The following is a 72,089-nucleotide window of genomic DNA, read 5'->3' on the forward strand; positions in this document are numbered from 1 at the left end:
GTCACTTTCTGACAGCAAAGGGGTTTATGCCAGGTAAAGAGAAAATAAAGCTAATTTATGTTATAGGATTACTTGCTGTTATAGGTTAAATCATGTCCTTCCCCTTGTCCCCAAAATTCATATGTTGAAGTCCTAATCCTCAGTAGCTCAGAATGTGACCTTATTTGGAAATAGGGTGTTTACTGAGATAATCAAATTAAAATGAGGTCCTTAGAGTAGGCCCAATCAAATATGACTGGTGTCCTCATAAAACAGGGAAATTTGAACACAGGCAGGCACACAGGGAGAATGTCTCATGAAAATGAAGGCAGAGATCAGGGCGATGAGTCTACAAGCCAAGGACACCAAAGATGGCCAGCAAACTGTCAGGAGTCAGAACAGAGCCGTGCGAGATTCCTCCTACAGCCTCAGAAGGAACCAGCCCTGCCCACACCTCTAAGGAGGGGCCTCCTTCAGCCTCTGGAACCAGGAGACAGGAAATCTCTGTTGACCAAGCCACACAGTTTGTGGGATTTGTTACAGTAGCCCTAGCAAACTAACCTACTTGTGTACCTTCTTGGGATTGAATTTATAAAATATATAATTTATCGTTTCAAAGGATGAAGGAAGTCAAATGTCTTCTTGATTTAGAAACGTCTAAGACACTGTGACCATCGGTCCTACTGATGGTTACACTCAACTCTATTGTGACTTTTACAACTTTGGCCTAATCTCTGCTCCACCCAAAGCTGATGGACATATGCTAATTTACATTTCTGAATTAAGTCTAGATTGGAATGTCACCTGAACACCCCCAGCCCAGAAGGTAGACACAAACCCGTGGTACCACATTGCCATACACTCGCATGCACAAAAGCTCTGACTGTTGAGTAGTGAGAATCTTAAGTACTCAGACCTGCACAGCTGTCTTTTTATTTATTTACGAAGTACAGGGATTCTTAGTTTCTATAGTAAAATTATCACCTTAGTTAATTTCCCAATTTTTATAACTTTAGAACATTCTAGTAGATTTAACTTATTCTGTCTTGTCTGCGCCTTGCAAGTTCCTGGAGGCTGGGGCATTTTAGTCACAATCCTAAAACTATCAGCTTAATTCATTTGCCAATATTTATATCTTTAGAATGTTTAATTAGATTAAACTCAGATTGCACTCCCTGCTTTCAACTCTCTAAGCCCCAGAGAAAGAAAAACAAGCACACTTTATTTTTACTAAAAATATGACGCGGAAGGAGATACCGTGAAAACACTTGCAAATCAAGGAAGATTTCCTCCGTGTGCTATATTTACTGCCTCCCACCTCCGCCGCCCAGCTCTGACATCGCTGACGGGATCTGGGCCGTTATTTGCCTGCTTGTTTTTGTAACCTCCGGGCTTCTGGGAATATCCAAGAATCGATATGTTGAATGTTTCATGCCTCCCTCGCCCGCTTGGGCGTCATTTCACTGCCCTGAGATGGGCTCTACCTTCTGCTCGCGGTTAGAGGACTGATCCCATGACAGCGGGTCAGTCCCTGTGTGACTCCGGAGGGGCCGCCTGTCGAGACACATTAGTGCAGTGGCTTCCACGTGTGTGCCCTTGCAGACGTCCAAGTTGTTTTTCTTACTCCAGCTGAAATTAGGTACCAGGAGGTCTTTCATTCATTCTGCTAATAGTGTTAATAAAAAGAAAAGACTGAAGAGAGAGACAAGTTAAAATGGAGCACAGATCAAGAAAGAGCATATCAAGGACAGGGGCCTTGCCAGAGAGACGAGAGATTGGGACGGGCCCCTGATCGGGGACCCTGGGGACCCCAGAGTGTACCAGGCAGGAGAGGAGGGTCCTGGCTGCCAGAGATGGCACGCTTCTGTGTCACTGTCAGCCCAATTATGTCGGGGATGCGTCCATGTGCTTTTGTTATTGCTGCCTCTCCTCCCACTGTTGGCTGATTGGGGTACCGAAACCCGTCTAGGGTCACAGGGGTGACCCTCGGTGCCTGGGGTGAGGGGAGCCCAGAGGCCTCTCTTCCCTACCTGTGACCTCACCTCCTCCCATCTGCACCGCAGACCTGTGCCGGCCTCCTCTCTGCTGCCTCCACAGAGATGGCCCCAGCCCGGGAAGGACCCCGTCCCGCCGGCTCCGTGCTGGTGTCAGGATGAAGACGAGGCCCCAGTGTGAGTTCAGCCTCCACCGTGGATAAGTCACTTCTCACCTCTCGGGTTGGTTTCCTCTTTTATAAAATGACTAGACTGATCTAGAATCTTTGTGAGTTTTTGACATTTTTTAAAAAGTCATGGAACCTGTTTTTCAAATAAAGTTTCATATAAAAACCTAATACGAAAAGCACAATAAAACAGATCAGCTCCCTCCCACGGGGTGCCTCCTGGCATGCCCTCCCTGCACCTTCCTGGCCTCAGCCATCCCACCCTGGCCACCACCTTCCCATTATACTCCACGCCACCAGGGGAGGACTGAGAAGCGCAGCGCTCAGGGACCTTAACACACAGGCTCCGGGCACCGCTGTGTGGAGGTCGCACCCACCCGGGCCCTTCCACCAGCAAGTTCAGTTGCTCTGTCGCAAAGACCCTGGAATGAAATATTTAATAACAATGACAAAGCACCATGCAGGGAATACTTTCTGAAGGTAAATCATTGACTTCTAGTTTATCTGTGTAAAGGGCTGTCCAGACACCTTCGATGAGCACTAATTCTGATTTTGTTCCCCAGGTCATTGGCTTGCCCTAAGAAAATAAATGTTTGGATTTTTCACAATTTAGCATTTTTTGGGGAAAAAATAACAAAGAGTTTCAGTAGATAAACAAGCCTGAGATGCCCCCTGTCTCTTCCCCATGACAGGGACGGGGCCTGTGTGGCCGCTGCTGGTGCTGGGCGTCTGGGGTGCTCCGAGGCCATCCTCTCTGCCGACTGGAGGCTCATCACCTGGGAATGCGTGACTTCAAGCCTGACGTGTGTCCCAATCTCACCTTCAAAGGCCAGGCATCCAGAAGTGAGGGGAGATTTTAGAAACTACAACACATGGCTCCTCTCAAGCTGAACCTGCTCACGGGCCACTAAGAATTTTTTCTCCTGCTTCTGTGATGAATGAATCTGTCTGGAGCTTGGCAGGAGGGTCCCAGGGAGAATGTGAAGGAGCAGCCAACAGTGATCACCTTGGTGGGACGTGGGATGTGTGGGACCCACACTCCGGGCACCGCTGAGGGGAGATGGCACCTGCCTGGGCCCTTCACCGAGAAGTTCAGTCATTCCCTCACAAAGCCCCTGGCACGATGAAGGGCTTGAGTCCACCTGCTTCTAGTGGCAATGGGAGCCTGGGGATCATTAAAGTGTAAATCTCTGCATAAAAGTACTTAAATTGTTTAATCATGTCACCAAGTGATGATAGGTATGGTCACCCACCATCAGTATGTTCGTAGGCTCAGCTGCCTTAGCAACGTGCCACAGCCTGGGTGGCTCACACATCAGACATTCTTTCTCAAGGCTCTGGCCAGAGGTCCCAGACCCAGGCTTGGCCAGCGTCGTTCCTGCTGAGGGTCCGGAGGGAAAGGCCCCGCCTTCTTGCAGGTGGCCATCTTCTCCCACCTTGTCTCATGTCATCTCCCCACTATCCTGTCTCTGTGTCCAAAGCTCCTCTTATTACCATAAAGACACGAGTTGTAATGATCAACACCCACCCTGAGGACCTCATTTAACTCGATCCTGTCTGTACAGTCCCTGTCTCCAAATGTGCTCACACTCTGGGCTACTAGGCCTCAGCACTTCAACACACAAATTTTGAGAGGACACAGTTCGGCCCATAACAATCAACCAAAGTGAAAGGCTACTGACAAAGCAGAGTGGAGGGTGCCAGAGAGACGCCCACGGCCGTCCCAGGCACTGGACACTCACGTTGGGTGCAGGGGCTGCCTCTGGAGTGGAGAGTCTCTGCAGGAACGGCATGTGTGACCTGCCACCTTTAAGTTTCTTGCACTTAAAAGCACCCCCAGCCTGCCAGGATTGACAGGCACGTCATATGCATTTGCACCCGAAGGCTGAGCTGGAGCCCGCGGGGAAGGCAGGCGCTCAGGCATCTTCCTTGTGCTGCTGGACGTTCCTGCACAGCCCCCGGCCTTGGAGGTGCTTCAGGTCAGGCTGTGCCTGTGCCTGTGAGCTCTGCCTTACTGGGGGCTGGGATGGGGCCTGGCTTGTCATAACATAAGTCAGCTCAAGGCATTAAGAGAACGAGGGAAAGAAGAATTGGATCAAAGTGGACACATTATTTGTAGTCTCCTCAAAGGGTCTAAATCAGGTTCTGATGCCAGGAGAGAGAGAGATCTGCAGGGAAAACCACTGAAACAGACCCTGGGGATCGGCTGAAATGCAATTTAAGGGCTTTGTGTGGGCCGCTGCAGCCACAGTAGTGGACGTGGTCTTCCTGCATGTTTCTGTTGAGGCAGGCATATTACAAGAGGGTTCTGGAAGGAAAGAAAGGGAAAATGTAGAGGCAGAACAATACTTGAATTTATCAAAGGGCGTGTCCAGACCCACTCGTCCCAGCTCAGTCTAATGATATTCTCTCTAGAAAAGTCCACACTTGGAGAGGCTTTTCTGACCCGAGGCCCTGGACAGTGGCTCACTGCGGAGAGTAGGGCACAGGGGCGGGAAGGGAAGACGTCTTCATTTCAGCTGAAACACGGACGCCTGGAGCATCTGTATACGTAAGTGTATGTACTTATATTTGGAAACCAAAACATGTACACACTGTATTCATAACACAAAAATAGAAAGCAAAGTGGAATGACATCTTTGTTTTATAGAGTGTTCATTCCACAAGTATGGTGTGATTTATCATTTATCACTCACATACCAAGAGTTTTCTCTTTTAAAGGAAAGTATACTTTTATACAAAAATAAAGCTTGATTTTTTTTTTACTTTAATAAAGAAAAAAAGATGAGAGCACAAAATTGTAATATTTACCAAAGAGGAGCACGGGTCTAAAGAGCTGCAGACACTTACCGAGAAGGAGGTTCTCAGTTTTATATTCCAGAAGCCCCTTGCTGGTTCTGAGATGGCAACATTAATCAATGACTTGGATGGAGATATTTAATAACAGTGAAAAATCTGTGTAGCACTTCATGGGTTATAAGGCACACTTCCTTTACAGAAGGCAGACTTATTTAATTTGTAAATAGCACAAAGCTGGGAAGCTGGGAGGTAGCTTTACATCAGAACCCCAAAAGACCCTAGTGGGTTGAGATGTGGGGGTGTTCTATAACTGGGTAGAACTCAATCACAGTAAGTGCACTGCTAATAAAAATCCCAATTGCATTTTAGATATGGAGAAATCATGGCTCAACTAAAGCTTATGTGAAATAGAACCTAGAGGTTTTAGTAAACTAAACACCAGGTATGCTAATAATATGATACAGTTGCCAAAAGAGCTAATGCAACTTGAGCTGCATTAATAGAGGTATTAACTCTAGACCAAGGGAGGTGCTCATCTTTAATCTTGACTAGACAGATCTTGTCCAGACATAAGAGGCAGTATACACACCACGGAATTTAAGAGTGTGGGTTCTGGAGTGGGTTTACCTGGGTTCACATCCCACCTCTACCACTTCCAGCTGCATGAGGATCTTCAGGAAGTTGCTCAACCTCTCTGTTTCTCACTTTCCCTATCTGTCAAATGGGGTTGGAATAAGAACTATCTTGTGGGATTGCTTTGAGGATTAAAGGGAACTGTCTTAGTTAGCTGACTGGTTTGACTAACAAAATAACACAGACTGGGTGGCTTGAATAACAGAAGTTTATTTTCTCATACTCCTGGAGATGAGAAGTCCAAGCTCAAGATGCCGATCAATTTGGTTCCTGGTGAGGGCTCTCTTTCTGGCTTGTGAAAAACCTTCTTGCTGTTTCCTCAAATGGCCTTTCTTCTGTGTTGTGTATGGGGAGAGAGAGACAGAGAGAGAAGGAGAGATAGAGAGAGAGAGAGAGAGAGAGAGAGGGAGAGAAAGAGAGGGAAAGAGAGAGGAAGAGAGATTACACTTGTGCTCTTAGAGCCTCTTTTATGAGGTCACTCATCCTACGGAATCAGAGACTCATCCTTATGATCTTGTTTAATCTTACTTACCTCCTAAAGGCTCCATCTGCAAATGCAATGACATTGGGGGTTAGGGCGTCAACATATAAATTTTTTGTGTGGGGCACATTTCAGTCCATAACAGTGACCCTAGAGTCAAAGCAAATTAAAAGCATTTAGAAAAGAATCTTGCACACAGTCTAAGTACTCATTAAATGATAGTCATTACGGTCTTGACTTTGTTATTTGAATCTGGGCACTGCTTTAATAGGAGCATAAACAGACTGGATTAGGAACGATTTCCTATGAGGAATGTTTAAAGGATGTGAAATATTTAGACTAACAGATAAAACTTTGGGGAGATGTGCCGTCTGTCTTCACGATTCGCAGGCTGCCAGGTGGAAGCGCGTGAGCTTTGTTCCAGTCGACTGCGAGCGTGAAGTCTGGGGACACCAGCAGGAATTATGGGAGGACAAGGGGGCACGAGGTGAGGGGCAGCCTCAGGATCAGCATCTGCAGTTGAGCGCGAACTGACACATGTTTTCTTTTCGAGAGGACAATTCAGTGATAAGAATCAAACATGGTAAAAATGTGCATTCCCTTTTACCCAGCCGCCTACTTGGAGAACTTTTTCAAAAGGAAATAGTCCAATGTGTATGTACACAGAAGTTATTACACCATTATTTATGATAGTAAAATATTAGAAACAGCCCAAATATCTCAAAATAAAGACTTGAGTAAATAAATCAGTGTACGTCAACGAAAGAGAATGTTATGCAGCTTCTTGAAACACATATGTGTTCTCAGAGATGTTCTTGGAATTTTGAAAAGTAGGAAAAACATTTAAAATAACTGTGTGTTTCCAAAGGTACGCATGACCTGTTGATGAGCAATTAAATCGAGACTTAGAAGAGTATGTGGCGAGTAATCCAATTTTTACTAAAAAAATTAAAATAAAATAAGAGCAGGCAACGTGGTGTGTTTGCAGGCTCCCTGCTGCCAGAGCACGCCCGGAGGATGTCGCCAATGTGTTGACAGAGGTTTAGACAGCACAGCGGGATTGTGCGCACGTGGACTTCCCCTTCTCTATATATTCTAATTTTTCTATAATAACACAGACTACTTCCATACAAGTGAATCTGTACAAATAAATAAAATGAAGGTGATCTAAAGACCTAAGACATTTTGAAAGTTAAATAACATGATTTCAAGGGAATTATGATTCCAGTTCTGTGCAAGAACACTGAGACTTGGAGTGGGCTTGGGACCCACCTGGGACCACCCCACTATGGCGATGTTGAGGGGTGAACTTGGTTTCCCCGACTTGACCTCTCCGTGGTGAGCAGCTGTCTCTGGGCTGGGTGGGCCTATGGGGTCTCCTGACCGTCCACTCACGTCAGCAATGCATGGCCCCGTGCTGGGGGCCACACTGGTGGACAGCTAAGCACGGGTTTGGCAGATACCCAGCCATTTCACCACAGCCCAGGATGCCCCACCCATCCAGCCTCTGAGAAGCCCTCGGGGACTGGGGACGGGGAAGACCCAGAGGCAGTGGCTGTGGCTGTGGAGAGACCCCCAAGAAGCTGCTCACATGCCCTCCACAGCTGTTGCCAGGGCGCCCCCAGCTTCAGAATATTCTTGTCTTTAAAAGGATTCTTTTCAGTCAGACTGCCTTGGGTCAATAGTCTCCATCTGCACTGTCCAGCAGAGTAGCCACTAGCTACATGTGATGATTTAAATTAAATTTAAAATTAAATAAAAGAAAAAAAATGTAGTTGTTTTAGCTGTACTAGCACAAGCGACTAGTGGCTGACTAGTGCAGAATTATAGAACGGTCCCACAGTGGTGGGTAGATCTGTGGGCCCACACTGCTTTGTATGAACCCAGGACTTTGTCACCCAAGTGATGTAGCTCCAATGCTGGGCTCTGCCATCTGCCAGTAGACCAGATCTCTAGCTCACTGAGGACAGGCCTTCCTGGCTCATCCCAGAGCTCAGCACATAGTAGACACTGTCAGGATTTGTTTATAAATTAAAGAAAAATGTAGGTAAGGATCTGGCACAGAGTAGGACCTCAGTTAACGTGGCCACCACTTGGTGGGCATATCAGGAGGAGAAGGAAGCCCCCATCACCCTCCCTCTCCTCTCCTCACGTAGATGAGCTCGTGGATTAAGAGGCTGTCTGTAGCGTGTGTAATAAATACCTCAAGGATAAGGTCATTCACAAGACTCAGACATTCACGATATTGCTAAATGCTGGCTGCCACGAGCAATTTGTCAAGAACCCATCTGTCACTGAGCATGGGCAGTATTCTAACACGGCAAGTGAAATTGTCTAATCCTTCTCTGCACTGTATGAACCACCAGGTCTGTCTGCTCAGCAAGGCAATATAGGGAGAGGTGTCTACGGGGGGAATAATCATCGCCAATGGCCTGTCACATCTTCAGAATCCTGACTCCGCGGCACACATGCAAGGCTGCAGGGAGAGTGACACATGCTCCACTAGGATGAGACGCCTGGATCTCCCAGGGTCTGCCTGGGGAACTGGTAAGCTTCCTGGCAGCGCAGCGCAGACAGACTCAGTTACTCCCGCTTCCTCCACTCCTCTTCCCGTTTGGCACGGCTCTTGTTTAGGTTTGAATCTCTCATCTGAATTCTGCTGGGGCTGCCTGCTCTGCACAGCTACAGCCCTGTTTCATCTTGTGTATCTGCCACCCTCCCCATATCCATTTTAATTGTCCCATTTCTGCCATGTGTTTTGGCACCAGGGGTCTTCCTAACAGGGCCCAGAGAATATTCTATGTCTCCTGATTAAATCTGTGAGGGTTTTCTTTTCTTTTTCTTTCTGGGTCATATTGGGTTCTTTTAATTTCCTCCTGTTTGTTACTTTCCTTGTCAGGGACATTACTATTCCTGGAGTTACTACCGTGTGTGTTTAATCACTTGCAAATGAACATGTAGGAGGATAAAAGAGATCATTTTAAAAAGCAATGCCAACTTTCCAGAAACCTTATGTCAGCCTTAGACCTCGGTTCCTGCATGTTGAAACACAGTAGGAAGATTTCCATTCGGGTTGCATTTTTAAGGAGGATATGGAAAATAGCGTTTTTGGTTGGGAGGTAGAGAATTCAAAATTGTAGGGTGAAGAAGTTGGTTTAAACCACCCTGTGTCCTCTGCCCCTTCTACCTGCATTGTCACAGGACTGTGCCACCGGTCATCTAGAGACCCGCTCTCTTGTCCTCTCCCCAAACAAACTGAGCTGAATCCTTTCAATGGATGCCCTGTCACCCTCTCCCCCGGGCACATTTTAAGCATCCTAAAGTGTGTTTCCTTCAGGGCACAGGAGTCCTATCTCAGTTAAGTGTTTCAGTTCTTTAGATGAGGCACAATCTGTCACTCGTCCAGGTAGCTTAGGTAGTGGGCGCATTTGGAGGGCACTTCGGGGCAGTTGTCTCCAGCTGTGCGTAGCCGGAAGTCATCACCCTGCCAATGAGTCAAAGGTGACGTGATTCCAAGATGACTAGAAATGGGGTGGAGGGGGGTGTCCAGAAGAAACGAGGCAGCTGGGACACCGAGGTCATCCCTGCCTGGAGCCCCTGGGGGCACAGGTGTCTGTAATCACGGGAGTCACCTGCCCCAGCTGTGTGCTCAGGGTCTTTGGAGATGCACAGGCCGCCTGTCTTTAGGGTCTGGCGAAGCCCTGTGGGGTCTCGGCTCTCAGCTGGCAGCCCCCTCTTTCTTCGCTTTTCTCCTGTGCTCCACTTTTAAGACTGTCATGTGCCACTGACTCCTTTGACGTTCCTGTCTGTCTTCCTCCATCTCGCTTACCCGCAAACGCCACCCTTGGCTGATTTCTGCCGCCCTCTTCCTGAGCCCAAGTGGTCAGCATGATTGGAGAAAATGACACAACCCGATTTTACTCTAAATTCACTGTCACAAACCATCAAACGGGCAGGTGGCCTTGGCCTGTTGTGTTTCTTTAACTCTTTTCCACCTTCTCTGATGCCCATTTGCCATCTTCTCCTCTCTGTGGAGCCTGTAACACCCTCTCTTCTGCCTCCTGCTCTACCGATGACCTGATCTCCATCAGGTGGGAACACTCACACCTCCCCTGCTCCACATTTATAAAGCCACCCGCGTTGACCCCCTCCTCTCCTTTCACTTGTTTCTCTCTCTGCCCAAATCTTGCTTGTCTGCGCCTGCTTTGAGGTCACCCTGCCCTAGCTTCTCAGGGAGGGTCTGCCTTGGTTAGCCTCTCTCTGTCCAATACTAATTTCTCCTCCTCCATGGGATCCTTCCTCTCAGCGTTCCCACATGCTCGGGGCCTTCTGTCTTTAAATAATCACGTGCATGACTTGACTCTCTGTCCTCTTTAGACCTGGCCACCTGTCCCCCTCTTACCATAGCAAAATCTCTCAGAAAGATTCATCTGTGTGTTCTGCCTGCACCCCCTCACCACCTGGACCACCTGCACATGGTGAAGCTACTCAGTGTGGGCTCTGCCAGAGCACACCACAGGGAGCCCCTGTCTATGTCACCAAGAACCTCCATGTTGCCAGATCCCAACAATGCATATGTCCTCATTTTTCTCACTTCTCAGAATCATTCAACACAATTAACCTATGGCACGTTTCTGAAACATATGCTATGGCTAGAATGTAACCTCCAGGATGCAGGGAACTTGTTGACCCTTGTATCACTGTCAGTTAGAGGTGGCTGACTCACTGCAGTGTGAATATGGACAAGGCACGTTCCCCACATGCTGGACTTCTGGGAGACTCTGCTCTTGGGGTTCTGCTCCTGATTCTCGCCCCCCTCTTTCTCCACCTTGTTCTCCAGATCCTCCTTCCCAGGGCACTTTTCAGTGTGAGAGCTGCAGGGTTCTGTCTTGGACCATCCCCAAGTGCTCATGCCATTCCCATAGTTCAAGTCCCAGGCTCCCTAATTGACATGTTCGGCCCTCGTCTCTCATCTGAGATCCAGCCCTGAATGTCCAGCTTCCTGGTGAACTTCTTTAATTCAAAGTCGCATGCACATCTCATGTTTATTCACGACAGAGCTCATCTCTCAACCTTCCCCCTTTTCCATCCAAGACACTGCCATCCACCCGACTGCTCGGGAAAGAACCTGCGGCTTGTCTGTTTCCTCCGCGACCTGTGGCGCACACCCATGGCCCATCTCATGAGCACGCTCTACCAAGTCTCCAAGTGATAGGGCATCACCAACAGCCTCTCTCCCTGCCACCCCAGCCCAAGCCACACAGCTGGCTCATCTTCACCCCCCATGAGCTTCCTGCCTTTCCCTGTTGACTGCTCCCCTGGCCGCCCATCCCGGTCACCCCATGGCCACCAGTGAGATCCTTAGAGCTCATCAGGTCCTCCCCTTACCTGCTGAGGGCTCTTCAGCAGCTTCCACTATGCTTGGAAGGAAACCCCAGCTCCTCTCTGCAGCCGCGAGGCCCTGCGTGACCAGGTGCCGTGCTCCTCTCTCACAGCACTCAGGACTTTGCCTCCAAATGCTTTCCTGCTTCGGATCCTTTACGTACTCCTCTTCCTTCATAAATGCTTTCCGCCTCCCTCTTCCCAGTAGAATTGTGTTAGTCCTCCAGGCTCAGGTCGCCTCTCACTTCCTGAAAGGCCATTCCTCCACCGTGTCATCACTGCCACTCTTTCTGTACTTCACAGCACTCATCAGAATTTCATTTTTTAAAATTTTACTGACTTTCCTGGTTACTGACTGTCTTTCTCACAAAACTGCAAGTTTCCTGAGGACAGGGACCACGTGTGACTTTTTGGCTTCCATATTCTCAGGGCCAAGCACTGTGTCTTGCCCAAAAATTGTACCCAGTACATATTTGTTAAATATTGAGCAATGTTAAGATTTACTAAGTGTGACCTTTTAGTCATATTCATTGACAAATTTCTAATATGGAGTCAAAGTCTTTTTTGTACCTCAGTCTCCACCCCTCCCTCATTTCTAGAATATTAATGAAAAAAAGATTGAAGAGAAAGGTTCTATGTAAATGGTGAGCTTCCAGTTTGTAAGAGGCAAAGCATACTTTATTATTTTCAATTGCAATTGTTTGTCTGACTATCTGATTCAGAAATGTGCCCCTGCAATTATTTTCCTTGCCATGTGATTAATCACTCACACATCATATTTGTTGATATTCATTTATAATGTTAATGTTTATTCATCAGTCATGAGGCCCCCCTGAAAGCTGGTTACGGATCTGAACTGCCAAATGCTCTGATTTCCTCATGGCTATTAGGCTGTCTGGGGCTGGATGTTGCCTGTTTGCTGAGATTTTATTTAAAGGGTATGTTCTATGAACGCTTTGGTAATTCAAGGATCAAAGTCTAACCTTATCAGCACTAGATTTCCTTTCCATTTTGAATATAAATAAAAAGGAAAGAATATTTCTAACTGACCTTTGGAAATAGCAGTACTCTGCTGAAATGGGTGGAATGCACCGTTTGAAACCTATGAAAATGGAACAGCGTCTTTGTCAACTGGAAAACCCTCCCACACTGTCTGTATCCATACACGATTGCACATTCAAATTCGCTACCATCATACAGCGAGCCATAAAACAAAAAAGATAAAATAGACTGCTATTGCAGGTCAAAATGACAAAATCCACAGAACAAGTTAGATCTGTCACATCAATGACACTTCATTAAAATATCCACCCACAAACCAGAATGGCTACCAAGGAGACCCAGAGCTGAGGACAAGCTCGTTAAGGAGACAGAAGGCACTGAAGGGTCTGCTGCACTTGGGTTTGGGCTCCACTCCCCCACGCCCACCCCTGCCGGCTTTGTAAGAAGTACCCTCTTTAAGACTGCCCTTCCCCATCTGAAAGCAGGATAAAATGCTACCCTGCCCAGGTATAGTGTTCTGTGCCTACTTGGTAGTAGCATAAATTTTCTCCAACTCGATCACCATAACACCACTGTCTCAGACTGATCGTGATTACAATTTTACACTCCAAATCCTAGACTGAAATAAAATTTCCATTATTACTAAGGCTGTTTATTTAAAAGTTGCCATTCTGATTCTTGCTTTAAAATGCACCAATTTTTAGACATCCCTTGCTGTGGGGCAGCAGTGCTCAAGTGGGAGTGATTTCGAACACCCCTGAGCTTTGGTAGTGTCCGGAGGCATTTTTGGTTGTCACATTTTCAGCAGAGGTTGCTACTGGCACCCGGGGATATTGCAAAACATTCTACAAAGCAGAGGACACCCCCATGACAAGGGATTCTCCCATCAACTCAATAGGTCAGTGGTTCCAAGGCTGAGAAACACTGCCACAGGGCTTGTACAGCCAAGCATCCTTTTGTTTTTGTTCTTTCTTTGTTCTGGTCCTAACTAAAAAAAAAAAAATTAATGGATTATCAGGTAAATTTATCAATTTGTAATCTAAAAAAAAAAAAAAATGATTGCATTTTGAGTATCCAGATCACACAAACAGATCTGGGCTTGCAAACAATTTATTTTGGAGTTTTAAAACATGTTTGATTTTAAAATCATTGAGAAAGGCAAATAAGAACTTTAGGCCCAGAACACTATGTAGATAAATGGTGTGGTAACAATAAGTTTACAGTTAGTTTAGATATTAGCAGTTAATTTTCTGAGTATCCAAAATGATTACACATCAAAGGGCCCTACAAGGGGATCTCACACATTAAAGAAACTAAGAAGAAAACATGTACTTTAAAGGAAGTCAAATAAAAACTGTCATTTTCTAATGTTTTCCTCATGCATATACTTAAAAAAGCTGCAGCCTGTTTCCTTGGCTTTTTGTGACCCAGACACCCAATGTGTAAATGAGGGGCTTGACCTAGCCGGCCCCACAGCCCTTCTCACTGAAATTCTGGGGTTCCATAACAGTTCGCTGTTCTAAAATTAGGCCAGCGGGTTGTATAGGCATTGCCAGGTTCACTATATTCTTGACTTTCCCCATAAAACAAAATGTTTTATTCCTCTTGACTGGTTCTGTCTTTCCCCTTGATCTCTGCTAGACTCTTCTATCTTTAATACGTCCCAGGAAACAGATGTTTTAATGCAGTTTCATTTCAAAACCGGATGCTTTCATCTCTGATCAAATAAGAAATGACATGTTTGAGGAAGCACGTTTCCTGACTGGTTGACACCGTTGCAGAATGACTTTTAGAATTTTATAGTTCTGTGATTTGAAATGTCAGACGTGTCAGCGGGGGCAGTGTAAAGCCCTTGGAGTTATGTTCTGATGGTTACTCAAATATTCTGGTAAGCTGGGCGAAATGACTTCCAGGGAACAGCGCCGGAGCTGCTGGGCCAGACAGATGCACGCGGACGCCCTGTCAGGGGCGGAATCAGCCCTTGCGGTGGAGGGTATCTAGACAGGAGCTTAAGTAAATTTTCAGATGCACCCTCACGTCTGAAATTCTTTTTCTGTTGCAGCATGGTTTCCCCAGAGCCTCAGAGTGGCCGTGCACCCTGGCCTGGACTGCCTCTGTCCTCACCTGCCTTAGGTGACGCCAGACACGGTGATGAAGGGAGCAGCATCCTGAGCGCAGGGAGGCTTTATTCACCAGCGTGTTGCGTTTTATGCTTAAATGTGCAATGTGGCCAGCTCCAGCATTCCATTCATATTTTCAGAATAATTAATTAGTATTTTTAGCATGCCATTGTTTCCTTGAAAAACAGTAGGGGTTTTTTGTCCTCTCCTATTATAGTAATAAAAAAAACACTTACTAATTGACATTCGGCTTCCGGTTATTTTCCTCTTCTCACCATAGCTCTTTGTAAAGGAGACTGGAGGTGTGTTCCCATGGGGGCAGGTGGTCAGGGCTAAGCCTGGAGTCTGTCTTGGGCCCTGCTCAGCCTGCAGCAACCGGGCAGGGACTCTGCACCCACCTCCCCCGTTCCTCCCACCACTGCCCGGTACGGGGATGTCTTCTCCTCAGGGGCCAGTCCCCAGTGGGCTTCAAGATACCCCAGGAAATGAGAATAACTTCTGCACGCGGCAGGAATCCCGCCCTCCCCCACTCCCCAGTGCGACAGACCCCAGGCTTCAGCGGGTGTAACGAGAGTAGCCAAATGCACACAGTGTGAACAAACATGTCAGACGTACAGAGTCCATCCGACAATCTAGTATGTGTGATAGCCTGGTGCCTCAGCTGCTTTCTGATTGAAGAGGCCAGAGAGCCTTATTATAAAATTGATTTACAGCCAGACACCTCTCAATATTTTTGTCTAAATCCTTATGGCGTATTTCTATTAGTATTTTAAACTTCAATCAGTGATACTCTGTTTAATATCTTTTCTTATAGAAGGTATTAATCATAGTGAGGGTTGTATGGTCTTAAAAAGACACAAATGAGAAAATTAAAACAAACAAAAAAATAGCTCTGGGTGGAGCTCTTGCTGTCTTATGTGAAGGAAGCATCTTAAATTTCATGGAGAACATGATTGGTGGAGGAAAACCTTGATCGCAAAGAAAGGTTTACCACTAACCCGCACAGGTAACATTTTGTAGGGACAGTATTGGAAAAGATGGGGATAGATCCCCACGCATTGATCAGAAAGGATCGTGTGCACTTTAAAATAATTAAACGTCGTCTGTGCACAAGGGCAGCAGAGATGCTGGAGTAAAAGCTCTGGTGTTTCAATTATCGAACTCCACTTTCCCACCGGCTTCAAAGGAGACATCTTCCTTCACTCCCAGACAGTCATCTATTCGTGTCACTTTGTTCTATTTTCATCCAGGATGAAAAACTGACTGTCAGGGCCCAGTCTGGCCAGATCTTTTCTGGCACACGAGACAAGGAAAGACGTCTTCATTTCCTGGACATTCCAGACAACACCTTCCCCTGCTCCTAAAGGGCAATCTGGAGCAAAGAAGGTTTTTTATTTTCTCTTCTGAATTGTCCACATAAGGGCCTCAGCTCTCCACTTTCCTAGCCATAGAAGGTGGCCCTTCAATATTTGAGACAGAATCTATAAGATTTGAAAGTGACCACATCATTTTTTAAAATCTTAGAGTAAAGTTAGAATTCAGGATATTTTACTTGAAAATGTATGTTTTTGTAAAGCCGTGAGGAGAAACCCAATTTCATTCCCGACAATATTTTAAGGTCTTGTCTCTGCAATTTTCTTTCCTCCTTGTTAGCCCTAGAAGGACTGTTACCCAGTGGGTCCTGGCAGGATTCTCGGGTCTGTGACACTCCCAGGTTCGGAACACGTAAGTCTCAACCCAGCCCTGAACACGTAGCTGGAAGGATGGGGAGGATGTTTCATTTTTTCCTTTATATTTTTGAACCATTAGGTGTGAATGATGAATTTAAAGGATTCGAGACATTCAGTTCTTTTCGAGCCTGTGTGGAGAGCAAAGGAAAGTGGCAGGAGGTGAGAAAATATCCTCTAATGTGTGACGGCTCCTGGAGGGGTGTGGCTGTGGGATTGGCCACATGCTCTCTGGCAATGTTGCCCAATGCTGATTTTCTCCTTTGCAAGTATTTCATACTCTTTTTAGGCACCTGTAATTTCTTACAGTCTTATTTAACTCCCTGGTTATCAAATGCATGTGTATCAATGCCTGTTTCTTTTCAGGTATGACGGCAGCCTGTGAATGAGTCCTCCTGCAGGAAGTATAATGTTTTGATATTATATTCTGGAGATAAGTGTGATAGACTATCCCCCTCTACGGAATGTAGATGAGTGAGTTTTTGAAGCGTTAGAGGCATTTGTGTTTTAAGTGCTCAGGGCAGGTGATAAGTGAGACTGAGAAGCAGGTATTGATACAGGATATTTCTCTGCATCCATCAGGATTTAGTAACCAACTTAGACATATTAAAAAACTTACATGTTGCACCCCCTAAATCTCTTGAAACAAAAAAAGCACATTTCAGTAAACACCATCAAAACAAACATAATGAGAGAAAAATTTTTAAAAACTTTATTACTTGTGCAAGTATGCAAGGAAAGGTAACATTAAAAAGAGAAAAGAAAATATATATTTTCCTGAGTTTCACCATACAAAACTGAGAAGAGAGCTGTCCCATTTCCCTTTTGCATTGGTAGATGTGCCAGGCTTCGTGCTGGTCTGCAGAGGCGGAGAGGTGGGTGGTTGCAGAGAATTCCCAGACGCTGGGCAGGGCTGGGATCCAAGGGCAGTGCTTCCCCCAGCAGCCGCTCCCTCCTCTCCGCACCCTGGATGCTGCCTCTGAAGTCCAGGTCGGGGGAAGGAGCGAGGCAGGAAGAGATGTGCTGCTGGGCCTGAGCAGCCTCTCACAGGGGCGGTCGGCTCTGACACACAAGGCATTCACTTACTCCTCATGTGTTCCGGTTTTATCCTTTGAGTATCTGTTAGCGTCCTGGGGCTGTCTTAACAACCTACCGCAAACTAGATGGCTAAAGCAACAGTCGTCTATTCCCTCAGGGTTCCGGAGGCTGAGCAAGTGTCAGCAGGGCCACATTCTCCCCCCCCCCGCCCCCCCCACTGAGACTATGGGCAGAGCCCTTCCCTGCTCCGGTCGTGCCAGCCATCCTGGGTGTGCCTTGACTTGTAGATGCATCTCTCCAATCTCTGCCTCCGTTGTCACCTGGGATGTGGGTCATAGTCCCAAAAGACAATCTCTTTTTTGGCTGGGGGCTGAAAGAGCTGTCCGTGAGCCCACAGAGCCCACTGGAGAGTAGATTGAAACTAAAAAGGTGAAACACTTTGTGTTTTCATGCGACGCAGATAGCATTTCTGTGGCATCTCCTTTTGAAAACCAAGTGTTTGGTTTTGGGAAAGAATGGCGGATCACACACACAAGGCTGACCCCAAGTGAGATAATGAAGCCCCAGTCAGTCCGAGCCGGTTTCGGTTTCGAGGCTCATGGTCACTGGGAGGATTAGTGGAAACTGACCCTCCCTGACTCCCCCCAGCAGCACCACCACTTAGAAGCAGACGGCACCGGTGCAATCTTCTCTGGTTAATGCAGCCAATGCTAAATTTTCAAGGCAGTATTTGATTCCTCAGCATTTATCTTAAGGGATATGGATCAAAATACCTTTGAACCATTTAGAATCAAGAAGTTCTGTGGCAAAGAAACCATATGAAATGTCCTAGGGTCACCAATGTCACTGTTTTAAAAAATCTAGATTTCTCCCTTAAATAGAAGGATGGCTGATAAGGTCACCATTGTTAAAATAAAGGATTATATTTTCTCACCTTAAAATTGTAGTATTGGAAAGCTTTATGTGTTTAGGCTGTGAGTAATCACCATAAAATAATGTATGCTTTCAGGTTGAGAAAAACATACATTGGTTATAATTTCTTACATTGGTATTTATTTTTTATTGATGAATATTGCCAGTTCAACATACACTCCTTCTAGCATCTTCTTGGTTGCAAACATCAAGGATAGAAAGATAGGAAACCTTGGTCCTGCCCTCGAAGCCCTGAAATACAAGTAGAGAGACAGATCTGCAAACAAATTGTAATGGAGCAAAGAAATTTCTAGAATGAGGACTATATACTACAAGGCAGCCTGTGCACACAGGAAGGGCTTCATATTGGAGTCTAATGTTAGCTGGGATTTAAGGATGCTTAGAAGCTAATATTAACTCAAGAGAAGCAGTCGGAAACTACCACAACTCCTTTCAATTAAAGAACTAATTCTATGTAACTCTCTGCTAAAATTTCTGGCAGGTGGCTGGTAGAAATGATTTGTTGCCATTTTTGGAATCAGAGCAAATAGACGATGTCTTCCACCTTTCCTGCTAGATCCAAGTGCAGTGTCCTGGGTCACAGGGATATTCTAGCACAGGCAGCTCAGACCAGCTGGGGCTGTTCAGTAGAATCTTCTGTCATGATGTTCAAACTGGCAGCCACTGGCCAGTGATGGCTATTAATCCCTTGAAATGTGGTTAGTGTGACTGAAGAACTGGATTTTTATGTCATTTCATTTAAATTCCTAAATAATATTGAATAATGCAGAGGGTCGCTTTGACTCTCTCCATATGTTCAGAGGCTGAGTGGCGTTGGATGTGTTTCCAGGAGGCAGTGCGTCACCGTTAGCTTAGGAAGGGCACCTGCTCCCCTCCTCCTCCTGCATTGTTTCAGCTCTTAGGAAGCAATGTGGGCAGGAAAATAAGGCAGCCCCATACAGGTTAGTCCCAAATCTGCCATTTGTCTGACTTAGAGCAGGACACAGAACTTCTTCAAGCGCAGCCTCCACACTTGCGCAGGGGGCGGGTTTTACCAGATGTGCCTAATTCTCATGAGCACCCAGCAGGTGTGGCCGTAAAGTAGAGGCTTTGCAGGCAGAAATGCGTGCATCTGGGTCCCAGCCCCAGCACTTCCCGGCTGTGTGGTGTTGGATCTATCACCCAAGAAGTATCTGCTTCTTCTTCTGCTAAGTCCTGGGTTTAGTGTTTTCCCTGCAGAGTTGCAATAAGGATCAGAGGTGACATATTACAACAGTAGGTGAGTCATCAATGGCAGCCATTTTTTAAATCTAAAGATTGTACACATTTTGGGTTGTCCTTGGTTGTCCAGCTCCTTCCTTTGAGAAGTCTGTATTATGTGCACACACCTGTGTGATTCACATAGATCTAGGAACCTTTGGAAGGAGTTGTGAAAAGGAGTTCAAATTAAATGAATTGTGCGAGAGTTCAGATTCCTCCAGGTCAGCAGGGAGTCGGAAGATGCCTTTCTCAGGCCTTAGGGAACAGGCCATTGAAACAGTTACTGAAGCCCTTTCTGTTTCCACGTGAATGCCGGCTCCCAGGATGCTGGAGGGGAAACCGTTGGTGGGTGCGGGCATTACTTACAGATTTAACTTTCCAGGAACTGAGAATGTTCTAGTGTGTGTCTCTTGGGAAAATCCCTTCAACTCTTCTGACTCTCAAAATAACTAATTATAGAGTTGGCCCAGTGCTCACTTCCAGATGCTGCTTTTCTCTCTGGTGCCCTGAAAGTTCTTATCTCTTCCAGAGTTGGGGTGTGAGCGTAAAAGGAAAGCTGCTCCATGTCAGTGGTGACCGGACTTGGAGAGCAGTGGTTGTCCCCACCCTCACTGCTGCTCCACAGCCACCTGCGCTCAGAAGTCACTTCTGCAGTTTCTGGGCCCAGCAAGCCACACATGGGCACCTCCTGCCTGGGGCTGAAATGACAGTGGGTGTGTGACAGGAGCAGGGTAAAGGAAGCTGCCTGAGGACCATTCTAAGACCTGAGTGCCCAAGGCCACACCATCACCCCCTGCTCCTTCCCAGGCTGTTTGGAATGTCTCATAAAATGAGTGTTTTTCAGAAAAACACAAGAAGTTCGGCTGATTAGGACTTTGCCGTGGAATTATTGGTTTCTTCTAGAAAATGGATAATGAGATCTGATTATGTGACCATTCTTGAGGAGGGTGGCTCCTTGAGTCTGTTGGTGGCTGTGCTACTGCCACGATAGTGTGTCCAGTGTGTGGTTTCACGAGGCTGTGTTCCCACAGGGCCCGCAAGGCGCACCAGGGCTGATGGGCCAGCCTGGAGCCAAGGGAGAAGCTGGCGAGATGTATTTCGACCTGTGGCTCAAAGGTGACAAAGGAGACCCCGGTTTTCCAGGCCAGCCCAGCATTCCAGGGAGAGCAGGGTCTCCTGGGAGAGATGGCCATCCGGGTCTTCCCAGCCCCAAAGGCTCCCTGGTATGTTTATTTCCAGACTTGAACATTTACAAATGTGCATCTGCAAAGAGTAAAGGAATAAATAATTTGAATCACATCTATATATTTTCATTTGGATGGTGATTGACACAAATAAACTTGTTTCATGGTTCATGGAAGGACTCAGGTCTGTAAACCTGGGTGTTGGCGGTGTAGACTTCAACAATTGGGTGATAATGGCTCAGTCTCTTCAGCTGTGTTTGAGGAACTGAACAGACAAGTGTTCATATCTCTTCACCTTGCATAATGGTGAAATCTAAAGTTAACGGTGATCAGGTTATTGTTTGAAAGAGGATTCCAGATAGAAACCTCTTATTATCTGGAGTATCTCCCTAAGTAGGGAGTGGGAGGGAGAGCGATTGCTCAGCTGAGGGAAAAGAATGCTGGTTTCACTTATTAACTAGAGTGGCCCCCTGGGGGGCTGCTGTGGTGAATGAATAGTGGAAGCCGGTTAAACTCTGGCACTCATTGACTACAATGGCCGAGGAATGAGACATGGGCAGGGATGCCGGTGCCTCTACTGATAACGGTTTTCCCCTCTTTTCACATGAGGGCTCCATAGCATTGAAAGGAGAACGTGGCCCCCCTGGAGGAGTGGGATTCCCCAGTAATCATGACACCGGCCCCCCTGGGCATCCAGAATTTGGTCCTATCGGCCCCATTGGTGACAAAGGACAAGTGGGCCTTCCTGGGGGCCCTGGGTCTCCAGGCCTGCCAGGTGAGGCCTGGGAACCTTGAGGTGCAGCCACCAGGTGCATGAGAATCCGGGGCTCAGAGAGGCAGGGGACCTACCACTTGGGGAACCTGCATCCTTAAGGCCACATGTGGCCTTCTAGGTCCTTAAATGCAGCCTTTTGACTGAATCCAAATTTTACAGAACGAATCCTCTTATTAAAAGGGGTGCAGCAGAGAAGAATGAAGCTTTTCTTGCCTCCTTTGGTGCTTAAAAAAGAATAATCTTGAAATCAAAATTGAAATCAACCTTTATGTAGGAGTAATATCAAACCGAGGTCACTTTTTTCCTCTTTATCTCTTTTGTGTTTTTTCTTGATGAGCCGCCCATTTTGGCCTCTATATGTCCCAAGCAATGTGACCTCCACGTCTCCACTGACACATAGGTGCCTGTTGAGTAACTTTACAACAGATGCTGTCTCATGATGGCTGTTTAATTCCATGCTGGTTTCAGCCTTCTGCTGACCATTTTTCAAGTGGTTCATGTGCCGAGCGCTATGCTGAATGCTGACAAGAGATAGTCTCTGCCCTTGCACGGCCTGTCCACATGTTTTGCTGGCACCCTGGAGCAGGGAATCCCCCAAGTCATTCTCTACTGTATTATCAGGGCTGGAGGGAAAAAGGCTGTGGCCCTGGGCCTTGCACACAGTAAGTGCTCAATAGTGACCTGGTACACTCTTACGGTTCCCTAGAAGACCCTGGAGTGGGAATGGCTGGTGTGTAGAGGAGGGAAAAAGGTGCATTACTAGAACATTTTTGAAAGTTGTAAAAGGGAATGAAAGGACTTAGGGTGATTAAAAATGTGTGACAAGTAAACTCTGAAAGACGTAGTAACTAAGTAGCTGGGTAATCAAAGCGTCCAACAGGAATGATGTTGCAACAATTATACTGCACCCTTCTTGCTCACACGTTTGACAGTTCTGTAGATCACCATATAGCTAGCCCAGCTATAATCGATTCCTGTCCCCATGTGGGACTATTATTTCATGATTAAGACAAAGTGTAAAGCTCATAAACATTCCAACATGGGAAATATTATCCAGTCTTGATGGGAGTCCAAGAGTCGCATTCTGATGTGTCTGTTATCATCATTCCGAGTTTTGTTTAACCACTGAGTGCTCAGCGCTGTTATGACTCCACTGGCAATTGTTCTTTGTCTAGCAAGGGTCCCAGACATGTCTCTTTTATGACTCCTGTAGCAGGAGGGTGACACTGGGCAAAGGCACCTCTGATCACTTTCCCTCCTCGTTCCACAGTCAACAAATCAAGTGTTCATTGTGCTGTGGCGCCTGCAAATTTGCAGAGCTGTAAGAAGGAATTAGACTTTCTTTTTGGCCAGAAACTACCATCAGAAAGACCAAATGTGCACTTCCAGATATCCCCTAGCGAGATGAGGGATGAAGGGTCCTGAAGGAGGATTGTTGATGGTGGGGTCGATCCTCTGCCCACGGTCTGTGGGGTTCCTTGGCCATCCAGGCCCAGTCAGCTTCGAGATTAGAAAACTAGCCTTCTTTGAGAACAGAACGATCCCAAACCCAGCAGAAGGCGAGAAATTACTAAGATCAAATCAGAACTAAATGAAAAGGACAACAAAGAAACTATAAGGGAAATTAATAAAACAAAAAGTTGGTTCTTTGAAAAGATAAACAAAATAGACACACCTCTGGCTAGACTAACCAAGAGCACAAAAGTAAAATCTCTAATAACCTCCATTAGGAACATGAAAGGAGAAATCACAACCGATGCTACAGAGATACAAGATATCATCTATGAATTCTACAAAAATCTTTATGCACACAAACTGGAGAACGTGGAGGAAATGGACAAATTTTTAGAAACACATAGTCTTCCCAGGCTCAACCAGGAAGAAATAGAGTACCTGAACAGACCAATATCAAGAACTGAAATCGAAACAGCAATAAAAAACCTTCCCAAAAAGAAAAGCCCTCGTCCAGATGGGTTCACACCTGAATTTTACCATACATACAAAGAAGAACTGGTGCCCATCCTACATAAACTATTCTCCAATATTGAGAAGGATGGAGTTCTCCCCAACACGTTCTACCAAGCCAATATAACATTAATACCAAAACCTGGAAAGGACACAACAAAAATAGAGAACTACAGACCAATTTCCCTCATGAATATAGATGCAAAAATTTTCAATAAAATACTAGCAAATCGAATCCAAGTACTTATCAAAAAAGTAATCCACCACGACCAAGTGGGCTTCATCCCCGAGATGCAGGGGTGGTTCAACATACGTAAATCTATAAATGTAATTCACCACATAAATAGAAGCAAAAACAAAAACCATATGATACTCTCATTAGATGCAGAAAAAGCATTTGACAAAATTCAACACCCTTTTATGATAAAAACGCTTAACAAAATAGGCATTGATGGAACCTACCTAAAAATGATACAAGCCATATATGACAAACCCACAGCCAACATCATACTGAATGGGGAAAAACTGAAAGCACTCCCACTTAGAACTGGAACGAGACAGGGCTGCCCATTGTCTCCATTACTTTTCAACATAGTATTGGAAGTCCTTGCGAGAGCTATCAGGCAAGAGAGCAGAATCAAGGGAGTCCAAATAGGGAAGGAAGAGATCAAACTCTCACTTTTTGCTGATGATATGATGTTATATCTGGAAAACCCCCAGGATTCAACCAAGAGACTCCTGGAATTGATTAACGAATACAGCAAAGTCTCAGGCTACAAAATTAATATACACAAATCAGAAGCATTTATATATGCCAATAACAGTCAATCGGAAAACCAAATTAAAGACTCAATACCCTTCAAAATAGCAACAAAGAAAATAAAATATCTAGGTATATATCTAACTAAAGAGGTAAAGGACCTCTATAAGGAAAACTATGAAACACTGAGAAAAGAGATAGCAGAACTTGCAAATAGATGGAAAAATATACCATGCTCGTGGATCGGAAGAATCAACATTGTTAAAATGTCTATACTACCCAAGGTGATCTACAGATTCAATGCAATTCCTATTAAATTACCAACATCATTCTTTACAGACATAGAGAAAATAATTATACACTTTGTATGGAATCAAAGAAGACCCCGTATAGCAAAAGCAATTTTAAGCAACAAAAACAAAATGGGAGGTATTAATTTGCCAGACCTCAAACAATACTACAAGGCCGTGGTTCTTAAAACAGCCTGGTATTGGCACAAGTGCATGGACACAGACCAGTGGAACACAACAGAAAATCCAAATATAGAACCATCCTCATATAGTCACCTAATTTTTGACAAAGCGGGAAAGAATATACCCTGGGGACAAGAATCCCTATTCAACAAATGGTGCTGGGAGAATTGGTTAGCCACTTGTAGAAGACTGAAATAGGACCCACAGCTTTCACCTCTCCCAAAAATCAAATCACGGTGGATAACAGACTTAAACCTTAGGCGTGAAACAATCAGAATTCTAGAAGAAAATGTAGGAAAGACTCTTACAGACATTGGCCTAGGCAAAGAATTTATGAAGAAGACCCCCAAGGCAATCAAAGCAGCAACAAAAATAAATGAATGGGACATGATTAAATTAAAAAGCTTCTGCACAGCCAAAGAAACAGTCCAGAGAATAAACAGACCACCTACAGAATGGGAAAAAATTTTTGCATACTACACATCAGATAAAGGACTGATAACAAGAATCTATTTAGAACTCAGGAAAATCAGCAAGAAAAAATCAAACAACCCTATCAAAAAGTGGGCAAAGGACATGAATAGAAATTTTTCAAAAGAAGATATAAAAATGGCTAACAAACATATGAAAAAGTGTTCAACATCTCTAATCATCAGGGAAATGCAAATCAAAACCACAATGAGATATCACTTAACCCCAGTGAGAATGGCCTTTATCAAAAAAACCCAAAACAACACATGTTGGCGTGGGTGTGGAGAGACAGGAACACTAATACACTGCTGGTGGGACTGCAAACTAGTGCAACCTCTGTGGAAAGCATTATGGAGGTATCTTAAACAGATTCAAGTAGACCTGCCATTTGACCCAGCAATCCCATTACTGGGCATATACCCAAAGGAAAAAAGGTCATTCTGTAACAAAGGCACGTGTACCCAAATGTTTATAGCAGCACAATTCACAATAGCAAAGATGTGGAAACAACCCAAATGCCCATCAATACATGATTGGATTAGTAAACTGTGATATATGTATACCATGGAATATTACTCAGCTATAAGGAATGATGAAGATACGACATCTCTATGGTTCTCCTGGAGAGAGTTGGAACCCATTATATTAAGTGAAGTATCCCAAGAATGGAAAAACAAGCATCACATGTACTCACCAGAAAATTGGTTTCCCTGATCATCACCTAAATACAGATCTGGGAACGACACCAATTGGACATCAGACTGAGGTGGGGGGTGGGGGAGGGGATGGGGGTATGCCTACACAATGAGTGCATTGCGCACTGTTTGGGGAGTGGTAACACTTGAAGGTGCTGACTCGGGAAAGGGGGGGTGGGGAAAAATATGAAACTATTGATTTTTTAAAAAAAAAAAAAAAAAAAAGAAGCTTTATAAACCTGAGGCCATCCATTTTTTCCTTAGATTTCTGTTCCACAGAGCTGGTATGCAAAATCCAGCTAGTATGCAAAAAATTGGCGGTAACTATGTACACTAAGCTACTGAGACTTTACGTTTTATGATAAAATTAATGTTCTTTAATCATTATTAAAACAAAAAATAAAAATGGGCCAGGTGCAGTGGCTCACGCCTTTAATCCTAGCACCCTGGGAGGCTGAGGTGGGAGAACAGCTTGAGCTCAGGCGGTCTAGACCAGCCTGAGCAAGAGCAAGACCGGTTTCTGCTAAAAATAGAAAAAAAATAACCAGATGTGGTGGTGCACGCCTGTAGTCCCAGCTACTCGGGAGACTGAGGCAGGGGGATCACTTGAGCCCGGGAATTTGAGGTTGCTGTGAGTGATGATGACACCACTGCACTCTAGCCAGGGTGACACAGCAAGACTCTGTCTCAAAAATAAATAAATAAATACAAATAAATAAAAACGAACATTTATTCTCAGGAACAATCATCTTTAAATGGTATTACAATTTTAATTGTATCTGTAAATAAATCACATTATTATTTAAAAAAAAAAAAAAAAGAAAAGAAAACTAGCCTTCTTTGATCTGCCAGAGCTGTGTTTAACTTTGGTGATCGTAAAAGCCTGGTTCCCAGGGAGGTAGCCAATAGCAGATATTTCCTAGGGTCAGTCAGTTGGCGTTTCCCACAGTCTATAGATAAAGAATGTGCTGGCTGTTCTGGGGCCACCCCAGATATCTGGAATTCTTACAAGATTTGTGAAGATTCAGTGCACACGTCCTTGGAGGTGACCCCCTCTGTCCTCTCTTGATAGCTAGATCCTGACACCCAGTGGATCTCCAAGACATGAACGGCCAGGCAGCCGGGCGGCCCTTCCTGGCTGGGAAGCGGAAGGGGTGGTTTTCCTGTGCTGCTCAGGGGAGCACAGAGCTGCCCCGCTGCACCGTTATGCGTAGTGGGTGACACGTGATCATCCCTTTATCATGTTTGGATGATTTAGCGCCAAACGAACACAATTTAGGTCAGCCTCAGAGCAACCTGGAATTTGTGTGACAAGTTGAAAGAAAACAGTAAAACCATTTTGGTTTTCTGAGACAGGCTCATTAAGAAATTACCCAAGGCCATCCACTTTATATTGTAGATTTTTCAGCTTTTTGTGACTCTAATTTTGGACTCTTAAAGAATTCTTGAAGCAAATATCTTGATCATTTTGGACATACATTTTGGGAAGAAGGGTAGCTCTCTGGAAGATTCTAGAAACGTAGAGGGAAGAAATGGAAAATGTGGACAGCGACTGCTCTCTCTGGGTGCACACGGTGCCGTGTACCAGCTGACACACCGAATGTCTTTGTCTTTGTCCCCAGGTCCAAAGGGCGAAGCACGGAGAGTCGTTTCCCTTCCAGGCCCCCCTGGAGGAGAAGGACTTCTGGGATTCCCATGTTTCCAAGGGCCTCAAGGTACCGTTAGAATTCCAGCCCACCTGGGTACCCTGGGAGCTCCCTCACGTTCTTCTCACGCTGACCATTGGTCTTTCTCACAATAGGTGACCGAGGCTTTCCTGGAACACCGGGAAGGCCAGGGCTCCCGGGAGAGAAGGCACTACAGGCCAGCCAGGGATTGGATTTCCAGGGCCCCCCAGTCCCAAAGGTAAACCTGCCTCACGACCCCTTTGGTCCTCCCATGGATCCAGTGAGAAAAGAGGAGGTAGCAGACATAAAACACCACACACGTCAGTGACCCAGGTGTTAACTGGGGCTTTCAAAAATGTCCATGCAGTTTTGAGGACAGGGATTTCAATCACTTTATGTGACGGATGCCTCGCGGCGGAGGAGTTTGTTTCTAGAGAAGATGGGACTTTAGGATTGTGCACGCTGCCTGGATACCGCCGTAAGCGGCATTTGTTTAAAACCCATCCTTGAGGGATTTCCCCTTATCAGAGAAGAAAACATGCGTGCACTTGGGTGGGCTTGGGAGTCAGAGACAGGGCTTTGCTCCTAGGAGAAAGAACCCTATAGAAAGGGGTGTCCCCACAGGTCACTGGAATTTTAGGACCATCACTTCCTTCTGAAAACTTTAAGGAAGTAATGAGGGCAATTTCACCTTTTATCTTTTTCTTCTTTTTTCACATTTCTTAGGTCTACTTGTTTATCAGGTAGACTCTGATTAATAGACTTGTCATTACAGACCTTGGGTCCATGGCTGAGAAGAAAGTGCTGTGAGCATCAAAAGGGGTGTGTTGTGTAAGGAAGTTTGTCTTCATACGACACGCCCTGTGACCAAAACTTCCCCAGCCTCCCAGGCTTTGTGTCTAGAGGCTCCACGTCACTGTTTCGCGTGGACTGTTGTGCTTCGGGAACCGTAGACAGCAGCACTTTTCTCCAAGAGCTGTGTGATGCATACACATGAGGCTACTTCTGCCAGGCTCAGAGGGCAGCAGACCCTCTGTGTTCAAGAGGGACAGATGCTGAGGCCTTCTCCGTGCCCGTGGACTCACCATGTCCCACGGGAGTGCCCTGTCACCGTCACCACGGAAGGCCTCCCTCACAGAGGCCTGTGGCCCCTACACCTGCATGGAGGTGCAGGTGTGGTGGTTAGATGCACTCACTCCCGGACCCCGTCTGTGTAGCAGCCGCACCATGCGTGCGATTCAGGCCTATGCCTCTGCAAGCTTACACGTCACCACTGAGCATCACATGTAAAGGGTCTAAACCTGTGGTTGCCAACGTCACTGCCCATCAGCACCTAAAAAGCCCATCAGAGCCAGGCCCAGTGGCTCACACCTGTGGTCCCAGCTACTTGGGAGGCCCAGGTGGGAGGATTTATTGAGCCCAGGAGTTTGAGACCTGGGGCAACAAAAGGTAGTGAGACTCATTTCTAAAAACAAACAAAAGCCCATCTGAGCCTCTGGGGGCGCGGCCCAGACAGTTATTAGATGTCTGGTGGCTCCAGGGTGGGTGCAGCCTAGTTTGGGAGCCGGTGGTCTGAAGTGCTCCTCAAACTTGAACGTGTCCACAGATCACGCGGGATCTTGTTAAAAAGTGGGTCTGACTTAGCAGATCTGCGGGGTCTGCATTTCTCACGAGGTCATGGTCATGCTCTGGCCCCTCCGAAGTGCCCTTCTCAGTCTGCAAATGCCAAGGGAGTTGTTTGTTCCTACTGGGGAAGTAGGGCAGGAAAGAACAGTTGAGGAGATAGAACAAAGGAGAGGAGGAGAATCAGCATGAGAGAGAAAGAGCAGAGTGCAGGTGCCAGAAGGGTGCGCTCATCTGGCCTCTCGGGGTCACCCCAAAAGGGCTTGTCTGGTGACCATCTCGAATCAGGTCAGAGACATTTGGGCAAGTGCAGGAGAATAAAGAAAGTGGGGAATGGCATTATAACTGGGCCAATTATGTTGACTCTTCTGCACAGGTATCGATGGCCTACCTGGAGAAGTGGGAGCCCCTGGGAGTCCAGGTCGCCCAGGATTTAATGGCTTACCAGGCAGCCCGGGTTTGCAGGGCCAAAAGGTGGGTGTGATGTTCCCTAGATTGCTCTCTCCCCCTGAGCTTTTTATTAATGGGACACAGAAAATGTAGGTTATTAATCTCACAGGATAGGCTGGAGCAACATGTTTTGTTTTTCAATGAAATGGCATAGACTAGAAAATACCAGAGTACATAGCACATGGCGCTAAATATTTTGAGGGGAGACATTTGTCCGATTTTGTGAAACATTTGTTTCAGTCTTACGAAACTGTATGAGATGTTTTTGTGCATGTGCGTGCTGGGTCTCAGTGTGAAACGTGTTTCTCGTGGCGGGCGGCAGAGGAACAGCTGCGGGGAAGCCTCTGTCATGCAGAGGTCACAGCCAACCAGGGGGTTTCTCAGTGCAGGTTCCTCAGCCTCGGCGCCGTTGGCATTCTGGGTCCAAAATCCTTTTCTGTGGGGTGGCCCTGTGCCTTGCAGGAGCTTTGGCAGGAGCATTGCTGGCCTCTGTCCCTGAGATATCAAGAAATCCCTGCCCCCACCCTCAGCTGTGACAACTGAAAATATCTCCAGACATTGCCAAATGTCACCTGTGGGACAAAAGTGTCCCTGCTTGAAAACCACTGGTCTAGTGTGACTTTGGGATTCTTTTTGTCCTCAAATATTCTTCTACCAACTTGCTTATACTCAAAATTCTGCACAGCAAGTGTGAGTGGCCATTAAATGGGGTGGGGTGGGGACCCTGCAGCTTTGGGGCCACATGTGGCCTTCTGGATCCTTGAGTGCAGCCTTTTGACTGAATCCAAATTTTACAAAACAAATCCTTTGAATAAAGGATTAAAAGGGTCAGTTGAGGGGCCAAGCTCAGGGATTCGAGGGCCACATGTGGCCTTGGGGCCGCAGGTTCCCCATCTCATCCTTGCCTGTTCTGATTATAAGGAACGGAAGTGAAATTGCTGGAAGGTGTTGGTGCAGAAAGGGAGAAAGAGCCAAGGGCAACAGATAGAGTTTGCGGATGGCAGAACCAGGTTGGGTCGGCTCACTTTCTATCAGGAGAAGGCAGGTGGCCCCATGGTCCTGGGGGAGCTCCTTCCTAGGAGATGCCTGGCATCGTGGTGCCTTCTCTGCATGGCAGAGACGGAAGGGAAGGCTTTGGAAGTCTGTCTTTATACAATATGCAGCAGCTTCCCTTTATAATGTATGTTTGATTTGAAAATTTAGTCAACTGTGGTGGCGTGTGGATCACCTTAAGCATTCAAGGCTCAGGAGTTAGTGAATGCCAAATGGAATCGGAATGAAGGATTTGATTTGTGATTTGAAATAGTGTGCTTTTTAAAGAATCCTTTGGATGGAGTTCCTTCCATCGTGCAAATTTCCTACTGGGACATGAGAGAAGTATCCAGTATGCACTCGTGTCCTCCTTATCTGGAAGTGTCACTTGCATGTAGTGGAGCACTGTCATTTCACATCCACCTACTTGCTTCAATGAGTACAGGTACAGTCTATGTCTGTGTCCAAACTGAGGCTATTTCCAACGTGCCATTGCTCTCCAAAATACTTCCTTCATTTCTAATCAACTCTATTTGTCAAAACCCCTGTATTCATGTGGTAGTTTTAAATGTTTAATTTACTTTGAAAGCCTTCATTTATATTAAAAACCGTGTCAGGGGTACCCTTACTAGCCCTGGAACTTTCCCATCTCTTAAGAAGCACTCGGTTAACTGGTCACAGATCATATTCGGCATTTTGTCAGTTATTTAGGGTCAGCTCTTCCTCACAGGCGCAGGCGGCAGGGCTGAAGGGACAAGCTTGGGTCAGAGGCCTGGGTAGAAGGGCATTCTGTGGGGAGCCTTGGTTTTCCTCCTCTGTGAAGTGAAAACAATAAAAATTACCCACCTTTGGGGCTTGTGGTGAGATTAAAAGGAAATAATAGGTGTGAGGAAGCTTCGCAAACTTTTATAAAGAGTTGAACAGATATTCTTACTAAATGCACTGGCAGTACCCGTTACGTGTTCACTTATGCTATTGGCTTGATATAAATATTGACTTTGTTGGTCAATTTGCTTCTCTGTGCTTTGGGGATTTTCAGGGGGAGCTGCGAGTTGGTCTACCAGGACTGAAAGGTTTGCCAGGTCTTCCCGGCATTCCCGGCACACCCAGGGAGAAGGGGAACATCGGGGCATCAGGTGTTCCCAGAGAACACGGAGCAATCGGCCCCCCTGGGCTGCAGGGAATCAGAGGTAACTTCTTACAGATCTATCCAGACTGCTTCAAAGAGTGGGTGTGCTTATTTTTGTATCTCCAGAACACCTATTATGTATATTCCAGACCTGTTTGTTGAAAGAATGATGAAAATCCTAGTTTAGAGCTCATGGTTTCCTGCCATTGTGGCCCATTTTGTAAGTGGGAAGTGTCTCCTACTGTTCCTACAGTTTATTCACAATTTTTCCCTCCAGGTGACCCTGGACCTCCTGGACTGCCGGGCCCCGCAGGATCTCCAGGAGCTCCAGGAATAGGACCCCCCGGAGATAGGACCCCCCCGGAGATAGGGCCCCCCCTGGAGGACAGGGACCCCCAGGGGCATCAGGTGATGTGACATTCTCCGAGAATTATCCCTTCTCTAAAGAGTGGTCACGGTGGTGTGGGAGATGATGCTGGAGGGGAGATGAGCACTATTTGTGAAATAAAAGGGAAAGAAGTAAATTCCAGTTTGTAAAGTTAGGTTTGCTCATTTGCTTAAATGTTAAGTCATAGATTTCTATTCTTTCCTGCCACTGACACTGGTTTATGTGCCAAAGAGATCTTCCCTGTATTGTATATTCAATAACTTAAAATTTTACTCAAAATGATGTCTCTATATTATCTTTCCATAGGGGGGTTAATAAGTTGCCGATAATTTAAACTAATTGAGTCCATATCTAGAAGCTACTATTGGCTTAAATGGTAATAATAATCTTTTTTTTTTTTTTTTTTTTTGAAACAGAGTCTCACTCTGTTGCCCAGGCTAGAGTGAGTGCCGTGGCGTCAGCCTAGCTCACAGCAACCTCAAACTCCTGAGCTCAAGCAATCCTCCTGCCTCAGCCTCCCAAGTAGCTGGGACTACAGGCATGCGCCACCATGCCCGGCTAATTTTTTCTATATATATTTTTAGCTGTCCATATAATTTCTTTCTATTTTTAGTAGAGGTGGGGTCTCGCTCTTGCTCAGGCTGGTCTCGAACTCCTGAGCTCAAACGATCCGCCCACCTCGGCCTCCCAGAGTGCTAGGATTACAGGCGTGAGCCACCGCGCCCGGCCGGTAATAATAATCTTAGAATTAAGGTGGTGAGGGCAGAATAGGGTAAACCAATCAGGGAGAAATGGTTCAGAAAAAACGAGTTGTGAACTTTGCTAAAAGTCATTCTCATTTCACCCGACCTCAGGCCCTCCTGGAATAAAAGGAGAGAAGGGTTTCCCCGGATTCCCTGGACTGGACCTGCCGGGCCCTAAGGGAGATAAAGGTGCTCAAGGACTTCCCGGCTTAACAGGACAGTCAGGGCTCCCTCGCCTTCCTGGACAGCAGGGGACACCTGGAATCCCCAGGTTTCCAGGTAAATGGTTTTGGAACTTCTGGCTGGATGGAGGACAAGTAAACAGGCCTTGCCTCATCCTTTCCATGACTCATAGCATTTACCATCCATGTTCCAAGGGAGGAAATGTTCATGGTCCTCCTCTCTGTCCGCAGGTCCCAAGGGAGAGATGGGCGTCATGGGGACCCCCCGGGCAGCCAGGCTCACCGGGACCAGCAGCTACTCCAGGATTACCGGGTGAAAAAGGTAGGAATCCGTGTCTCTCTCGATGTCCCTTGGGAAATTCTCAAATTGTCACGGTCATGTGTCACTTCGAGGGGTAATAGCAAAGTTAAGAATATCAAGCAGGAGCTGGGAGATGCCCCATGCCCAGTGGGCGTCCGAGGTGCACAGTGCACGGGGGACTCTGAACAGCTCTGCCCCGCAAATCAGAAGGAAGATGGGGCTGAGATTCTTTTTGAGAAACGGTGGAATCTTCAGCAGTGCCAGGGCACAGGGACTGAGTCCTTAGAATCAAGTTAGCAAATGCCATGACTTTACAAATCTTAATTTTCATTTCTTGTTATTTGAAATAGGCCCATAATAATTTTTTTCAAAGAGAAATTGACTTTGAGTGTGAGGTATAAATAAAAGGCATCTGTGGAGGTCAGGAGTTCAAGACCAGCCTGAGCAAGAACAAGACCCCCTCTCTACAAAAAATAAAGAAATTAGCTGAGCGTTGTGGTACATGCCTGTAGTCCCAGCTACTTGGGAGGCTGAGGCAGGAGGATCACTTGAGCCCAGGAGTTTGAGGCTACAGTGAGCTATGATGATGCCACTGTACTCTAGCTGGGTGCGACAGAGCGAGACTTTGTCTCAAAAAAGAAGGAAAAAAGTCATCTGTTTCATAGAATAGGAGAATTCCTACTCTGTCATTGTATAGGAATTGAGGGCAGAATGAGCAGGGGTGATAAAGGTATGTAGGAAGGTGAGAAAATGTATAATAAATTATCTAACGTAGTAAGCAAAGTTTGAGTATATTAGCATTACTAGCAAATAATGACTTTTGGAAAATGGCTTGATTATTTGTTTACTTGGTTTCAGACTCTTTTGTGTAACTCAGACACTCGGCACTTAGTGCCATTTTTAGACAAGTTATTCGTCCTCGAAACCTTCTTAATCAGTCATGTCCCAGCCAGCAAGAGTGCCGAGCTCTGTAACCAGCCTCACCCGGTACCTTCTCTTTCCTCTGCAGGGGAACATGGCTTCCCAGGTTCCTGGGGACCCAGGGGAGACCCTGGCTTCAAAGGTGACAAGGGGGACGTCGGTCTCCCCAGCAAGCCTGGGTCCATGGACAAGGTGGACATGGGCAGCATGAAGGGACAGAAGGGAGACCAGGGAGAGAAAGGCAAGTGGGAAGCTGGGTCTCCATAAATGACACCAAACCAACCTGTGTTTCTGTAACCACTTGCTCTTCAAGTAGCAGGCTGGGTCATCGTTGTTCTTTTCTGTGATTTATAGGACAAATTGGACCAGCTGGTGAAAAAGGATCCCGGGGAGACCCTGGGACCCCAGGAGTGCCTGGAAAGGATGGGCAGGCGGGGCACCCTGGACAGCCAGGTACAGTGTGGCACTCAGGTTCCCGGGGTGGCAAGGGGCATGTGCTCCCCAGAACTTTCTGCAGATGGCAACCTGCTGACTGTTCTCTTTCTTATTCTAGGACCTAAAGGTGACCCAGGTATAAGTGGAACCCCAGGTGCCCCCGGACTTTCTGGACCAATATGATCTGTTGGTGGAATGGGCTTGTCAGGTAACCTGGATTTAGAACAGGAGTGTTTGTAGCATGTGTGTGTGTGGTATGGGCAGGACGTGTCTACAGAACGAGATCCTGCTCCACAGAGGAGAACATAATCCAGGCAGTTGTGTCTTTGGCACTAATTCACATCCTCAGTCCTGCCTAGGGAATGGATGGATGGTGTTTGGCTGATACTATGACCATTGCTATGAAAACCTACAATTTACTAAAATAAAACATGGGCTGGACACAACGAACTTTTGATGATCTCCAAGTGGCCGCCCACTTGGCCAGCATCTCCCTAGGTGTCTGGCTCTCCATTCAGGGTTGTCAGCTAGAGCAGCGCCTGCCTCTGGAGCCCTTTGTGTTAGTTCAGAAGAATCCCTTGGACTCATCTGCCCCAGTCCTGAGCCAGCCTTAATGCTCTGCCAGTGGGGTCCCCTCCAGTGACAGCAAGCACAAAGAGAAGGAATGTGAGACGGGGTCTAGCGGGTAATGCTTCTCGTAACCTGCCCAGAAAGGGGAGGAGTGGAGAGAAAAAGGTCTGTCTATCTTCTCCTAAGTTTCCACGAGGTGCTGCTGTCACTTGAAATATAAACATCTAGGATTCTGGTCACACCCACTTACAAATAAGCTTGGCCACCAACGTACATTGCAAACCAAGGATGCGTTTACCCTGTACACCTGCCCCACGCGCCCTGTGGTTCGTTCAGTGAGAGGTGGTTATATAATAAAGAACCTAAGAGTCATTTTTATACTGTTGAGAAAGTATGTATTTCTAAGAAGTTAGTGTATTTCTACTCTGTCTTTATAAAAAGACAGGAGAAATGTTTCCCAGTGCGGCTCCGATGTGACCTGGGTGACTGACATCTGGCTGGATTGTTTGCAGGTTGATAAATGAAGGGGTACATGTTCCTTTACCTCATTCTTGGCTGGTTGTCAAGGGACTCTTTCCTTTTTAACACTAGCACTAGCCAGTCCCACGTTCTAGTTTCAGTTGTTTGTGTTTACAGGAAGCCCTGGAGAAAAAGGTGTGCCTGGCATCCCCGGCCTGCAGGGCATCCCCAGCTTACCTGGAAAGAAAGGCTCAAAGGGAGAGAAAGGACAGTCATGCCCTCCTGGCATTGGCATTCCTGGGCTGCCCGGGACCAAGGTAACCAGCACCCTGCATGGAAACGTCCCCTCCGCCCCTCTCGGTGGAAACACTTTCTGAGAAATATTCAGTAACTATCTCAGCACATTCAAGTGAGTCCTCAGCTCCAGTAATGCCCCCAGGGTATTAGAAGCTGTCTCTTCTCCCCCTTCTAGTCAGTACCTGTTCCCCCCAAGGAAGAATCTGGAGACTCAGAGGGAGGCCAGGGTGGGGGTCAGCTATCCCTGAGAGAAATCAGAGGGGTCGCAGGTGAGCAGGGATGGTGAGTAGAAACGGGGCACTTGGCTGCTTTGTGCTGAAGTTTTTCCTGTGTTCTCGGAGGTGGACTTCGGCAAGAAATGGGCAATGGCAGTTTATGGTGCACTAATCATTGCACCAAAATGTCCAGGGACAGATGTGAAATTAACATGCTGGATTTTCACTTTCAGGGAGATCAAGGGGTGGCAGGTTTCCCAGGCAGCCCTGGAGAGAAGGGAGAAAAAGGAAGCACTGGGATCCCAGGGATTCTGGGGTCTCTGGGCCCAAAGGAGTCTCCCGGGAGCATCGGCTATCCAGGTAGGTTACCTGGGGCTTCCTCCTAAACATGACGAAAACAGACAACACAAACTCCAGCTCACCAGTGTTCTGGTATTTTGCATGTTTTTTTTTAGGAAGCCCTGGGCTGCCAGGAGAAAAAGGGGACAAAGGCCTCCCAGGACTGGATGGCGTTCAGGGCATCAAAGGAGAAACAGGTAGAGGCGCTGCTCTAGAGCATGGCAGGTGTGTGGACAGGGGCCACCAGGGACAGGGACTCCAGAGGCTCAGGGAGCTGCCCACGTGGATGGGTTCAGGCCCCAGGACGCTGCTGCAGGGCTGACCGGAGGCCAGCCGTCTGCCCCTCCAGTCGGCAGATGAGCAGACTGGGTCTGGGGGGCTCACAGGGCCTTTCCAAGGTCTTGCTGTGAGTTATGATCCAGGCCCAGTCTCCAAACCATCTCTCTAGGTGGCGTGGGGTTCCAGGTGTCTGCTCCCCGTTCTCACCAGCCTTTGTGGCTCAGGATTTGGTGGCAGTATGACAGCATGGAGGGTCCTTTCTGAAGGGGTTTCAGAACTAACCTCAGGGAAGCCAGGAGTGCTCAGAAGGGAACAACTCCCTTAAAAGACGACCATTGTATGTGGACACCAGGGTGTGGGAGACGTTCTACGCGTGACTGGCGTGGCCTTTCTCTTTGAGGTCTTCCTGGGAAGCCCGGCCCCACGGGCCCAGCCGGCCAGAGAGGGGAGCGCGGCAGTGACGGAATCCCAGGGCCGGCGGGAGAGAAGGGTGGACCAGGTACGGCCTGGCCCGCTGTCCCACTTCAGAGCGAGCAGCACCCCCTGCCATGTTCAGCGGGCAGAGCTGGGTGCACAGTGGATGGAGGAGGGGCCACGGGGTCCCAGTGCTGTTGGCGCTGAATTCACCTTTTAAGTCTATATCCCTTATGTTTACATTGCATACATTCATTTTTTATAGGAATAATTAATAAAAAAATACCCTGTCCTCTCTTCCCCCATTTGGAATGTCCCTCAAGCCCTTTGCTTACATTTGTCCCTGCCCCGATGGCTTTGGCTTCCCCACCTCTATAAGAACAGTGATTAGCCCATCTCGTGTCTCCAGACGGTCGTCAGAAATAAGTGCTCATTTGCACAGATCATTCCTGCTAAATGCCGGATGGTTCTGAGCTGAAAGGTACTTAGGGGAAGGCACTAAATTATGAATATCCAGTCAAGGGTATCTTGCAACAACTGGAGGAATATAATTTTATTCCCATGGTGCAATTAACTAATTTCCAAGTACTCTACGAGTGTGTACAGTGTTACTTCAGAGCCGATGCTGCTTTGTACTGTCCCTGCAGACTGGTTGTTTAAGTAAAGAAAAATGTGGCTTTTTGCCCTCACCTTGTAGGTCTACCAGGAAGAGGATTCCCAGGGTTTCCAGGGACCAAAGGAGACAAAGGTAACATTTGTTCAGTGTGTGCTTCCTTTCTAGCCGGCCACTGCTGCACGCTGCACCAGCAGAACAGGGGGTGATGTCTGCAGGATGCAGCCCTGTGCCCCTTAGCAAGGCAGCAGCGGACATGGAGGATAGACTCTGGGTCCAGAGGGGATGTCCTACCAGACACGGCTGGTCACACCACCATGCTCTCGTTATTGGAAATTCTCTTTTATTTGGGCTTATTTTATAAAATTCAGTACAGAGGGAAACCCCTGTCATTTTTGCGCTTAGAAAGTAATCGGAATATCAAAATTGTTACTTTCTAAAACTGGTCATTTTTATGTGAAGGTAGGACAGGACGTCACACGGGCCAGATACCCCCTGTGCAGCCCTCGTGAGCTAACTCCCAAGCACACTCAAGAGCTGGGAAGTGACGCAGGCTCTTCCCTCAGAGACCTTAGCATTTTGTGAGGAAGAAAAGGCAGATGCTGGAAATACAAAAGCGATAGACAATGAAAGGAAAGTCGCGGTAGCCACGGCTGGGAAGAGCACACATTCCGGTCACTCGGAGAAGGCTGAGGGGGTCCTGAGTGATCCAGGGCTGTGTCTGAGGATTGGGAAAGGCCTCGGCAGGCCTGGCATGTCGGCGCAGACCAAGCAGGGCACACGGTGGCTCTGCTTCCCCGGCCCTGGCTCTCCCGAGGCCAGCCCGGTGCTTTTCCTGTGCACTGTGTTGCCCGGCACTGGACGCGCCTGGCTCGTGAAGGGTGGGATGGTGCCGAGGGTGCTGCCTGGGGAATGGCGCTGCCTCCCCTCCTCAAACACAGCGCCGCTGCGAAGGCTCCTGCTCGGAAAGGGAGCCGGGGACATGTCTTTCCCTTACCTGCCCGTCCAATCCTGTGCAATCTGGTTGACACATCCTACTGCCCTGGGACAGACTGCACATGATGGCTTGTGTTCCGATTCGCTGCCTGCGAAGTAAGGGGAGAGTCCCAAGGAGGAGCCCTGTGACCAAAAAGGACTTGACCCTGTGCCATTCCCTTTTCATTTTTTCTTAATAACCTTGAAATAACCCTAGAATTTTGGTGTTTTTATTGGCAAGTTTGGGGTGATACGTTTAAAACTAAACATAGAGGGTTTTTTTTTCCCCTGCAAACTCTTATTTTTATTTTTTAAAGCAGCTCTATTGAGGTGTCACTGACAGACAATGTAATACACATATTTAGTGTGTGCAGTTTGGTAAGCTTTGACACGTGTATGCACTCACGAGAATATCCCCGCCTTCAAGGTGGTGGACACACCCATCACCCCAAAAGTCTCCCGTGCAGCCTCGTAATCCTCCATGCTTGCGTGTGAGATCCATGCGTGTTGCCGCGTGGGTCAATAGTTCATTCCTTTTTATGGCTGAGCAATGTCCCATTGTAGGGATATAATACAATTTAACCATTCACCTGTCAAAATAATAAGCCTTTAATTTTAGTGATGCAGTTGCTAAGCACATATTCAAATGCCTTTGCCATAGAATACTTCTCTTGAAAAGTAAATATTGATACCCATGCTCTTAGCATGCTAACCTTTCTATTTTCCAGGTTAGGCCATAGTACGAGCCAGGCATGTCATTTAGAGCCAGGCATGTTATTTAAACGAAGGAGCGAGCAGAGCACCTGCTCAGTTTTCCCCCTGGGGCCCTCAGGCGGTCCCTCCGAGGGTGCCGGAGGACGAGGAACGCCCACCCCCGACTGCCCATCAGTGTACTGAGCCTCCTGCCCGGCTGCGCATCCACCGCCGTCTCAAACTGCTTTTCTCATTTAGGTTCCAAGGGTGACGTGGGTTTCCCAGGATTAGCTGGGAGCCCAGGAATTCCTGAACCCTAAGGAGAACAAGGATTTATGAGTCCTCAGGGGCCGCAAGGACATCCAGGACTGCCTGGTGCTCCGGGACACGCTGCGGAGGGGCCCAAATGAGATCGGGGACCCCAAGGACAGCCTGGCCTGCCAGGTAAGGGTGTCTTGCCAGGTGTCAGTGCTGGGGTATGGGGCAGAATTTCAAGAAGAAATTAGTGTACAAGAAATTAAGGAACAGTTAAATTCTCAATTGAGCTTTTTATTTAGAAGACTGCAGCATTTATTACTGCTTGAACCTGTATTTGGCCTCCATTGGGTCAAAGATTTCCATGTGTCCTTTCTGTCAAGGAATTTGAGTAATAATTAGGGAGATGCAAGAAAGGAAATTGTTGAAAAAGCCTGTACACCTGTGCTGTCTGTGGTGTTTGTCTTAAACTCACATAACACTCTGGCACAGCCTCCCGCCATGACCAGGACTCCAGTGGTGGCAGCACAGGCACCCCAGGCACCACTGACCCCAGGCGTCTTAGACAGAGATTGTGGCACTGGTATGAACATTCTTCCTTCCCTCTAGGACCCGCCCTGATCTCTCTTAGGGCTCGTGCTGCCTGACATGGTGCTGTTTACAGTCAGGGGTGGCTGGGTGGCAGCAGTGACAGCCCCACAACCCAGGGACATGTGCACATAGCATCACCCTTCAACCCAAACGTGTGACTCTCATTTCTCCTGTTAGGGCTTCCGGGACCCATGGGGCCTCAAGGGCTCCCCGGGCTCGATGGGCTGAAAGGTGAAAAAGGACAACCCGGCTGGCCAGGAGGGAGATCCAGGATTCCAGAGCATGCCTGTGAGTTACTGATTTGCAAATTGTTTTTGGAAAGGAACCTTCTCTGGTCACAGAATTATTCCTGTCTTACATATGTGTATGTGTTGTGCCTATGCACATGTGCACATGTGCCACGCTCCCGCATTGTGCATACGTGCATGTGTGCTGCACGCTCATATTGTGCATATGTACCCGTGCGCATGTGCCACACTCCCATGTTGTGCATATGTACCCGTGCGCATGTGCCACACTCCCATGTTGTGCATATGTACCCGTGCGCATGTGCCACACTCCCATGTTGTGCATATGTACCCGTGCGCATGTGCCACACTCCCATGTTGTGCATATGTACCCGTGCGCATGTGCCACACTCCCATGTTGTGCATATGTACCCGTGCGCATGTGCCACACTCCCATGTTGTGCATATGTACCCGTGCGCATGTGCCACACTCCCATGTTGTGCATATGTACCCGTGCGCATGTGCCACACTCCCATGTTGTGCATATGTACCCGTGCGCATGTGCCACACTCCCATGTTGTGCATATGTACCCGTGCGCATGTGCCACACTCCCATGTCCTCTGTAAATCAGGTTCTCCTCTCCTGCCAGTAATCAGCATCTTTATTGGCATCAGAGTAGGAAACTGTTATGACATTTTCTACAATCTAGTTTCACAAGAACCATGAAAAGAGAAATGTTATAGCGCTGGAAATTATAGTTCAGTGCCTAAATTTAAGACCTATTTCCAAACTCAATGCGAGAAAGCAAGCCAGTGTTGTTTTGTAAAGAACAACTCTGTAAAACCAGCCCAGTGTCTCCTACGACTGGCAGGACTAGAATATTGTAGTTGAGCAGTTGAAGTCCTGGTGACTTAGACAAGGCTCGGAGGAGCATGTCTCAGGGTGGAGTAAGTGACCAGTGGTGGGTTTTGCGTGTGTTTGTGTTTATTTAACTCAGTCCTTTGCATTACCTGAACATAGAGCCCCTGCTAGGTAATGTGGTGCTTGTGGATCTCTGGTTGGATTCTTAGCCCAACCACAGCCATGGCTAAAGGATTGCGCTTATGTGGCTTGTTGAGGTCAAATAGATGCATTAGCAGAGATTCATGCTCTGTGTCTGTCTGTCTCTCTCTCTCTCTCTCTCTCTCGTCTATCTGTGTGTCTCTCTCGCTAACACACGTTGGGAGAAAGAGCATGTGTCAGGGGAGATTGGAAACAGGAGGGATTTGAGACACATCTCTGTGGTGACAATAGGAATGAGTAGAATTCTTTTCCAAGTCAACACAGGTTCTCCCCTACAGGGAGAACTACGGACTGTTCATCAGCAGCAGAGACATGTTTTGGAGTCATTAAGGCACTTTCTGAAGAATGGATGCAGAATGACTGACCTTAGCTTGCCATGCACTAAAAAATAGTGGTGCTGTTTTACTTCTGCATCAGTAACTGATGAAACGCTTATGAACAATAACGCAGAGCAGGCTGGAAGGAGTAGCAGTAATCGTTTTTACCTACTCCTTATCCTCGGAGCTATATGCTCGTCCCCACAAGACGCTGCCCGTGTATGTGAATATGTTCCCAGACCCCTTCTTGCTATATGGTGGTTTTCTATTGAGGTAAATGTAGACGATTTGTCAATTATTCATGTATTCCTGCTTTTATTCCTTAGAAATAAAATATAGAGATACACTCCCCACTCCTGGAGCCAATCCATGTCTGTCTATCTCTATACATATGTATGTACAAATATGTGTGTGTGTGTATAATTGTGCATTTATTCTGCTTATGGAGCTTCTAAAATAAGGTAAAGCAAAGGAACAAATCTGTGTAAGAAATGATACAACTTGTTACATGTCGCTATCTATGACTAGAGAAAGGAACAGCTATGTTGAAAACAAGAAAATGAGCTAATGTTTTAAAATACATGAATATTGTTATATTATAAAAAAGTTCTTTAGTATTTTTTATCTTCTTTCCATATTTAAAATTGGTTTTCAGATAAGATATGAAACTAATGCTAAGGAAAAATGACCACACTGGAGTGTTTAGGGGCAAGTTTTCAGAAAAGGCAGTGTGGTGTTGGATGGACATGCTGCCACCACGGGTGTTCATGGAGCTCTGACTCTGTGTGTGCATCGCACCATGGGGTGGAGACAGCAGGTGTGAGACTTCCACCTGCCCCCAGGGAACCTAGCATGTGGACAAGCACAGCGGACAGGAGGGAATGAAACAGATTGTTCCAACTTCCAGTTTCCTAATTTAGGCACACACAGAGGTTCTGTCACTCCTGTTACATCATTTAGGAAACCACAGGCACCCTTTGTTTGCAGTCTACTTTGTAGAATGTTGAGGGGCTTTCTCAGTTTTCCAGTTCCCAGGTTACTTTCAAGACACTGATCGTGCGTGTCCTGAGGAATCCCAGCTGACATCCTCTTTGTGTGTCTAGGGTATCGGTGGCTCTCCAGGAATCACAGGTTCTAAGGGTGATATGGGACCACCAAGAGTTCCAGGATTTCAAGGAAAGGCAGCAGAGGACATGCCGCACAGCCCGTGCAGTGGGCTCATAAACATACCTTGAGGTGGCATTTGAAAAGGAACAGGTAAAACACCATGGAGGAGGTGGGTTGCATTTAGTTAGCAGTGCAATATTTTGAGTACTTTTTCTGTAATGTGAAAGGGTAAGATACTTTGTGCAAATACAAAATATTACAAACTCTTTTGAGACAGTAATTTTGAAGGCTTTCAGGGGAACCTGTCTGTAACTAGGGAATCCAATTTGTCTTGACTGCCAGGTCCAAGAGGGCTTCCCGGTCCCCCGGGCCTGGATGGGTTGCCAGGATCCATGGGGCCCCCAGGTAGCCCATCTGTCAATCACGGCTTCCTCGTGACCAGGCACAGTCAAACAATAGATGACCCACAGTGCCCCCCGGCCCCCGGGACCAATATCCTTTATCACGGGTACTCTCTGCTCTGCGTGCAAGGCAATGAACGGGCGCATGGCCAGGACTTGGGTAAGATGTCTCTAGATCATTCATTTACTTGTGTGTGGCTTTGTCCAGTGCCCACCTGATGCAGCAGCGCCCTGTGCTCTGCTTGGCTGCGGTTTAGTGTGCCCTGGAGGCAGCAACTAAGGAAAAGAGAGCTGGGCCTGTTTCTCCCCCATCCCGATCCGTTGAGTCATCAATGTAACGGCTGCCATGTTACTAGTGGGAAGCCAAGAGAGCGTAAAGGCCAAATCTTTGAAAATGTTTACATTAATAAAACTTTAGATCGCATCTACAAAGTTGTAGGTAGGATCAGGATTCCTATAGTGCACACTTAACAGTTTGCTTTGATATTCTTAAAATAGGGCAACTTAACCATTGCTCTTCTAGAAAACAATGTCCATGTTGTCATGTCCGAAATTCTCTGCATCTTCTGAGCTCTGCCCCTGTCCTAGTTCAGGTCAGCAGAAAGCTGCGTATCTGTCCTCATTACCATAGTGTGCGCCGGGTACACCACACCGCACTGTTTCAGTGCTCTGTATCTTGAGGTTTGGATCAGCAAGCAGCTATATAAAGAGCATGACTGTGTTTTCTGCAAAACTATTGTCAAAGCCACTGCCCAATATGTTACTGTCCATTGTATAACAATCCACATGTTAAAATCCTTCTAGAATTCAGTTCTAGGAAAAGGTTTCTCTCTACTGGTAAACTGGTTTTGTTTCCTTTTGTCAAAAATGTTCTACATAATTCTTTACAGTTTTCCTTTTGCCTGATGACTTTAAATTTAATTTGCTCACTTACTGTAATACTGGTCTATTTGGTATATTTACTTCCAAATTACAAGTTTTAAATTTCTGTTTTAATGGTTATGTTGGATATATGTCTTTGCTTACCAGCCAGCTGAAATCCATTTTCATACAGGGAGATGTGGAAAATTCTTCACGTTGTCTTTTCCCCGTGTTTAGGCATGGCCGGCAGCTGTCTGCGCAAGTTCAGTACGACGCCCTTCCTGTTCTGCAATATCAACAATGTGTGCAATTTTGCATCCCGAAATGATTATTCATACTGGTTGTCTACTCCTGAGCCCATGCCGATGTCTATGGCACCCATCACTGGGGACAACATTGGACTATTTATTAGTAGGTAAGTCGAGCATTTGTAGGAGCAAATGTACAATTAAGGAAGAAAAATCTCTTAAAAACTATTTCATATAAAATGCAGCTATCCCCTTGAAAAATTACAGTGCAAAACCATGGTGAGATAACTCCCAGCTTGAAAAGAGAATCCCTATTCTACGTGACTCCCTATGGTGTTCACTGCTCCATGAACACATAAGGCAGTGTTTCTCAACCTTTTTCTTTTTTTTCTAAATAGTAACCTTTAAGACATTTTTTTCTGAATCACCCCTGCCCCTATGAAATTTTTAAAACTTAGTCATTTTTAATTGTGGTAAATGGCAAAATGTACGTAACATAAAATTTGCCATCGTAACCATTTTTAAGTTAACAGTTTGGTGACATTCACATTGTTCAACCATCACTGTCGTCCCTCTCCAGTACTTCATCATCTCTCCAAACTGAAACTCTACACCCTCTGCACACTGACTGCCCCTCCCCTGCACCCTCCAGCCTACTCTCCATGTATGGATTTCACTACGTTAGTGACTTCATGAAAGTGGGATCATGCAGCATCTGTCCTTTTGTGACTGCTTTATTTCACTAAGCATAACGGCTTCAAGGCCGTGGCAGGCATCAGAATTCCCTTCCTATTTGAAGCCAAATAACCTTCCGTTGTGTGTCTGCACCATATTTTGTTTATCCGTTTATCTGCTGATAGACACTTGGATTGCATCCACATCTTGGCTATTGTGAGCAATGCTGCTATGAACACGGGTGTGCGAACATCTCTTCGAGACCCTGCTTTTCATTCTTTTGGGTATATACCCAGAAGTAGAATTGCTGGATCATATAGTAATTTTCTTTTTCATTTTTTGAGAAATGTCCATACTGTTCTCCACATGGGCCTCACCCTTCACATTCCCACCAGCAGCTCACAGTGTTTCATTTTCTCCACGTCCTCACTGACACTGGTTATTCTCCGCTCTTTCTGAGAGTAGCCATCCCAGCTGGTGTGAGGTGGTGCCCAGGAAATCCTAATACCACAGATAGATACACTGTACAGCTCATCAGTTTATGCATTGTAGTCTGCGCTTCATACATAAAAGCATACAGATTTATACCTAAAAATGTATACAATAATAACAATTTCTTCACATGCCCTCCCCAACCCCACCATTTTTTACTCCCTTGGGGTGATATTGTACATTGTACCCACTGAGAATGCACATGTTTGAGCAACTTCCCAAATTAAGCGCTTATCCACATAATGTCGGGGGTATGATTTCAGATCCCCAAGACCCTGCCTGGTAGGAAGTAAGATGGGAAATTGAAATTATTATAACTGAAAAGTACGTGACTGTCCTATCTTTGCCTCTTTCCTTCTAATTAAAAGTTGATTGCTGGCCGGGCGCGGTGGCTCATGCCTATAATCCTAGCACTCTGGGAGGCCAAGGCAGAAGGATCGCTCGAGGTCAGGAGTTCCAGAAGGGCCTGAGCAAGAGCGAGACCCCGTCTCTACTAAAAATAGAAAGAAATTATCAGGCCAACTAAAAATATATATAGAAAAAATTAGCCAGGCATGGTGGCACATGCCTGTAGTCCCAGCTACTCAGGAGGCTGAGGCAGGACGATCACTTAAGCCCAGGAGTTTGAGGTTGCTGTGAGCTAGGCTGACACCACAGCACTCACTCTAGCCTGGAGAACAGAGCAAGACTCTGTCTCAAAAAAAAAAAAAAAAGTTGATTCCTTAGCCATCCTCAGAAGTAATACAAAATTGGCAAAAGAATAAATTCGTCTGACTGAGGAGCTATTGTATGTTACTTTTTACACTCTAAGACAATTAAAAGAAAACCAAGGCAGGAAAAGTTTTCCTTAGGAAAGTGAGAGTGAGAGAGAGCCCAGCTTTTCTATATTTCCTTTACAGAAATTAGCAGCTTTCAAATCGGAAGAAAGGTGCAGTAGCATTAGCTATGAAGTGCCCTGTGGTTGGAGGGAAAAGGGACCAGGACCCAGGCTTGGAGCGCCCCCTCCACTGAGCTCCTGCCAGGCAAGGCAGGCTGGTGGCCATCGGCTCAGCTGCCCTCACTTGCTGGTCACTTCCTGTTTGGGGGAAGATCGAAGTTTTCCTAAAGGAGCTGTGCCCTGTGGGACCCTGGAGCAGAAAGGCCTGGAGATGCCCACTATGCAGAAAGCTCATAGGGTTTTCATTGCTTTACATTAAAATATCTTCTGGCAGTTTTCTTTGATTTTTTTTTTTTTTTAGCTATAAGAAAACTTATTTTGTGGATCTTAAAATGAAAAGTGTCATTCGTTACACTTCCAGAGTGGCACTTTTCAAAATCCAGACAGTACTTGGCCTGTGTCAGGGAGTCCCTATTGCCTGCTCTGTTCTGAGGCTTTCCTGACACACAGCCATGCCTGATGCAGTGGAAGGAAAACTAACGACTTTTGTGTTGTTTTTTAAAGCTTCCTTTACACAACAGGTAGAAAATGACTATTCATTTATGTGTTTCTTGTTTACCTTCTTGCCAGCACTGACATTTGACCTTGATTTGGTTAAAGACACAGGGCAGGGGTTGGGGCTGGGGTCTGGCATACCTTCGCCATATTCCAAAAACACGTCCAAGAGAAGCCGTGTGTCTTAGACTCGCCTTTCTCTGTGGACACGTCACTTTCAGCAAGACATCCCTGGATTTGTAAGCACAAACAGAACCTAAGTTGTTTAAAAGCCCCAGGACTTTACATTTCAGGGTTTTCACATCATTCTGTTAGTGGAGCCTTAGAAACTCAACACAAAGGGGCCTTCCCAGACACATCCTTAAAGCTCTACCTCAAGGTCACCTCTGTCTCTACCTCCCTCCTGTAGTGATGGGGACCCTTTCTCCCTGGCTCCCAGCAGGCGCTTTCCTTGGTTACTTTAACTTAGTGGTTTCCAGTGACCGCTCAGGACTTACAGGTTCCTTCTCAGGTCTTTCCTTTGGGGAGGTCCTGAAGCTTGTCTTCAGAAACACTTAACAACACAAAATCCTTCATTTTGAGCAGAAAAGGTAGCAACTTTACTGCTTTCATCCTGATAATAGGGCAAAATGTTCTAAGCATTTTCTAGCTTTTTGCAGATAAGAGTCATCAGAAAACTGCTAATTGTTTAATTGCTCTAGTGGAAACGCTACTGGTGTGAGAGCAGGGAGAATTGAGCTCTAGTTCTGGCTTTGACACAACTAACCGTGGCCTTAGTTTCTCCATGAGCACTGTGGGGAATTATTAGACCATATGAATTTTAAGGGACCATGGAGCTCCTCACACCTGCGACTCTGTGTTCTCTAGCCACCCGTCTGACGGGGGAAGGACCACTCCCTGTCTGTAGTCACTTGAATCCCCCCAGCCCAGAATCAGCCTGAAGAAGATAAAGCACTTCCCTGCAGGCTCATTTCTGGTTCCTGTGTCTGGCAGACAGACGGTGGCAGATGTATAAGGCCAATTTCGGTAACTGTTGTTTAACTGAAACTTTTAATTCAACTGCATTTGTGTCAACAAATAGAAAATTGCACAGCACGCACACACACACACATACAAAGTGCATGGAAAATTAGATGACTAATTTAGGCCCTCTGCCCTTCTGATCCATTTTCATGCAAATGTTCCAGCATAACTAGGTGTAATTATTAACACCATTGATAGTCACTTACCAGCATTGTTAACATTCTGTTCATTTTGTGACTTGAATATAATTATTTATTTATTTTTATAAACAAAGCGTATCCCGCCATCCAGGATTCCCTTAACTGAGCGGCCTTGGTCAGAACACTGTGTTTTCATTCATTCTTGCGAATAGTTCCAGTGGCTGAGCTCAGCCAGCCTGGCTTGGGAGGTGTCCTGTCTTTGAGAGGTTCTTTGGGAGTCACCTCAGCTGCAGTGGATGCTGACAGCCTCAGGCCTTGCTCAACTGAGCCCTGGAGGCAGAGAAGAACAGTGGGTCTGTCGGCTTCAGTCTGGAACAAGTTTCCTGAAGAAGGCTTCTGTGGACATTCAGTCCCAAGCGCATTAAAGCATGCATCATTTGTCTTAGTTACTCAACTTGCTAAGTGTATGTCTTATATTAAAGATTGTTCATAGTGTAAAACAAACTTGTATGTGGAAGTGGTAGCTCTTGCATTTTGCCAACTCTTTTTCCTTAAGCATTAAACATATTTGTGGATGTGCAAAAGAGAAAACAAAAGGCACCTCTAACCCTAACCCGTCTGGGATAGCCACTGTTAGAACCTGGCCTTCCTATTTTTCTCTCCTACAAAATGGATGGTTAAATAATTAGTGTTGGATCTTTTTTTTTTTTTTAACTTTTTAGAGATGGGGTCTTGCTCTGTTGCCCAGGCTGGAGTGAGTGGTGTGATCATAGCTCACTGCAGCCTGGAACTCCTAGCCTCAAGCAGTTCCTCCCGCCTCAGTCTCCCAAGTAGCTGGGACTACAGATGCGCCATTGCACCCAGCTCTATTTTTGAATTGAATATTTTAATATTGAGGCAGGCTTATAAAACCAACAGGAAGGCTCTAAGCCTCAGAGTCCAAGCCATGGGCACAATGGTTTGCACTTAATATATAGTTGAATCAGAAAGACTGAGTGAAGAGATTGTGTGTAAATAATGGGGCAGGGTGAGCAGAGGTAAAGCCCCATCCTGCACCCCTCCAGCCATGCTGAGTGTCTTTGCTCGTACCTTCCAGGTGTGCTGTGTGCGAGGCGCCCACCATGGTGATGGCTGTGCACAGTCAGACCATTCAGATCCCACCGTGCCCCTCTGGGTGGCCATCGCTGTGGATTGGCTACTCCTTTGTGATGGTAGGTGTTTGGGGAAATGCCATATTTCTGTGGAAGTGTCACCATTAATGCCCTGTTATCTCCTCTGTCCAGTGCAATGACCTCTAAGTTCTCTGGATCAAGCTACTTAGGTGTCTACACCCTCCTCTTACTGTCCCCTTCCAAAGCATGCCCAGGAGCCTGGCCTGCTCTGCTTGGGGACAGCGGGGTCTCCAGCACCAGCCAGAGCCCTCCTCTGCTCTGAGAGTGGGCCGCTGGCACGAGCATCCTCCTGGGATGCAGGCCTGGACCGCGCTCCCCTACAGCTGCTCACGCAGGTGCTCTCAGCCCCAGTACCGGTGACATGAGCAGCTGCTCTAGAGTCAGGGACTCTCCCAGGGAGAAGAGGAAGTGAGTCTGCATGTGGGGAAGTGTGCATTTTACTAAACACACACAAACTGGAAAGCAAGAGCTTGAGTTAGGGAGAAAACCCCTGAGGACTGGCTGGCAGCAGCCCTCCAGGAAGGTCTTCCTGGGCTCACGCCTGGGGCCCCTCACAGAGGGTGAGGACTGCTCTCCTATCACCCAGCTGCCCCAGCTGTCAGACCCCCCAGAGGTTCTCTTGCCCCCAGAAGCCAATTAAAATAGGAATCAAGGTACCTCTTTGAGTCGCTTGTTGTAGCTTATTTTGTTCTATTGCCTCAGTTGAAAGTATTGATACAAGCCCTGAACTTGTAAGGTCAGGGTTATCCTGGAATGTGCCACATCCCAGTAAATGACACTATACAAACATCTTCCGTATTGTCATTGTAAGGCCCAGTTCCACCTTCATACCCCCAGGGGTGCCCAAATTTTACTTTTGACCCACAAATGCACATTAACCTTTGTATTTGATTAACAGGGAAAGGGGCTTCTTAACTATTTTCTTCTGCTGTAAATGTTCCCAAGTGTAGAAAAGTTGTCAGGAAAGCAATTTTTAAAACATTTGTGTACCTATTCAAGTTTGATCATATGGTTTGCTGGGTTGGTTTTATTGCAGTTAAACTCTTACACATCCAAAGAGTTTGCAACAACAGCACCACCAAATTAACAGGTTATTCTAGTAATTCTAAACGATGCATTGTAACTACTTTATCAAGAGAGCCAAAAGTTGGAAATGCCGTATAGGGAAATCAAGTCACCAACAATGACATGTGCATGCAATTTTCATTGAAAGGTAGATTGGATTTCTGACTTCATAATCCTAAGGAACACGAAATGGCATCTCTGTATGACAGAGAAAGCCCACTGATCCAGGGGTAAAGCAGCACAGGGAAGCATCTGTCACCAGCACTGTCTCTTGTCCTGATGTCATATGAAGATCTGAAACAGTGGTTGGCACAGTTCCTTCAAATCAAGAGCAAATAAAAATAATGATGTTCTAGAGAACAGTGTTACCTGGTGCTGCTTCCAAGTCATCGGCGAGGGGCTCTGGTCTGGAGGTCTGGAAAGCCCAGTTCTGGCCCCAGCCACGCCTTGAGACTGTGTGGTCATGGTCAGACCCCAGAATGTAGCAGGGTCCTCTTACCCTCATCCAGGAATCCATGGAGCTAGACTTGTCCTCCAAGGTCCCTTGCAGCTCTAAAATTCCAGAGTTCACTTTTCTCATACCTGAAATATAGTCCTGGGGATGTTTGTGTGTGTCTTCCTCAAGGTTGCCGGCTGTTCATCCCAAGGTCTTGGTTTCTGAGTACAGGTAGGTCCTACTTGAACCTGCTAGATGAAAATGCAACTTAATAAACAGTTACAATAGTAGTTATTCTTTTTTTCTCTTGTTTAATTTTTCTCTACCTTTAGAGAAAAAAAATGATTATTCTTTACTTTAGAATAGGATAATAGAACAGCATCTAATTTAGCAAATATAGGATTTTGTTTATAAAGTCTAATTTCACCTTGGTTGGTTCCAACATTATTTGTACCTTTTGGCTATTGGCTCATTCCCTGAATTAGAATAAGTTCTAGTGTTCCAAAAATAATACGTAGTGAGGACAGCAGTTCGTTAAATCCTGATAAAGCTGGACTGGCCTTTTATTTTGGGAGGAGCTGCCGGCTGATCTCTGTGAGGGCTGAGTACCGCAGTGCCCCAGCGGTGCAGGGACTGCCTTGCCGGCCATCACGGGGTTTGGGCACAGAGTGTGTTCCAGAGTGACCGCATGAGGCCAGAGCATGTGGCTTTCCCGAGGGAGTCCCCTGGCTTCTTCCCGGGAACAACAAATCTCTCTGCTGGCCTTTGGGGAGGGAGTCTGTGACTCACAGCTCACATTTGTTCTGCAGCACACCGGCGTCTGTGCCGAAGGTTCTGGCCAAGCCCTCGCGTCCCCCAGGTCCTGTCTGAAAGAGTTCAGAAGTGCACCATTCATCCAGTGCCATGGCCGTGGGACTTGCAATTACTATGCAAATGCTTACAGCTTCTGGCTTGCCACTATAGAGAGAAGTGATATGTTCAAGTAAGTCAGGAAGACGCCCTTCTGCGGGCCCGCCTCTCTGTGACTTTTCCTTGTGATCATCTGTGACCCATAACCCCCTCCCTTGGGAAGTCTCCAAGGTGGTCATAAAACGATCATTAGGAACACTTCCTCCACCTGTAGTAATGAATATTTGATTCTGTTCTACAGGCAGACAACCGAGACAATGTTCAAACCAGACCCTAGGTGATCGGCTTAATTCTTCTATTTACTAAAGAACCGTAAAAGAAAAAAGGTCAGTTTCCATTTCTCTAGGTGAATGTACTGAAATGGAATTAAAGCAACTGAAATCTTCAAACAGGGCACGTTTAAAATTTTGTCTAGTTAACAATCCAGAGAGAGGGAGGTGAGCAGCATTTGCTTTCAGAGCGTTTATAATGCTAGACGTAGTGTACATGTTGTGTAAGTTCTCAGTGCCTTCATAAGAGACATTTTGTTAAGACCTGTGCAAATAAAAATTAATTGCAGGACAAATGCAGCTGAAATTGAGGGAGGACGTTTCCTTCCCTTTCCATTACCAAAATTTCACCTTTAAAACAACTGTTCCAAGAGGCTGTGAGCCTTGCTGGAGCTGCTCTGGAGCCCAGCCCAGCCCAGCCCCGATGGACAGGGCAGGAATGAATGCTGCGGCCTCCGCTGAGTGCCCGCCCGCCCTGCGGGAGCCCGCGCCTCAGGCCGATGGGGCCAGAGCACTCAGGTACTGTTCATTACAGAGATAAACGCTTCTCACCCCTGCAGAGAAGTCTTTCTGTCTCCACCTTTTGGGAGAGAAGTATATGGAACTCTGCTACAGTCCTACCTCTTTCCAGCTTAGATCATAAGACTCGAAACAACATATTAGCTCCTTGTAATTCTTTACCCATCAAAAAAGTACCTCGTGCCTAGTTGGTGGCTTATACTAGCTTTTTAGGCAACTGGAAACTTGACATTCTACCTATGCTGCAGGTAGAATTTAACTGTTAACTACTGAAATGAGCACACTTTGTTCATGTTTCAGCTGCTGGAGCTTCCCACTATAGGGTTAATAGGTAATAATGGAATTTTTTTTGAACCAGCAGCCTAATACAATACACTAAAATGTCTTCTCAAACAAAATTAGGTAAGATCTCATTAATTCAAATAATTAATTTGGGGGCACTAGAATTTGTACCCTAAGTTGCTAAAATAAGCAGCCTCAATTTTAGGACAAAGTGCTCACATATATGGCTACTTTTATTTTAATAGAATTTTATTAGTGCCCATTTTAGTTCAGATTTCACCTTTGCAACAATCAAAATAGTGTAGAATTTCTAGGAGGAAGAAGCGTTTGGGACACTAAGTGTCTTTCCGTCTCTTTGGCCTCAAATCTGACCATTGGCATATAAGTCCCTCAGGAGTTGTAAAAGAATGTTGAGGTCTGGTTAGTTATTCCAGATTTGTTACTCATCACATCAGTTGACAAGTATTTAATGAACACTTGCTATGTGTGTAATGTTTTGCAGAGAAGAATAGTATCTTCTTACCCTGGAAGAGTTTATGATCTAGTTAAAGGGAGAAGGAAAGAAGTTAAATTACGGTACACAGAGGCAGGGTGGCACAGTGGGGAATGGTTCAGACTTCAGAGCCAAACCCATATGGGGTGACCTCAGCCCTGCCCAACGGGCTATGTGCACTGGGGCAGGTCGTTGACCTCGGGTGCCAGGGGCTGGAAATGCAGACAGTAACCCACAGTGCATGGAGAGCCATGTGGGCATCACCCCAAGAAGGTGCCAGCCCAGAGTAAGGCTGGTGATGGCCACTGGTTGTGACCGGGGGGGGGGAGGGGGCCTGAAGCCAGAGGCTGGTGCCCACCTGGTGCCTTCGAGACTTCTGAGCAGGGCTGGAGGGCTGAAGGTGGATGTGCTGGGAGATGATGGCTGACGGTCTGTCTCCGTGTTGCATTTTAGGAAGCCCACGCCGTCCACCTTGAAAGCAGGAGAGCTGCACACGCACATCAGCCGCTGCCAAGTCTGTATGAGAAGAACATAATGGAGCCTGACTCCCAGCTCATGTCAACATGGTGCTACTCTTCTTCCTCTTCTTTTTAACAGCAACGAACCCTAGAAATATATCCTGTGTACCTCACTGTCCAATATGAAGCCATAAAGTGCCTTGTAGGAATTTGCATAACTAACACCCCCTGCTTCATTGGCCTCTACTTGCTGAAGGAGAAAAAAAAAGACATGGATAAGCTTTCAATAGTGGCATACCAAACGGCACTTTTGATGTAATAAAATATAAATATATTCTGCAATCCAGTGCACTGAGGCATGAAGTGAGAACTCCATTGAGAAACCAAAGGGTGCTAGGAGGGGTGTGGTGCCTCCCACACTGTCTGCCCATTTTCATTCTTGTATTATGATTAATTTTTCACCCCCAGAGATAAATGTTAGTTTATATCATTGTCTAGCTATTTCAAAATTCAGGTCCCTTGGTCTATACAAATAGTAGTAATATAAAAACAATTTTTTCAACCTCCAAATGGAATTGCAGACTCAATAGACTATCTTCCACCCCCAAATATGTCTCTCTGCTATGCGTGGTCCTCTGCAGCTGCTTTGGCAAAAGTCACAACTTTCCTGTGGAATAAAGATGGTCCAAAGATAGTCAGAAATTAAATATATATATATATATATATATATATATATTAGTAATTTATATAGATGTCAGCAATTAGGCAGATCAAGGTTTAGTTTAACTTCCACTGTTAAAATAAAGCTCACATAGTTTTTTTTTTCCCCTTTAAAAGACTGTACTGCCCTTTAACATAGGCTTTTAAACAATAGGATGTTGAATGTGAAACGTTAGTTTTCATTGTTCACTTCTAAACCAAAAATTATATATTGCCAAAACCAAACCCAGGTTCATGAATATGGTGTCTGTTATACTGAAACATGTATTTTGAGCTTATTGTTTTTGTTCTGTATTAAATATTTTCAGGGTTTTAAACACTAATCACAAACTGAATGACGACTTCAAAACAACAACCTTAAAGGCCTTCATGTCATTAGTATTCCTCATTCTACATCCTGACTTGAAAAACAGCTCTGTTGAATCAAAATGTCAGTATTTTTACACATAAGCACATTCAGGCCACTTCCTTGGTTTCACATGAGCTGTGTTCACAGACTGCAGCAAGGGAATGGATAGAAGCCAGGAGGGCAGATTTGGACCACTGTGCCTGAAATGACATTTCCCTATAAGTCTCCAAAACGTTTTTAAGACTACTAAGGCCTTTTATGTAATTTCTTTAAATGTGTATTTCTTAAGAATTCAAATTTGTAATAAAACTATTTGTATAAAAATTAAGCTTTTATTAATTTGTTGCTACTATTGCCACAGAAGCATTAAAAGAAAAGTTACTGCATAAGCCACTAATAAATGCGTAAGCTTTGTGTACCTTAGATCATTTTTATTTTGCACTTCTTCCAAATGAGAGTCACAGACTGGGGGTGATTTGCAGTGGTGACTACAAAGAACAAAGATTGGTCTTCTCCCTCTCTTCCTTATTCACCACCTCCTTCGGGCCCTCCCTTGTTTCTTCCACCTGGCTCTCCAGACAGCCATCATCTATCCCTCCATCCATCATTCATCGTGCCTATGTGGAGGGCTGCCCACTTCCCAGGGGGGTACCAGTTAGGTAAAAGATAAACAGAATTGAATCACACACACACCTAGCCATGAAACGTGAATCCACTGGGGGTTAGCACAGATTATAGCTGTGCAACAGATAGGACTGAGCAGGGGGTTAGATCCCAAGTATTACTTGAAGTAGCAAAAAAGACAAGATGGCAGATTTCTTTTTCCCTAATGATTTCAGCTTCAGTTTAAACTTGATCAAGATATAGTCCACAAAAGACTAGTGCATTACTGAGTACTTCAGAAAAAAGCCATAAATACTGTCATGTTCTTGGTTAACTCACCCAACAGGGCTGTGAACACTCACACAGTGCTTGCTCAATGCAGTCAGTCAAGGTCTAGTTTCAGCCATCTTCTTCCCACTTTTGACAAAACGGATGAAAAGAGTTCTTTTGCTTTCCTTAATGTCTAGAATAGTAGAGAGAAAACTAAAATCATTAGGCCTAGTTTCTGCTGAAGTTACTGAGAGAGATTAAATCCCTCTGTATATGTAGCCATTTTAAAGCATCTTGTTTTTATGTATGAAACTGATTTATCATTTATTATTATATACAATTTGGTATACCTAGGGAAGTGCAAAGAAGATATGACACCTTGCATCCCAACATTCAGATTCTGTGCATTTTTTAATCTGCTATCCTGACAGCGGTTTTTATGTTTCTTTTAACTGTTACTGCAAAATTAACTTATTTTAATGTATAGTTCTATGAATTGTAACATATGTGTAAGTTCATGTAACCATAACCAAATCAGCACATGAAACAGTTACATCACCCCCAAAATCTCCTTCATGCTCTCACTAAGTAGAAACACTCTCATGCATCCCCAATCTGGTCGTCATCCACTGAACTTTTTCTATCACTACAGTTTGTCTATTCAAGAATGGAATAATAGGGTATGTGATCTTTTGAGACTATTTTCTTTCACTCAGCATAATACACTTGACGTTCATCCAAGATGTTGTGTGTATCAATAGTTTATTCCACTTTATTGCTGAGAGACATGATGTTTTATAGATAGATCATACTTCAGTTATCTATTCACCTGTTGAAGGACATTTTGGGGTTGTTTCTAGTTTTGGGTGAGTGCAAATAGAGAATAAACATTCATGTTCAAGGTTTCGTGTGAACATAAGTTTTCACCTCTTTAGGGTAAATACCCAGGGCTACAATTGCCTGGTGGTGCTATGAACATGCACATGCATGTATCTGTTTGTGTCCCTGCTTTCAATTATTTTGGATATATACCTAGGCATGCAATTGCTGAGTCTATGTTTAATTTTTTGAGGAACTGCCAAACTGTTGTCTATAGAGGTTGAACCATTTTATATTCCTGCCAGCAATGTACAAGGGTTCCAGTTTTTCCACATACCTGCCAACATTTGTGATTTTCCAATTTTTGATTATAAGCATCTTAGTGGTATCTCATGGTTTTGGTTTGTATTTTCCTAATCATTAATGCTGTTGGGCATCTTTTCATGTGCTTGTGGGCTGTTTGTATATCCTTGGAAAAATGTAAATTCAAGTTCTTTGCCAATTTTGCATTTGGTTGTTTATCTTTTTCTTTACTTGTAAGCATTGTTCATATAATTTGAATACTGTACCTTTATCAGACATATGATTTTCAAACATATTCTCCTATTCTGTAGGCTTTTACAAACCTTAATAATGTGCTTAATGCACAAAAGTTTTTTATTTTCTCCATTGAATAATCATGAAAGCCTTTGTCAAAAATCAGTTGCCCATGGATATGGGTCCTGTGATCTGTTTAATTTTTTAAAATGATGTGTGAGGTTTAGAGTAGTGTTCACTATTTTGCATATAGGTATCCAATTCTTGAGACACTTAATGAAAAAGGCTTTCATTTCCACATTTAACTGAATTTGCATCTTTGTCTAAATTAATTGACCATACTTTGTGTGGGGGTCTATTTTTGAGCTCTATACAGTTTCAGTGATCTACGTGACTATGCGTTCACCAATACTATACACTTTTGATTAATTTAGCTTTAAGTCTTAAAAGCAGATGGGGGAAAAAAAAATTAAAAAAAAAAAGAAAAAAGAAGTCTTAAAAGCAGTTAGTGTTATTCCTCCTACTCTGTGCTTCTTTTCAAAACTGTTTCAGCTATTTTAACTTCTTTGTTTTTTAATATACATTTGAGATTCAGCTTGTCTAAATTTACAAATCTTCTTGGGACTTTGGAATTACATTAAATCATCCATCACTTTGGGAAGAATTGTCATCTTTACTGAATCTTACATTCTGTGAACAGGGTATGTTTTTTTATTTATTTAGGTCTTTTTTCTTCTTCGACTTTTCTTCATCATGATTTTGTAATTTTCAGTACACAGTTGCTATACATGTTTTATTAGATTTATACTTATTTATTTCTAGAGCCATTGTAAATGGCATTATCTTTTAAATTTTGATGTCTCATTGTACATGCCTAATCTATAGAAATGGCTGATGTTTTTGTATGTTGACTTGGGATTGTGTGACTTTGCTAAATTCACTGTATAGTTCTAGGAGGATGTTTTTGTAGTTTTGTTAGGATTTTCTATGTAGACAATCATGTTATCTGTAAATAGAGACAATTCTATTTATTTCTTTCCATATTCCACATACCCTCCCTTTTTTTTCTTTCCTTTTCACACTGGCCAGGACTTCCAGTACAGTGTTGAATTGGAGTGCTAAGTGTGGGCATTCTTCCTTCATCCTTGATCTTAAGAAAAAAGCATTTAGTCTTTCATCATTAAGTGTGATGTTAACTACAGGTTTTTTTTTTTTTTTTTTTTTTTTTGTAATAGATGGCTTTATTCCCGTGCGTGTTTATCATGGGTGCATGTGGAATTTTATCAAATGCCTTTTCTTCATCAACTGATATGATTATGTATCTTCTCTTCTTTACACTGTTGATATAGTGGATAATGGGGATTGATAATCAAAGATTGGACTTGTCTTATATTTCTGGGATAAAGTCCACTTTGTCATGGTGCATTATTCTTTTTATATTCTGAGCATTCTATTTGTCAACATTTTGTTGAGGATTTTTGTTCCTATGTTAGTGAGGAAAGTTGTTTTTAGCTTTCTTTTCTTGTATCGTCTTTATCTGGTTTTCATATGGAATAAAGCCATTTGCAAAAAAATGATCTGGGAAATGTTCCCACCTCTTCTACTTTTTTGGAAAGATTATGTAGAATTGATGTTATTTCCTCTTTAAATGATTGCAGAATTTGTCAATAAAACTATCTGGGCCTGCAAATTTCTTTTTTTGAAAGGCTTTTAACTATAAATGTAATTTTTTTTTTTTTTGAGACAGAGTCTCGCTTTGTTGCCCGGGCTAGAGTGAGTGCCATGGCGTCAGCCTAGCTCACAGCAACCTCAAACTCCTGGGCTTAAACGATCCTACTGCCTCAGCCTCCGAGTAGCTGGAACGACAGGCATGCGCCACCATGCCCAGCTAATTTTTTCTATATATATTTTTTAGTTGGCCAGGTAATTTCTTTCTATTTTTAGTAGAGACGGGGTCTCGTTCTTGCTCAGGCTGGTCTCAAACTCCTGACCTCAAGCGTTGCTCAGGCTGGTCTCGAACTCCTGACCTCAAGCGATCCACCCGCCTCGGCCTCCCAGAGTGCTAGGATTACAGGCATGAGCCACCACGCCCGGCCTATAAATGTAATTTTTAAATAGTTGTGGGACTATTCAGGTTATCTATTTCATCTTGGAGGAATTTGATAATTATTTAAGGGACATACTAAGTTGTTGAATTTGTGTGTGTAGAGTTGTCCATAGTATTCCCGTGTTATCTTTATGTCTGTAATGCCTGTAGTGATATCCTTTATTTCTTCCCTTATATTGAAAATTTTCATTTTCTGTCTTTTCTTTGTCAGATTCATTAGATGGTTGTCAATATTGTTGATCTTTTCAAAGATCCAACTTTTGCTTTCATTGATTTTTTTCTATTGTTTTTCTGGTTTCAATTTGATTTTTTTGCTCTTGTTTTTATTATTTCCTTTCAAGCTCTTATTTTGTGTTTGTTCGCTTCTTTTTCTAGTTTCTTAAGGTGGAGGCTTATATGATTAATTTGAGACTTTTTTCTTTTATTTATAAGCATTTGATGCTATAAACTTCCCTCTAAGAATTGATTTACCTACATTTCATCAATTTTGTTATGTTATGTTTCTGTTTACATTCAGTTCAAGATAATTTCTAATTTCCTTGAGACTGCCTTTGATCTGTGGTTTATTTGGAAATATGTTGTTTAATTTCTAAATGTTTATGGATTTTCCTATTATACTTCTGTTTTTGATATCTTGTTTCTTTTCATTATGATCATAGAGCAGACTATATATGATTTCAATAATCTTATATTTGTTAAGATTTCTTTTATCTTTCCTGGTGAATGTTCTGTGTACAATTGAAAAGAATATGTATTCTACCAGAGTTAGATAGATTGTTCTATAAATGTCAATTAGAATCTATTTGGTTGATGGTATTGTTCAGTTCTTTTATATCCTTGTAATTTTCTATTAGTTCTATCATTTACTGGGAGATGAGTGTTGAAGTTTCCAATATTAGTTATGGATTTTTAAATTTCTTCCTTCAGTTGGAACAGTTTTTGCTTTATCTATTGTTAAGCTCTGTTATTAGACAGATGCACACATTTAGTATTATGTCTTCCTTATGAGTTGACCCTTTTATCACTATGCTATGTGCCTCTTTATGTGTGATCAATATTTTTGGCTCTACAATCCAGTCTACTTTGTCTGATATTAACATAGCCACTCCATCTTTCTTTGGATTAGTGTTTGCTTGGTACACTTTTTCTGTTCTTTTACTTTTATCCTATCTATATCACTATATTTGAAGTGAGATTCATACAGACAACATGTAGTTGGGTCATGTTTTTTCCATTTTGACAACCTTTGTATTTTCATTGGTTGTGTTTAGACTGTGTTTATGTTTAATGCAATTATTGGTATGTTTGGATTTAGGTCTAGCTTTTTATTATTTTTTTTCTATTTCTTACCTCTGATTTTTCTTTCTCCTTCCCTGCCCCCTTATTTTGTTATTTAAACACTTTCTAGAGTGCTATTTTAACTTAGTGTTTGTGTCGTTTACTATACTGGCATATTTTTAAAACTCAAAATATCTGGGTCTATTATATTTACCCAGATATTTCCCATTTCTATTTTTCTTCCTTTATTCCTGGTGTTCCAAGTTTTCTTCTCAAATCATTTCCCTTATGTCTAAAGAACTTCTTTTAGCAACTCCTTTAGAGTAAGTCTGCTGGCAATAAGTTCATTTATTTTTCTTCACTTGAGAATGTCTTTGCTTCACTTTTCCTGAAAGATTTTCTTTCACTACACACAGAATTCTGACAGTTCTTTCCTTTCAGCAATTCAAATCTGTTGTTTACTTCCTTTCCTTCTGGCCTCCATTGTATCTAGTAATAAACCCTCAGTCATTTAAATCATTGTGCCCCTATAGCAATGTGTTGTTCTCTAGCTACTTTTAGGATTTCTCATTGTCTTTAATTTGCAGACAATTAATCATGACATGTCTGGGTGTGGATTAGCTTCTCTGAGCTTTTTGAATCTGTAAATTTGTGTCTTTCCTCTGTGTCTGTGGAAAATGTTGATATTTTGGGGTCATGGCAGGCCATTGATTGAGTTAGGTTCCAGGCTGCAAGCTCCAGTTCACCTGTGGGCTGTGGTTGCAAAGTCAGGTCAGTATTTGGGGTGCTCTTCAGATCTTTCCTGTGGGTGGGCTACCCAGTGGCTGCCTGCGTGTGGGCAGTGAGTTCAGTTCTCAGTCTTTGGTAGGTTGTTTAGAATCAGATTTATGAATGCACAGGTCAAAGATGAAACCGATTCATAAACAATTTTATGGGGTCTCCTTCTGGAGCTCCTCCATCCTCATGATCTTCCTGTCACTTTCCAGTTTCCTAACGTTCCTCTTTTTGATCCTTTGTCCATAAAACTGGGTCTTTCGTTACCTTACCCTACACATACTTCCTGCGGCTGCAGCCACATCTTCCCTAAATAGCAGGAGGACTGGACCAAAAAAAAAAAAAAAATATATATATATATATATATATATATATACACACATACATACACACACACATATGGTAAACTTCCCACTGGTTTGGGGGGTACATTGAAATCTGTTTTTCTTCCCCAATGTGTCTGCTACTGTTTACCATCACAGACCTCTAATAGCTGCTCCATGTGCTCAGTGGGAGAGACAGGCTGGGGTATGCTTCTCAACCTCCCCTGGAACTGGTACCAACCACTACAGCAGTTTAGAAGCATGAACAATACTAATTTTGATGGTTATAATTTAATGAGGATATACAAATGGTTAAACTTTGCTCATTTTAAAAATCTTTCCACTCTTTTCTAAAGCTGGAATGTACTGCAAGTCACCGATTCAGTTACCTATTACGCAAGGGCTTTTCTATTTTCACAGCTATATGCTGGCTCTCCCCATGCTCTTTTTCATTCTAGCTAACTGTACTTTAAATAACATACATTGGTCTGTGCTCATTTCGGGTACCATCCCTTTCACAGCAGCCTCTCAAATCCTAGGGCTTAGAAGCTCAGCCATCCACCCTCGTAATCTGTATCTGATCCCAGGGGCCACTCTGTTGTACTCAAGAAATTAGACAAACCTGTGTTCAGACTCTGATTTTGCCACTTATAAACTTGTGACCTTAGGCAAAGTATAAAACCTCTCACAGATCTGCATAAATTAGGCCATTTTTACTTGTAATTCTTCCAAATCAGAATCATAGACTGGGAGGAATTTACAGAAAGAGGAAAATCCTACTTGGCCGCACTCACCCATCCATGGTTTCACTCATTCTCTACTTCTTTCTGTCTGTTCCCTCCATCCACTCATCATCCCTGTCACCCTTCATCCGTCTCTGCATCCACACTCTGTATACTTATAAATCCCCAGGGTCTAGGTGAGGTACAGGATAGAAGGAAATGAATAACATTGAGCCCTTAGGAAGTGTCCTGTAAAAACTATATATCTTTGCTGAAGGAACCTGCAATTCCTCAGGTATGTGAAATTTCAGGGAGGAGTGGAAGGGCCAGCAGCGGCTGCTGAGAGAGGGGTCCGCGAGCTCTGGTGGTTCAGGGCTGAGTGGCGCTGTGGGGCTCGAGTGCAGCTGTTGCAGGTGGGCAGAGAGATTCCAAATCCTGGGTTGCCATGGGCAGCAGGAAGCCCACCGCCCACTGCCTGTTTGGACAGGGGCCCTCTTGGAAGCGGGATTGGATATTTACAGGAGTCACGGGCACCCTCTTGCTGAGCGGAGTCTGGTAAAGCTGTAGAAGCTGTGGACCTTAGATTGCAGCCCTTTGTCAGAGACTCTGAGGCTGCCAGCGTGGGCTGTGAGCCACAGAAGGCCATTCTCAACTCCCCCCAGCACAGTCCCAGGCCCCAGGGGCCACCCTGAGCTACTCCAGGGCTGAGTGTGGTGCTCCTTCATTTCATGCTCTGCTCTGCTAGGGGGACTCCAAAGCAGTGCGCTTTGTGTCCCTGGGTTTTACAAACTCTTTGCTGGAACAGCTCTTGCAGTTTTCACTTATGCTTTCTTTTTCCTGAGACCCAGCTGCATGCCCACAGGCCAGGGCCGGTGGTGTGGGCAGCCAGCTCCCTGCAGAGTGTTTGTTACCAGTTCAGTTTGCATTTGGCTGTTTATGCCCTTAGAAAATGAGGTCTCCCAGGAGTCACAGAAGCTCTGGAGAGGTATGCTGTGTGAGTCCGTCCCACCATGAGCAGGGCATGCCCAGACATGCCTAAACCCCATGGCTTGCTTAGGTTAATTTGCTTTATTTTATTTATTTATTTATAATTTTGTTGTAGAGATGGGGTCTTGCTATGTTGCACAGCCTGGCCTCAAGTGATCCTCCAGCCTTGGTTTCCCAAACTGCTGGGATTACAGACGAGTACCACTGCCACCGGCCTTTAACCTGCTTTAGACTGGCAATTTGATTTGGCCAGTAACAGGTGCTCTTGTCAACTTTTGCAGGGAAAATTACAATTTTTGTCTTAGCAACTGCATGACAGAAGGCTTCTCAACAGATACTTTACCCATTTTATATGTTCTTTAAAATTACCATCATAAACATTAACAAAATAATAACTTGATGACACAGTCTCACTGACACTGAATTTCCAGGCCCCTGATTATGTTCTCTTTGGGTTGAACTGTGTCTCCCAAAAAGATATGTTCAAGTGCTGAATCTGATACTGTGAATGGGACCTCATTTGGAAATAGGGTCATCGCAGATGTCATTAGATAGGATGAGGTCACACTGGAGTAGGGTGGGCTCTAATCCAGTACGACTGCTTATAGAGAGAAGAAAACACTGTGTGAAGAGAGAGACACACAGGGGACACCACGTGAAGACAGTGGCACAGACTGCAGAGACGTGTCAACAAACCAGGGGGAACCAGGGGTCCCTGGCCACCATGAGAACCTGAAGAGGCAAGGAAGTTCTACCCAGAGTCTCAGAGCATGACCCTACCGACACCTTGGTTTTGCACTTCTAGCCTCCAGATCCATAAGAGACACACAGGGGACACCACGTGAAGATGGTGGCACAGACTGCAGAGACGTGTCAACAAGCCAGGGGGAACCAGGGGTCCCTGGCCACCATGAGAACCTGGAAGAGGCAAGGAAGTTCTACCCAGAGTCTCAGAGCATGACCCTACCGACACCTTGGTTTTGCACTTCTAGCCTCCAGATCCATGAGAGAACAAATTTCTGTAGTTCTAAGCCACCTGATCTGTGTTACTTTGTTACTGCAGCCCTAGGACGCTGATGCCGCCTTCACTGATTACACTCCCCCTGACTAGTAGAGTCTGTCACCATTGGACATAGAAAGACGCTGGCCTCAGAGAGGTCAGCAGGCTACTCAGTGTCACCCAGCTTGTATCCCTGCACAAGGCACCTGGCCTATTTTCTACAGTTTTGGCCGTGTGGTTTTGTTTTGTTTTCTGGCTGCTAAAAGCTACCATTCCATAGGTTTGTGAAATACGTGATGGAAATGATGACAAAATGATTAAACAAAGCACTGAGGTATAATTTACAGACATTAAGTGCTAAAATGAGTTTGGGTAAGTGCGTACATCCATAGAACCCAAATCATGTACAAATAGGTCACTTTTCCATCACCCAGAGAGTTCTCTCATTCCCATTCTCTGTCAATGCCAAACCCACACCCAGGCCACCACTGCTCTGATTTCTGTCACTACCAATCAGCTTGGCCTGTCCCTGAACTTCATAGAGGAGGAGGCCTCTCATCCATTCTGCATGTGTCTCAGACCCATCCAGGTTGTCAAGTATTTAAGGAATCTGTTCATTTTAATGCTGAGTAATACTTCACAATATGAATAGGCTGCAATTCGTCCATTCACCTAGTGATGGACATTTAGGTTGTTTCCAGTTTGGGGTTATTATGATTAAAGCTGCTATAAATAGTATGTAGCCTTATGGACATTGTTTCATTTGTCTTAGGTAAATACGTAGGAGTGGAATTGTTGGGTCATGCAGTAAAAGTATGCTGAACTTAGTAAAGCAACTGAGAAGCTGTTTACAAAACAATCTGTGAAGCCTCATGGAGACGGAGCCCTGGCTGGTGCTGTGCCGTGACAGTTCCTCTCCCTGCCATCACCCAGGCACAGCATAATCAAGGGGACAAATTTACACAACTGCACTTGGCTTGGTATCTTGCTGAACTGCATCCACACACACAACAGGTCCACTCGGGCAGCAGTTTTCCCTGTTGTGTTTTGTAGATGTCTCCAGACTTTCCTATTAGAGTCATTGAGGGGACAAAGGGAAAACTTCATTTACAAATACATTTTTATGTAAATATAGAATCCATATTTAAACATAGAACTGTTTTGCTTAAATAGAGAATGTATGTTAAATTCTTAAATATAGACATTGCTTAAATATAGAATTTGCACTTAACTATAGAATTGTTGTACTTAAATATAGAATTTGTTTTACTTAATTATAGAATTTACTTAAATATAGAATTGATTTTCATGATCTCAGAAAGTCAGCTCCTTCCTGTATAATTTGCATGCCACAGAAGCTGCAGTTAGAAAATAACGTGATTTAGGGAGCTTCTTGGAGTATCAGTTCATCAGGAACATTCGCACATGGATGCTGCATTTTGCACAACACTGTGGGGAACAGCAGAGTAGAGGAAGAGCAGGCACATCTCTGAGGAGCTGCCACAGCTGCTGGGGCAGAGGAGGAGGAGGATGGGGAAGGGTGGGAGGAAGGAGAGGGGACGGCTGGGGAGAGCCGGATGGACAGGGGCCGTGGGGTAGAAGGAGGTGAAGTACATATGAGATGCACCCAGATGGTGACTCGCAGACTGGATCGACCACTCAGGACAAAGTGCCCTTTCTGGGATAGGATTCTGCTAACATTCCTTCAAATACAACCTCAAAATACCACCTATGACATGGGATAGAAGCCAGGCTAATGCGCCCACCTGCAACCTCTCTTGCAGACAGCGAGCCAAGACAACTCTTAATTCCCAAGGGGATTCCTATGGGGGTCCGGAGCAAAGGCTGAAGCAAGGTGACCTCAGAAACTGGGCTTCCTACAAGTCACCCCTGTCCCCCGCCCCCTGGTGCCAGCCTCCCATGACCAGCCCCCTTCCAGGAAGCTCACAGCATCCACTAATGTGCCATTGCGGTCTCCTCATGCTCACTGCGTGAAACTTTATTTTTGAAATATGTATTCACCTGATTCAAAAAACACACATCACCAAGAATAGTGTGGGGAGACTCCTGGACCTCACCCCTCCACCCATCAAATCCCCAACTCCTTCACTGTCCCTTCTCAGTCTTCACGGAGTTTTTGCATGTCCCTCCATAACTCCTTTATCCATGAATAAGCAAATACTAAATATATATTAATGTTATTCCCCATCCCTTGCTGTTTTACAAAGGAAAGGTATAATCCAACCAGAAAATGTCTAACTCATTACAATTTATTCAGAGCTTACTGGACACAGTCCTCTGCATTGGGTTTTTTCATCTAAGATAGGTCTTGCCCACACTCTCTGAAGAGCTCCCAGTCCTGGGCTGGGCATGCAAGGCTCTGTGCAGCGTGACCCCAGAGGACATCTCAGATCAGCTGTGCTCAGCTTTCTGCTCTCAAAACACACTCTGGTAGCTGTAGGTCCTTCCAGACACAGCTCCTCCATCCCATTTTCTACCTGGACTCAAGACACCCTCCTTGTCTGAAGCGCCCTCTCCCTTCCTGACTCACCCCGCCAAGTCCTTTGAGGGCTGGCGGGAATCTTGGCTCTGGTAAAGTCCTCGCTCCTGCCTCTGAGCCAGGCTCACGCTGTTCACCAGGACGATGATCCTGGAGTTGAACGAGGCTTGTTTCCATTCCTTGTTGCCCGTGTGTGCGGCACTCAAGCAGATTCCACATTTCCGGACAGACCCATCAGGGTCTTACATGCCTTGGTTTCCTTTGTGGGAAAACTAGACTAGTATCTGGAACAGAAGTTAAGATATAGTGATTTATTTGTTGATTATATTATACCATTAAATGAACTAAAAGTGCTTTAACATACTCACTTCCACTCCCTGCTAGCAGGCTGCTACTCTGGAGGTGTAATGAGGGACTTTTCAAGGAACTTTGGACCCAAAATAATTCCCCTCCCACGTACCATTGTGCCATGGCTCAGCCTGAATAGACAGCAAACCCGGAGAATGTCCCACGAAGACACTGTCGGACACGCACATTATTAATTCATATATTAACCTTCCAGTAACAGATACTCACTTTTCAGCACCCAGGGTTTAGGGTGAAGTGATGACTTAAATGCGGGCACCTGGGGGAGTTTTCAAGGGAGCAAGTTGAGGCAAATGTGAGAGACCAAGAGATGAAGGAGATAAAAAGGATATAAGTAAAATGTATTGGGTTGAATAGATCATTGTTTGTTTTAAATTAGAATAAAATGGGTTTGTGGAATTGCTGTCATTTGCAGGGACTTGAAGGGTAAGTATTTTAAGTCAATGGAAGGGAAGCATTTTAATGCAGACGCAGTCACTAGCAAAACCTGAGAATGGAGAAAACACCGCAGGCAGGGAGAAGAGTGGCCAGCCCTGTCCTCCGGGGGAGGGAGTCCCTGAGAGCCACACTGGCCTGTTTTAACCAATGGCCTGGTGGTTCGCTGGACACTCTGTCTGTCTCTTAGGGAACGAGATGGCCAATTCCCCCAAGCAGTGAACAGGACAGGAGACCATGCTGTCGTCTGCACAAATTTGAAAATTTTGATCAGATCCAGTTGGTTTTCTTATATTGCATCTCATATCAGTCTTCGATGGGTGGTCTGCAGCTAGCATCGCCCAACTACGAAATATTTCCCTTCCGTACGTGGCAGCCCAATTCGCCATTAGGGGAGTCAGGGTTTTAGAATGCTTTCCTTCTGCAGCCTTGGCCCTTCCTGGCCCTTGTGGGCTCTGGTCCTGCCCCACAGAACACAGAACGTATCACTCCTTCCTGTCCCCCACGGTCTCCTTCCAGTGCCTCAGACAGGTCCAGCGTCTTTCCTTGACTGTTCCTCTTCAGGCCAAACAGAGGCCAGGGCAGAGTACAGGAACTAGAACAGTCCAGGTGTGGCCTGGCTGGGCCTTGACTTACTTGTTAACAGAGGAGGAATACTGCCTGCCTGCCTCACGCGCCAGGATTGAACAGGAAGATGGCCATGAAAATATGTTGTCCTTGTTAAAGGAGAATTCCCTAAACTGTCCCAGGGTCTTTCACTTTTCCTAACAGCACTCATCACTTAACTCATTATGTTGGAAGTGGGCCAGCCAGTCCAGAATTCAGTGAGATTATTCTCTCTCACAACCTGGACATTGCACTTAGGACGCCATCTATCTGGAATTTTCTTTAAAAATGGCAGGGACATTATAAAGTTGAAATCACCTCTTTACACAGCAGGTAGAATGTGTTACTCTAAGCGGTGAACCTGCTGAAACCATCAAGCAATTCACACACCATGGCCAAATGCTTAGTATAAAACAAACACTGCTGTAGGAAGATGAAATCAGTACTGCTCTTGGGAATTCATGAAAGAGTTGAGAGATCAGACAAAGCACATAAAACAAGCCGAGAGCAATAGAAGGTGGCACCTAAAGAGGATAAATCATCCAAGGAAAGGTAGAAAGTCCAGCAGGGCCTCAGAGACGGGAGAACATCAGGAAAAGCTACCTGCAGAGGAGGAGCCCAGGCCAGGCCTGGAAGGTCTGAGTTGAGCTGGAGAGAAGGGGCCGAGCTGCGGGAAACGAGAGTGGCAGAAGGAGGGATTGTGAATGGGAACAAGCAATCCAAGGAGAGTTCATATAATCTTCATATCAGCAACAATTATAGGAAGTTCAACTTGTTTGGCAGATAGACTAACATTTAGGGAGGAAACCTGCCTTTTCCCCAAACATCTCTTGAAGATGCTCTCAGAGACTGACCATGTATTGCTCCTGTGGTCATTCATTTACCCAGTGCAATTCCTCCTCCTCCCGAGTGACAGATGCTGGGATGTGAGTGTAAATACCGCACGGTCCTTCCCAGGAGGGGCTCGTGAACTCTGATTTAATCACCACCTGCTCCGGGCTTCATGAGGTTATGTCTGGAGAGATTTGAGAACACTGATCTGTTGACTTCACCATACCTCGATAATAATAAAACTCACATTTTAAAACACACCCAGCTAAGCTGCTGTCAAATCCCTGACCCACAGAATCTGTGAGATGGTATCTGTTTGCTGTCTGAAGCCAGGAAGTTTTGTGGTAGTCTATCAAACATCAGTAGATAACTAACACAACCAATGAAGGCCTGAAGACTTGGAAATTAGGGAGACACGATAGTTTTTAGGAAGGAGAGCAATGTGCTTGGTTTGTGCGGCCAAGGGGGTGGAAAGGGCATGAGCAGTGGGTGCCCAGAGAGCACAGCATGGGACCCTCCGTCCTGCGGGCCGGTCACCCTGGTTGGTTGCATCCTCTTATTTTGTGAGTACGATCATCCTGGACCCTGTGGTCTTAGATTCTAACTTTTAAAGTACAGTACAGAGGGCTTAGCTTATTTTATTTGCTTTTTTCCCAAAGCATTCTATTTCATCAGTGCCTTTCAGGGCAATGCTTATTTTCCAGTGAGGGCCATCCTAAAAGAAAATCCAGCACCGACAACTGTCATTGTCTCACCTCAATTCCCCACCTGTTTTAAGATTCTACAACACCTGTGGCCTCTGTCCTTCCCAGTGGTTATGGCCCCATTTAGTTTGGTTACATCGGAAGCCCCGACCCAAGTACTGGAGCTGCAGGCTGTGGGCCGGGGAGTGTTCATTGTGTCTACACAGTTGGAGGTTAGGAAACACCAGCTAGCAGGGGCAGGAGAGACAGGGGCAGGGTTTCCTGTGCTCAGGAAGAGAAGGTGTGGGGTTGACTAAACAGGCTTCTTGGCGTGTTTTGGGGGGACGGTTCTCCCCCTCTGGGCAGGGCTGAGTCAGCTGTTTGTCCCCACAGGGGAAAGAGTAAGGCCGGAGGGCTCGCCCCCTGCCTGCAGCACTGAGCTTAGCCACAGGGAACAGGGCCCACCTGCAGAAGGCATCGCTGCTGGGCAGGAAGTCTTTGTACATATGTGTCATGCTCTTCTAAAGGTGTAACTGCCGCATCATTTTAATGATTCTGAAAATCTGTATTGCGGCACATAAGAAAAACTCTGAGCAAACTGTTTTTAACAAAGAAGCAGAATGAAGAACCATCGATCACTGCTGTAAGCTCTCTTTGAGGAGGCAGGGAGAAGTGTGCATTTAGAATTAATCATATTTAAAAATGACACAGTGCCATTTGCTTGGAATTGGAGCAAGATAGAAATGTGTGAATTAGTTGTCCCAGGGTGTGACAGACTTGTCTCTCAGGCAGAGCCCAAGACCCAGGGCACTCAGGAGGCTGAGCGGGTCTCCTCGCCACTTCCCCAGGCGTATTTACGGAGTTTGGTGGTGGAAACTTCCAAGCTGATCAATGCAACATTGTAGGTTCAGGCAAAAGAACAAAATGAAGTTTCCCTGAAATTCACAGAACTGGCTCAATTCTTAAACACTGGAGGAGAACCAGGGGACCCAGCAGGGTCCTGCTGTCCTCTTGGTGCATGAGCCAGTGACCACCTGGAGTCACAGGGAGAGCTGATGTCCCAGTACCAGGATGGCATCTGTGAAGCCTGTGCTTGGGGTCTAGCTCCTGCCACTTCACTTGTCCTTGGCCAGTGCCACCTCCTGGCCCCTCACCCTGTCTGTCCTCCCTGTCTGAGTCCAGAGACAGAAGCAGCCCACGACCAAAGCCAGTGAACTGTGTCAGCCGGGAGCCTTCCCAAAGCGTCCCCGGGTGCTGCTCTTCCCCTGGGTGGCAGCACGCTCCACGGAAAGTGAGGAGCACGCCTGTCACCAAAGCAGTGCCCTTCCAAAGACACACCCTGCTCTGCCCTGGGTGGCCCACTGTGGGTCCTTGGTGGCTCCAGCCCATCTGCCAGAGCCCGTCCACCACACACTCACTCACATGCACGTGCACACAGGTGCACACTCGCACCCCCCAAAGTCACACACATGTGCACACTCACATTTGCATTCACACACTCACCAGCTCACACATGCACGCTCACATATGCACACACTGGCAATCTGCTCTCACAACCCACAGTCACACACACGTGCACACTCACATTCACACTTATTCACAAACTCATACCTACACACACACACACACACAGGTGCACACTCGCATATCCACTGTCACAACCCACACGTACACACATTCACACTCACTTGTGAACTTGTACATACATACGCTCCCACACTCACATTTGCACCCCACACATGCAGTCATACCCACACACATGCACACACAACCTCTCATGCACACTCACACATTTTGTCACACACACGTGCACATACTGACACCCTCCCATGCACACTCTAACACTCATGCACTCTCACACACGGTCATGCATGCACAATCACACGTATGCACACACTCACACTTGCACAAACTCACCCATGCACACGCACACACACACACACACACACACACGCGCACTCACACACACTGGCGCCAGGTCCCCTTGTGGGCCCCCTGCTCTCTTCAGCTCTGAAGCTGGAGGAAAGGGCAGCCCCAGTGGCCCTGCTGGGTCTGTCTTGTTTGCTAGGACCCCCTGGCTGCCTCCGAGGCACAGTGAATGACAGGAGTGGATTCTTCTCCCCGGGTAACCCCGGACCAGAGGGCTCCAGCTTGTCGGCTGCGTCAGGTGCTGACTGGGTACTTCCTGGCCTGAGCCGCCC

At 45.5% G+C, this 72,089-nt stretch overlaps 1 protein-coding gene across 1 annotated transcript; it reads left to right on the forward strand.

Annotated features, from left to right (window-relative positions):
* The first annotated feature begins 14,339 nt into the window (after positions 1-14,339).
* Positions 14,340-54,055, forward strand: LOC138378444 (collagen alpha-1(IV) chain-like). The gene is given in 34 exon segments (XM_069463778.1): positions 14,340-14,430; positions 16,211-16,282; positions 16,367-16,446; positions 17,122-17,274; positions 20,024-20,203; positions 20,526-20,717; positions 21,288-21,453; positions 27,440-27,532; positions 27,619-27,666; positions 27,669-27,722; positions 29,484-29,581; positions 31,629-31,779; positions 31,996-32,057; positions 32,060-32,126; positions 32,961-33,128; positions 33,263-33,294; positions 33,296-33,353; positions 34,342-34,494; positions 34,608-34,706; positions 34,807-34,896; positions 35,895-36,034; positions 36,463-36,589; positions 36,685-36,765; positions 37,248-37,346; positions 37,959-38,009; positions 39,801-39,986; positions 40,566-40,647; positions 40,649-40,676; positions 43,100-43,208; positions 43,446-43,664; positions 44,603-44,780; positions 49,472-49,586; positions 51,858-52,030; positions 53,974-54,055. Coding segments are annotated over 34 exon segments (3,777 nt in total).
* Positions 54,056-72,089: the final 18,034 nt, after the last annotated feature.

This window comes from Eulemur rufifrons, chromosome 30 (assembly GCF_041146395.1).
Source record: "Eulemur rufifrons isolate Redbay chromosome 30, OSU_ERuf_1, whole genome shotgun sequence".
Lineage (NCBI taxonomy): Eukaryota > Metazoa > Chordata > Mammalia > Primates > Lemuridae > Eulemur > Eulemur rufifrons.